Genomic DNA, 72,089 nt, shown 5'->3' with positions numbered 1-72,089 from the left:
AATTTCCACTCTATTGGCGCTGCAGGAAAACTAAACGATTATATAGAACAGGGGGGATGTTTAATGTTGCGCAAAGGAACAAGAAGAATGCAAAATGGTTACAGGAAATATTACCACTTTACTGTACACTATAAGACGAGTTCATTTCATAGTAGGGCATAAAACTTGGAAGACTGCAAACCCTAAGGCCTCATGTCCACGGGGAAAATCAGATCCGCTGCAGATTCTCAATGGAGAATCTGCAGCGGGTCCCTCCTGCCCCGCGGACATGAGCGCCGAAAATAGCAATTTAAAAGCATTTACCTATCCGGCGCGGGCGGGGAAGGTCAGCTGTTCCTCACGGCCGGATCTTCATTTTCGGCCGGCGGATGAATTCCTGACGCCGGCGGCACGTCGCCGGCACGTCGTCAACGTGCCGCGCGCATGCGCCGGGCACATCCGCCGAGCCGAAGCAAGGAAGATGCGGCCGTGAGGAAGAGGAGACCTTCCCGGTCCGCTACGGATGGTAAATACTTTAAATTCCTATTTTAGGTCTCCCGCGGATCCGGACGGCTTCCATAGGCTTCAATAGAAGCCCGCGGGAGCCGTCCCCGCGGGAGACCCGCACGAAAATGGAGCATGGTCCAGATTTTTCCATGCTCCATTTTTTTTTAAATCCCTTTTATTGACGATCCGCGGGTATTTATCTACCCACGGGTGGTCAATGCATCCCTATGGGATGCGGATCCGCATGCGGGAGATCCGCTGCGGATCTTAAATCATATTTTGCCCGTGGACATGAGCCCTAAGGGTTCCGGCACACAAGCATGGGTACAAAAACATTAGCTCCTGCACAACGTATTTGCCCAGTGAAGGAGTCCTTTTGGCTATGTGCTTGCACACACACTGTGCGCGTTTCAAAGGCCCTGTTCATTGACATGGGTGGTGGAATCACGCCTGCCGTGATTTAAATGGCTATTAAGCCAAATTAGGTGCCAGTGTTCACAGTTATGCACAGTGTTTTGCCCATACTTGTGCATATATATGTGTGCATATGTGCATCCCAATAGACTCCTATGGGAACCTTTGGTGAGCAAATGCACACAAAATAAGAGCAATTTGTGGCTTTTAGTTGCGCGAAAGAAATGTGTGCGTAAAAAAGAACAGTGAGAAGGAACCCATTGAAAACAATAGATTCTATTCTCTACATATTGTGCATGCAGATTTTGTGCATGCAAACACACCTATGTGAATAAGCCCTAAGTCTGATGGACAGGCATCAGATTAACGCAGGTCCTCCAGCCACTTAACACTTTCCAATCCACTGTCTGACGTCTGAAGACATTATGATTTAAGGCTGTACAGCTCCGATGTTTGAAGACGTCTGTCGGGGTTCTCTTACTGTTTATTGCCAGCCTCTCTGCTGTCGGAGCCTATCCAGTGTGTCAACTCATGCAGTACTGGTTTTAGCCAGCAGATAGTGCCATTGTATAATGGCAGAAAAAGAGTAAGCCCCCTAGGAAAACCAGGATGCAAATTGGATTGGAAAGGGTTAAAGGGCTAAAAGTCTTTCTCACAGTTCATATACAGGGCTTGTTGTCTCAAGAGTCAACTATATACAACAGCAGTTTCTGACCTAGTCCAAAGGGAGACTTTCTGGATGTGGGAGCATTGGTGCATGGTACATGGTACTTTGGCTAACACTGGAAACGTATCTCTACCTCATGCAATAACACTCTTGAGTGGTGTAACTAACAGTACCTCCAGATGTGGTTCTTGGTTGGATTCGAACCCAGAACCCCAGTACTCCAAGTCAATTGTGCTGACAAGTGGGCCACCATACTGCTCACCATGGCTTGTTATATATTATTGGAAAGGGTGCAAAATTATTATTTTATTTCAAAACAGCATTAATTCCAGAGCACTGTTCATATGAGAACAGGGGATTAAATACAATACATAAAAAAAAATCACAGCAGCAATAAACATGTACTAAATGACTAACAAGTTGATACAGAGTAAGAGGACCCTGCCCGTGAGGGCTTACAGACCACAGACCACAAGTAAGGCAGAAGGAGACAGTAGGTGAGGGTAAAATGTGCCAATTTTGTGATGTCAGTAGGACTACTATAGATTGTAGACTTTTCTGAAGAGGTAGGTTTTTAGGTTCTTTTTTTGATGCTTTCCAGGATGGTAAAGAGTCTGATGTGATGGGGAAGTGAGTTCCACATTATGAGGGGGATGCACAGGAGATTTCTTGGAGCACAATATGTGAGGAGCAGATAAGAGAAGATCAGAGAAGGTGTTCTTGATGTGTGGAGGGGACAAGTTGTGGATAGCATTGTATTACATTGACAGTGAATGAATTAACAGAGGGTAGAGGAAGAGGGGTAATAGGGTAGAGGTGGATTAGGTGGGCAGCAGAGATGAGGAAGGATTATGAGGATGCAAGAGCACTGGACGCTACAGAGAAGGACATTTGAATATTCTAGAGTGGAGATGATGAGGGCACGTACTAGCATTTTTGTTGACTGTTAAGGAAATATTGTTTCTAAGTGATGTTTTTGAGCTGGAGGTAGCAGGAAGTGGATGAGGTTTGTATGTGCAGTTTGAAGTAGAATCAAATGTTACAACAAGACAGTGGACTTGTGGGACCAGTGGAAGTATGGAGCCACTGATTGTGACTGATCAGTCTGGTTGTGTTGCTGAGTGATAGGAAAGATGATCAGTTCAGTTTTCGCCATGTTGAAAGTGTATTAAGAAGAAGGAGAGATACACTTTGGCTTTCTAGATAGAAAATAAGTAATAACTTGGCCAGACAGGTACATTGGAATTTTATTGGCATGAAGGTAGTACTGAAAGCAATGGGATTCTATTAGCTGTCCTAGGCCAAAGATCTTGCTAATATAAAGCTCTGCTTAGATTATTTAGCTTTTCAAAATGTTATTGCCTACTATTTATTATTCCTTGGGACCTTAGATATGCTTTTGGCTGTCATGGAACCTTAACAGCACCATAATCATGTTGTGTAGATGACAATGGGCTGACAAAGAGAGTCTCATTCATCTTTCAAATGCTCTAGGTGTCACAGTCACTATTGACCATGGCATCTCCAGGGTTAAACACCTAGCATTGGAATATACTGACTGGTGCCTGCCTATACATTTAAGTGTACTTGTATTTGCGAATGACTTACGCAATTGTGCATCTACGTGTTTTTGTATGTCCAAATGAAATGAAAACTCTGATTGATTGCTATCTGCAACAAAGACAGTTTCTACTTTCTACTTTAAACAGATCTCTAAATCTCAGTAAAAAAAGAATGGTGTTCACCTTGTATCGTCATACTATGTAAACTTATGAGAATATGTAAAATGGTCTTGTACATTGGTCTGAGGAAGGATTTATTAATCAAAAAGTGCTCTATCAAGCAAAATTTGCTATATTCACTTTGAGAAATGCATTACATATTGCGCATGAAATTGCTTCCTAGAGAAGGTTTCTCTATGTTGGAATATGCAAGTCAAGGCCAATATCCCAGAGGCACAATCGTCCTAGTCAGATGCCTAAACGATTAAAGTCAATAGCATAGATCGTTTCCATATATAAGATAGAAAAGCTTAGAGTATCAAAATAATAAATGGGATATTGGCCTTGACTTGCATATTCCAACCCAGCAGATTGGAGCGCTAGGAGGATCGGCTCGGGGGTCATTAAGCTAGCTTTGCCAGCCATACTCTCTTGGCTTTAACCTTGGACTGCTGCATTTTATGACTGCTGCATAGATTTTGAGCACAAGTCCATATAAGGAAGATAACCACACGAGTCAGATGCTCCCAATATACAAGCTAGATCAATTTTCCCAAAAGAAGGAGACCTAGGCATCTGCACTTATTTACAAGTCTATATATAACAGTCTTTTTCTCCTCCCTTAGAGTTAATAGCATGAGCATATCTTGTATCTAGGACCTAATACTCTGATTTATATTTACCACTTGGTTCTCAATCTCGAGCCTAGTGAAGCCTAATCTCCGTTACTGACACTACTACATCCAGTACTATCACTCCTGAAGATCCACTCATACGAAGTGGTGAAACACGTCAAAGTACGATGCAATGAGTTTCAATATGGTGTATTAAACAGAACATTATAGATTCTGCTCAACATTAGTGAGCTTTTAGAAACACTTTTGTTACATGAGCTACATGTGAAATCTTGACCGAACTAACTCTTTCAGCTTCGGTTGGACTGAACCAATCATATAAAGATCGTGCGATCACACTACCCTCCGACAGGGGGGCCATTACTTTTTGACACAGTCGCATCATAGCACGTGTGGTTCTAGTCAGATAATTACATCTTAAGAATTTGGTACCCAATCCATATTGACAGGGTCCCGATTCACTTGTAGCCTGCGGCTATTTGTCCTAGGTTGGTGAGGTGTGCTAATACCACTGATCACCTACAAGTGGGTGAGACACCCCCAACTTTTGTTCTTTGTTGTGCCCTGAGTTTGTTGTCTTTTAAAAATTTCTAATAAAGATTATTATTTTAGTTCAAGTCTTTCCTGTGAATAGAGCTTAATTTTTTGGTTGGACTTCGACTGCCCCCTCTGTGAATTTAGATGTGCAAGATGTGACTAACAGAATGCCAATAAGGGTGGATACTTTGGTGAGAGAAAAATTTAAGGAAAGCAAGACTCAATTCATTTGCAAGCAAGCAATGTCCATAAGTAGAAAGCATGTTTTTTCACCAAAATAAATCCATATTCAACATAGTTTACAATAGTTTATTTTGTTCATTCCCCCCCAAAAAATGATGATTTGGATGGAGTATTTAAACAATGAGGAATAGTATATGTCTTTGTGACATGACAAAACATTTCCTAAATAATAGGAACTCTAATAATAATAATTATACACCCTGAACAACCTGTATGTCATCACCTATATTTGTCAACATTTTATAATACTCCTCATGTATTTACCACATCCAAGACACAACTATCATAAATATTGACTATTCTGGAAGCAGAACTAATTGTATGCATGTGATGTTGTAATATTTTTATAAATTGTCATTTAAAACATAAAAAACAATAGTAATGATTAAAAGAAAGTGTTTGGGGACTTCTGCTTCATTAAATCACATGGCAGAAATGACTTAGGCATTTCTTAAGAAATCAGTCTATGTATTTTTAAAACATCTAAAACTTCTTTGTTCCTCAGACTATAGACTAGAGGATTTAAGGCTGGTACTACTGCCACATACAACAAGGAGAGCATCATGTCTAGTTCTGTGGAGCCTTTAGAGTCAGGATTCATATAAATACTTAGAGAGCAACCACAAAATAGTAAAACAACTGTTAGATGAGAGGAGCAACTGGAGAAAATCTTTAGTCTTCTAGCTGATGTCTTGATCTTCAGAATAGCAGATATAATAAAAACATAAGACATCAAAATCATTGCAAATGCTATAATACCTAAAGTATATCCTTCAGACAATATCACAATGTTCACATGTCTGATGTCACTACAGGAGGTTGCTAGAAGAGCTTTTATCTCACAATAAAAGTGGAAGATATGTTTGGAACTACAAAACGATAGATGAGATATCAAGAAGACACATACTAATGAGTTCAAGGCACCAATTGTCCATGGAGTAATGGAAAGTATAATACATGCTGTTTTATTCATAATAATAGAGTATTGCAAAGGGATACAAATGGCTACAAATCGGTCAAAAGCCATTGACGACAACAATAAAAATTCTGTACACAAACATGCTACAGACATAAAAAGCTGAGTGAAACAGCTTATAAAAGAAATTTCAGTCTTCCCAGTTATTTGAAAATCCAGAAACTTTGGCAAAATAGTAGATACATAGGCCATGTCCAAGGTAGATAGGTTACACAAAAAAAAGTACATTGGAGTGTGCAATTGTGGAGTCGCCCATACAGTCACTATAATAATTAGATTTCCAGACATACATAATAGATACATCAATAAAATACTAAAGATAAGAACATAAGAGACATTCTGAAGTCCGGAGAATGCTAGTAGTTGAAAATCTTCATATAATGAGGTATTAATTGCCTTTAAATACATCAGCAATGTAACAGTGTCAGATATCTAATTAAGTAAATGATTTTGTGGATCAGAAATTCATATTTTGGTGGTAAAATTAAAAAAAAGCACAATTTTAAGTATCATGGAGGAAAAAATGTAATACCAATAGGTTTTGTTATACCTTTTTTCTATGTAAAAGTATAAAAAAAATGTGTGTGGCAAAAATGAATACAAGGAATTGATATGTAGCAAAATACAGTGAATACTGATAATAGTAAAATCTGAAAAATTCTGAAATTCTAGTTTTTGAAAGATCATTAGGTCTCATGTATAAGGCTGAGAACACCCTCCAGGCATACAGAGTCACTAAGACTCCATATTATGGAGATATAAGCACTCCATGTGCCACTATATGCTAATGTGTTGCAAAAATATATTCTAATAGAAGCATATTAACCATATGGAACCAGAGGCATACAAAGGTACAGGAAGATACTCACAGACCTCTCTATTCTTCTTCTCCAAAAATGCCACAAAGACTTCTTTGTGTTGTTTGAATCCACAATACACTTGTGATTATCTCGTTATCTTACCTTATGATGACAGTTTTACTTTGGTTATAATGTTTTATTTTAAATCTTTAAGCAAAAAATATTAGAGCAAAAAGTATCTAAAAGTAACTAAATGTAACTAAATACAATAAATCTACATGTAATCTGTCTCTTTCCATCTGACATTTACCTGAGAGTTAAAAAGGCTTTTCTGTGCATTGTAACGCTTTCTTTGCTGCAATGAACCCTATTTATAGTTTTAAGAAGATGTGTTAATACTCCCAAAAGACAACTTACCAACTAAATAATAAACCATTCCCACAATAATCAAGTATGATGATTAGTATTGCAGCTTTATAATATGCTATGCATGACTCTCTAAGGGTGCGGGCAGACGAGCGCATAAACGGCGCGTTTTTGCGCCCAATCGTATATACGTGACCATCTGAGGCAATGGTTTCGAATGTATTCGTTCACATGGGCGATTTTACGGCGCGTAAAAACGGCAATTCGAAAAAAAACGGAACATATGCGACCGAAATAAGCGCCAACGCATATTCGATCGCCGAAAAGACCGTTTGCAAAGTAGGAACAAACGAAAATACGCTTTCTAGCTCTGGTCGTGATCGGTGAAAAACGATCGCTCGGGGGATTACACGTTGCGCTCGTGCGAACGTAAATACGCCTACGCTCGTCTGCCCGCACCCTAAGTTGTACAGATAGAATTCGAGTAGAGAAAAAACATTGTGCCAAAGTTACCCAAAAGCAGATTGACCATGAAAAAATAAATTGTTTCCTTAGTTTCTTGATCAACAAAATTGATACAATAAAATTGACAATTAAGGTACTGTACAATGATGCGAACATTTTTTGAAAGTGCAGTTTGACTAGTTGGTCAATTTTTGGGCAAAAGTTTCAGCTCAGTTCAAATTAGTTTGAACCAAACCAGAACTTCTCCAATAACTCTAAAACTTGTGTGTGTATAACACTAGGAGCCACAAAAGTCCTGTACATTGCTCTTAGGTCACCTAGGAGTGTAGCTAAGTACTTTTGCTGTTTTTAAGGCAAAGTTAATGTCAACTTAAGTTTTGAATGCTTTTACTAATCAACACGATTCTGAACGTGTTGTAGTTTATGCTAGTGGTAAATTGTCATCAATAAATGCTTAAAACTCGAATGCTGGATTCTGCAGGGTGTTTTTTTTTTGTTTTGTTGACAAATATAAAACAAGAAGCGAACATTAACATACAAGTTATTAAACTCATAGGCATCCAGACTTAAACTGTTACAAACTTAACATTATTTTTTTAAAAGTAGTTAGAAACATAGATTAATCAATATATGACTTCTGTCAATAATAAAATAGCAAAATAAAGAAAATTGGGCATAAGTAAGAAAGTAGGCAAGTAATTTGGGCAAGCAGCAGAAAGAGCTTTGAATACAGGCCATCAACTAACTGTTTACTAACTGTTTACTTTTATGTATAAATGTTGTGCAATGTTAAAAACATATGGGCAATTTTATCATAAATTTAAAAATGTACCATGTAATAAACCGCACGTTCAACAACATTTGTAGAATTGAGGTGCCATTTTGTTGAGAATGTGAGAAGTAAAGTACTATCTATATAATATTTCGCAGGAGTTTTCAAAGTGATTGGTGCATTTAGAAGCAGAGTTAACGGGGGAGTTAACTTCGATCCACTGATTATCTGTAATCTGAGTTTTTAAACTGCTTTCCATTTGTTGTTTACATTTTCCATGGGATCTACCCTGTTTCCCCCGCAAATAATATTAATTTTTCCTCCAAAAAATTTTACTCGTTTATATGAATAGCTGCCTGGACACTATTTACATTGACTTTTTTTTAATTAATTGTAACTTTGATGCATTTTTGGAGTAGGGTATACATTTTAAGCATCTTCAAGAATCTTGAAATATCATGCTGCATCCTCAAAAATCCTGAAAATTCATGCTAGGGCTTATTTTCAGATTAGGTTTTATTTCCAGGGAAACAGGGTACTAGCAGTGATTTTTATATGAGTTAGCAAATGGATAGGGCCTAGTAAAAACCTTGAAGCGATGAAAGCCAGGTGTCTAGTTAGGAGGGTATGTTAATTCTTGTGGGAAGGGGAAATGATCTTAAAAGGTGTCTAATTTGGAATTTTGAAAAATTTGACTCTGGAATATTAAACCTATTAGTTAATTCTGAAAAGGACAAAAAAATCTTCCACTTTCCAAAGTTGGTTCACAGGGGTAAGGCCTAATACTTTCCAATTAGAAAGACAGATTTTCAATGGCTACCTCTAACAAAGTTGTATCAGTTTTACACATTAAAAAATACATACATTTTATTTTTTTTGCCACCATGTTCTAGACATTAATAGTGACAGGAATAGTAGCTGAACCATAAGGGAATCTAGAATCAAAGAATAATTGAGCAAGCAAGAAATATTTCAAAGGGTGCCTATTTAGTCTAATATTTTTGATGGAAACCCATTATTTTGTGAAATCGCTTAGCCACATGAATCTAAGCTGGTCTGAAATAGTCCCCCCATGCTAATGAATAATGGACATAGCCTCCATTCTTTTGATGTATGTAAAGAATATCCCTTCTGACTCTGGGTTTCTTTTCCCCCTAGATAAAAACTAGAAGAGTGGTTTGAATACTTTTTGTACTAGTAAAGATTTTAATTCAGTTTTTCAACAGTACAACATAGAACCATTTGCACAAAGTCTGTAGCTGACATATCCAATCTATTGCAATACAGTCAAATAACACAGGTCTGCGATGAAAAAATTGTAGCATATTTAATTAGTGGGTTTAACAGTATTTTTTGTGCTGATTACGGTAAAAATAGTGAAAAAATTCCATCACCCCTAGAGAAGTCACAAATTTCACCTGAAATTTTCTTATTTTCAGGGTTTTTCAGGTTCGGAACGCGTACGACAACGAATCTAAACTGTCTGCTAGGCCTGACCTTGACTGCAGTCAGTGACTCAGTGTGGAGCCAGCCACTGTGGTGTACGCATCAAACAGTTTTGTGATACGGTAATTAGAAGAAATGGCTACTAGAAGATGTGTCAACTCTCCTAACTGTTTCTGTTATATTTGTGGGTCTTATACTGTCAAGAAACAAAGGAACATTTCTAATTTTGTTCAGAAGGTGTATTTTGCATACTTTGGTATGAAATTAGGGGACCAAGATAAATCTTGGGCTCCCCATATAGTGTGTGTGTTCTGTGTGTGTTGAAGAACTGAGACAATGGTTTCAAGGTAAGAAAAAATCATTTCGTTTTGGAGTACCCATGGTTTGGAGAGAGCCTAAAAATCACAGTGATGACTGTTATTTTTGTTCTTGTTCAGTGCAAGGTTTCAATTTAAAAAACAGGAAGGACATTTCATACCCAACCAACATATGTTCGGCTATTCGCCCTGTTTCTCATGGACCTGACTTGCCTATTCCTTCACCTCCGGATACCCTGGACAATATTTTAGACGATTTAGACCAAATGTCACATAGTAGCAGCGATAATGATGACAGCTATGATCCAGGTACCAATGACCCTGAACTTTTCTCTCAATCAGACTTGAACGATTTAGTACAAGATCTGGGCCTACCAAAGGATTCAGCGGAAGTGTTAGGGTCTAGACTTAAAGAAAGACATATGTTAGCCTCCGGTGTTTCATTTTCATGGTACCGACTTAGAGAAAAGAAATTTGTCCCTTTTTTTACACAAGAGGGTGAACTAGTTTTCTGCAACAATGTACCTGGAATCATGGAAATGTTCAACATAACGTATGACCCAGAGGAATGGAGACTTTTCATAGATTTGTCAAAAAGGAGTACTTCTTCACAATGGTAACCAATATGCTTCTGTGCCTGTTGGACACTCAGTCCATTTGAAAGAATGCTACGAAAATCTTGGGTTTGTTCTTAATAAGCTCAGCTACTCTGACCATAAATGGACCATTTGTGGGGATTTGAAAGTTATTTCCATGTTACTAGGTCAACAAAGTGGTTACACAAAGTTTCCATGTTTCCTCTGTGAATGGGATAGCCGTGACAGGAAACAACACTATGTCAAGCAGACCTGGTCAATCAGAAAGGCTCTTATTCATGGAGTTAAAAATGTTGAAAGACAAAGTTTAGTGGATCCTAAAAAGATCTTACTTCCACCACTTCATATCAAATTGGGACTAATGAAACAGTTTGTGAAAGCATTACACAAAGAAGGAGAGTGTTTCAAGTATCTTTGTGAACAGTTTCCTGGTCTATCAGATGCTAAGCTGAAAGAGGGAGTCTTTGTTGGGCCTGACATAAGAAAACTTTTAAAAGATGAAATCTTTGTCCCTAAAATGGAAATGGATGAAAAAAATGCCTGGAATTCATTTAAACTTGATGTAACAGGCTTTCTTGGAAATAAAAAAGAACCAAACTACAAAACTTTGGTTGCTGAATTGTTACAAAACTACAAAATCTTGGGCTACAACATGAGTGTCAAAGTCCATTTCCTTCACTCACATCTGGACTACTTTCCAGAAAATCTTGGGGCTGTAAGTGAGGAACCAGGAGAACGTTTCCATCAAGATCTAAAAGAAATGGAGCGCAGATACCAAGGTCGATGGAATGTCAACATGATGGCAGACTACTGTTGGATGTTAAAAAGGGAAAATTCACAAGAACACAGCCGAAAAAGTACCAAAAGAAGCTTTGATGGAAAAAGTAAATGTTTTTACAAAGACTTATAATAACTGTGCAACACATGTGTATCACTATTATGCTTATTTTAGCTAGGTATTGTTTTTTTTTTTTGCTTTTACTTCATGTTAAAATAATAAAAACAAATAAAAATTTTTCGTTTTTTTGTATTTTTTCCAAATACTTCAACTTTATTTTGTAGGCAAGCCTTACGTGATAAAAAAAAAAAAAACCATGTCATTTTTTAAATCTGTGCAAAGAACTACATAAAGATGATTTAACAAAATCAAATCAATTTTTTTTAAAGTTTTTTTTGCAGACCTGTGTAATCTGTTGCATACTAGGATTACAATTAACTATGCATATAAATAGAAAGGAATCTAGAATGGGGCAGAAAATATAGTAAAAAAATAAGAAAAAGAGGAATAAAATAAATGAGGAGAGCGCCAAGTAGATGTAAAAGAAAACAGCAGATTTTTTTAGGTGAAGCAGGAAAGACACTCACCGGGTGCTTTGGTGAGACAAGACCTAAGGAATATATCTCACCGGCACCTTAAATCCAGGATGGCATATACAGATGGCCGGATTCCTCATCCGAAGAGAGCCGCAAAGCTGTTTAACGAGCTATACCACCCACGAAGGGGGGCTCGTATTATGAATATTGAACGTAAAGAAAAACCATGTACTTGCGCTCGTGGGAATCAGGCTCGAGTAACAATTGATTACTTATAATCAATTTATTTTTACAAACATAAAAATAGGCTGAGCAACGTGTTTCTGCGACCTCCTGTTGCCTTTTTCAAGCTCAATTAAATCACATTAATACAATCTATTTATACATTTATCTAAACAGATAAAACTCACATGTCCTTGTGTGCATTAGCGGTGCACACCGCAATCAGAGAGTCCGGGCGGGATCTCCACTACCAGCGATAATTAGATGACGTCATCACGTCACTCCCTGGAACGCACGTTGCGTGCCAAGTCTTTCAAAAAGCTTTATCAACACTTGTATTAATTACACAGGCAATCTATCTCTCGCTATCACAAGATACAAGTAGCTTGTATCTTTATGCGTTATTACGGGATATACACAAGGAGTGAATACCTACAGTTTAACATAGATATACATGATATAATAATGCTATATAATAATATAAATAATGAATTCTTCAAATTAATGAATTCATAAAGAATGTAATAAAATCTCTAAAATAAAAACACATAAATATATTCAATTTCCTTCCAATATTTCATTCAAAATTACAATAAAAAACAACTTTTATTAAGTGTTAAATATTAAATGTAAATAACTCCGAAAATTTTTTGTTTGTAAAATCAGCATAGACTACATTAAATTTTTTCCAGCATTTCATTTAATCTTGCAGGTGCTAAAGTATTCATTCTATAGATCCAGAACATCTCTTTTTTGCGTAACGCAGAGATGGATCTTAAATCTATATATTCTAGTGGTGTCACTGTCATTTTTGACACATCTCCACCATGAAAATCATAAAAATGTTTCGACAAACTGTGAGTTCTGAGGTTTTTTAAACTATTTTGACGATGATTATTAATTCTAGTTTTCAATTTATTAATTGTTCTGCCCACATATTTAAGATTACATGGGCATTCTACCAAATATATTACTTTTGTTGTATTGCATGTTAATTTTTGAAGAATTTGAAATTTAACGGTATTACAATTAACCTCAGTTCTATTATGTGCTATTACAGGGCAACATTTACACTTCCTATGGTGACATTTATATACTCCTACGTTTTTATGAATAACAGATTTTATTTTACGTTTGTCGGGGTTGGAGGGGGCAATTAAATTCTGGAGTGTCATGTTTCGTTTAAAAATTAAAGTCGGATTATTATCTAGACGACAGGACAAAAACGGATCATTCCACAAAATGGGCCAATGTTTTTTAATTATTTTGCGGATTCTTGCATTATCGTGATTATACTTTGTAATAAAAACAAGGTTTTTTTAAATATTTTTATTAGTACTACTATTTTTGTGTCTTTGTTTAATCGTGACCATTTCTTTGGGAATTTTTGGACTAATTAATTTATTATAAGCATCATCTTTAATTTTTTGGATACTTTTTTTCTCTAAAACGATTTTTTATAATCAAAGCCTGTTCGTTAAAATCTTTATCATGATAGCAATTTCTTCTTATTCTTTTCAACTGGCTGTAGGGGATGTTACTTTTCCAACTAATGGCGTGACAACTTCGATAATCCAGGTAAGAATTCTTGTCTTTTTAAAATGGGTTTTACTAATTATTTTTTGTTAAAAGGCATTAAAACTGGATCTAAAAATATTATATCCTCTCGATAGAGATGAGCGAGCGTACTCGTCCGAGCTTGATACTTGTTCGAGTATTAGGGTGTTCGAGATGCTCGTTACTCGAGACGAACACCACGCGATGTTCAAGTTACTTTCACTTTCATCTCTGAGACGTTAGCGCGCTTTTCTGGCCAATAGAAAGACAGGGAAGGCATTACAACTTCCCCCTGCGACGGTCAAGCCCTATACCACCCCCCCCTGCAGTGAGTGGCTGGGGAGATCAGGTGTCACCCGAGTATTAAAATCTGCCCCGCCCGCGGCTCGCCACAGATGCATTCTGACATAGATCAGGGAAAGCGCTGCTGATGCTGCTGCTGCTATAGGGAGAGTGTTAGGAGTTATTTTAGGCTTGAAGAACCCCAACGGTCCTTCTTAGAGCCACATCTGACCGTGTGCAGTACTGTTGAGGCTGCTTTTAGCAGTGTTGCACAATTTTTTTTTTTTTGTATATCGGGCGTGCAGACCATTGCGTCCTCAGTCTGCAGTCATTTTACTCAGTATAGGGGCAGTACTGGTGAGGCAGGAACAGTGGGAAAGGTGAAAGAGATATACTGTCTATATAGGCAGTGGGCTTTTTAAAAAAAATTGGGGAAAAAATACAATATTTGGGCTGCCTGTGACCGTCTTCAGTGTACTGCGTGTCTGCTGGGGGTAGTAGTCCTAATTAATACGCAGCAAAGCGTTACAGCAGGCTTGCGCAAAATTGTTTCCTGGCTCTGCTGTGCCCGTTACATCACCGCCGTGATAGCGCCAGAGGGAAATAATATACGCTGCCTACAGTATCTGTCTGCTGTATCAGCTCATCATTTAAAAATAGAAGCAAAATACTTAAGGCCTACGAGTGGCCTTTGGCCACTTGACTGCTTCTGCGCTGTGAATTCCACTAGCTCAGTGATACGCACCTACGTCTCACTACAGGCATGCGCAAAATTGTTTCCTGGCTCTGCTGTCTCCGTTACATCCCCGCCATCATAGCGCCAGAGGGAAACAGTATACATAATATACGCTGCCTACAGTATCTGTCTGCTGTATCAGCTCAGCATTTAAAAAAATAGAAGCAAAATACTTAAGGCCTACTAGTGGCCTTTGGCGACTTGACTGCTTCTGCGCTGTGAATTCCACTAGCTCAGTGATACGCATCTACATCTCACTACAGGCGTGTGCAAAATTGTTTCCTGGCTCTGCTGTCTGCGTTACATCACCGCCGTCATAGCGCCAGAGGGAAACAGTATACATAATATATGCTGCCTACAGTATCTGTCTGCTGTATCAGCTCAGCATTTAAAAAAATAGAAGCAAAATACTTAAGGCCTACTACTGGCCTTTGGCCACTTGACTGCTTCTGCGTTGTGAATTCCACTAGCTCAGTCATACGCACCTACGTCTTACTACAGGCGTGCGCAAAATTGTTTCCTGGCTCTGCTGTCTCCGTTACATCACCGCCGTCATAGCGCCAGAGGGAAACAGTATACATAATATACACTGCCTACAGTATCTGTCTGCTGTATCAGCTCAGCATTTAAAAAAATAGAAACAAAATACTTAAGACCTACTACTGTCCTTTGGCCACTTGACTGCTTCTGCGCTGTGAATTCCACTAGCTCAGTCATACACACCTACGTCTCACTACAGGTGTGCACAAAAGTGTTTCCTGGCTCTGCTGTCTCCGTTACATCACTGCCGTCATAGCGCCAGAGGGAAACAGTATACATAATATACGCTGCCTACAGTATCTGTCTGCTGTACCAGCTCAGCATTTAAAAAAATAGAAGCAAAATACTTAAGGCCTACTACTGGCCTTTGGCCACTTGACTGCTTCTGCGCTGTGAATTCCACTAGCTCAGTCATACGCACCTACGTCTCACTACAGGTGTGCACAAAAGTGTTTCCTGGCTCTGCTGTCTCCGTTACATCACTGCCGTCATAGCGCCAGAGGGAAACAGTATACATAATATACGCTGCCTACAGTATCTGTCTGCTGTACCAGCTCAGCATTTAAAAAAAATAGAAGCAAAATACTTAAGGCCTACTACTGGCCTTTGGCCACTTGACTGCTTCTGCGCTGTGAATTCCACTAGCTCAGTCATACGCACCTACGTCTCACTACAGGCGTGCGCAAAATTGTTTCCGGGCTCTGCTGTCTCTGTTACATCACCGCCGTGACAGCGCCAGAGGGAAACAGTATACATAATATACGCTGCATACAGTATCTGACTGGTTTTTCAGCTCACCATTTTAAAAAAGGGAAGCCAAATACTTAAGGCCTACCACTGCCCTTTGGCGACTTGACTGCTTCTGCGCTGTGAATTCTACTAGCTCAGTGATACGCACCTACGTCTCACTACAGGCGTGCGCAAAATTTTTTCATGGCTCTTCTGTGCGTTTCGTAAGGGAAGTCAGCCTCCAACCACAGGCCTATTAGCGGAACATTTAATTACAGCGTTCTGTTTCTGCTCTACTGGTAATACACCATGCTGAGGGGAAGGGGTAGGCCTAGAGGACGTGGACGCGGGCGAGGATGCGGAGGCCCAAGTCAGGGTGTGGGCACAGGCCGAGCTCCTGATCCAGGTGTATCGCAGCCGACTGCTGCGGGATTAGGAGAGAGGCACGTTTCTGGCGTCCCCAGATTCATCTCACAATTAATGGGTCCACGCGGTAGACCTTTATTAGAAACTGAGCAGTGTGAGCAGGTCCTGTTGTGGATGGCAGAAAGTGCATCCAGCAATCTATCGACCCCCCAGAGATCTACGCCGTCCACGGCTGCAACTCTGAATCCTCTGGCTGCTGCTCCTCCTTCCTCCCAGCCTCCTCACTCCATGAAAATGACACATTCTGAGGAGCAGGCAGACTCCCAGGAACTGTTCTAGGGCCCCTGCCCAGAATGGGCAGCAATGGTTCCTCTCCCTCCGGAGGAGTTTGTCGTGATGCCCAACCTTTGGAAAGTTCCCGGGGTCTGGGGGATGAGGCCGGGGACTTCCGGCAACTGTCTCAAGAGCTTTCAGTGGGTGAGGAGGACGATGACGATGAGACACAGTTGTTTATCAGTGAGGTAGTTGTAAGGGCAGTAAGTCCGAGGGAGGAGCGCACAGATGATTCGGAGGAAGAGCCGCTGGACGATGAGGTGACTGACCCCACCTGGTGTGATAAGCCAACTGAGGACAGGTCTTCAGAGGGGGAGGCAATTGCAGCCGCAGGATAGGTTCGAAGAGGCAGTGTGGTGTCCAGGGGGAGAGGCAGGGCAAGAGCGAATAATCCATCAGCTGTTTTCCAAAGCACCCCCTCACGCCAAGCCACCATGCAGAGGCCAAGGTGCTCTAAGGTGTGGCAGTTTTTCACTGAGACGGCGGATGACCGACGAACTATGGTGTGCAACCTTTGTCGCGCCAAGATCAGCCGGGGAGCCACCACCAGTATGCGCAGGCATATGATGGCCAAGCACCCCACAAGGTGGAACGAAGGCCGTTCACCGCCTCCAGCCTGCGCCACTGCCTCTCCCCCTGGGCCCCAACCTGCCACTGAGATCCAACCCACCTCTCACGACAAAGGCACAACCGTCACCTGGCCTGGACCCACACCCTCACTTCCGCTGTCCTCTTCCGATCCAGCAATGTCTCTCAGCGCAGCGTCCAGCTGTCGCTAAGAGAATCGTTGGAGCGAATGTGCAAATACGCCGCTACGCACCAGCACGCTCAAGCTTTAAATGTCCACATAGCCAAATTGATCAGCCTGGAGATGCTCCCCTACAGGCTGGTGGAAACAGAGGCGTTCAAAAACATGATGGCGGCGGCAGCCCCGCGCTACTCTGTCCCCAGTCGCCACTATTTTTCATGGTGTGCCGTCCCAGCCCTGCACGACCACGTCTCATGCAACATCGTACGCAACCTCACCAACTCGGTTAGTGGCAAGGTCCATTTAACAACGGACACGTGGACAAGCACAGGCGGGCAGGGCCACTATATCTCCCTGACGGCACATTGGGTGAATTTAGTGGAGGCTGGGACCGAGTCAGAGCCTGGGACCGCTTATGTACTACCCACCCTCAGAATTGCGGGCCCCAGCTCGGTGGTGGTATCTGCGGCGGTGTATGCCACCTCCACTAAACCTTCCTCCTCCTCCTCAAATGCAACCTCTACCTCGCAATCAAGACTTGTCAGCAGCAGCACGTCCCCAGCAGTCGGTGTCGCGCGGCAGCACAGCGGTGGGCAAGCGTCAACAGGCCGTGCTGAAACTACTCAGCTTAGGAGAGAAGAGGCACACGGCCCCCGAACTGTTGCATGGTCTGACAGAGCAGACCGACCACTGGCTTTCGCCACTGAGCCTCCAACCGGGCGTGGTCGTGTGTGACAACGGCCGTAACCTGGTGGCGGCTCTGCAGCTCGGCAGCCGCACGCACGTGCCATGCCTGTCCCACGTCTTTAATTTGGTGGTTCAGCGGTTTCTGAAAGGCTACCCACACTTGTCAGACCTCCTCGGCAAGGTGCGCTGGGTTAGCGCACATTTTCGTAAGTCCAACACGGACGCTGCCACCCTGCAACATCGGTTTAATCTGCCAGTGCAGCAACTGCTTTGTGACGTGCCCACACGGTGGAACTCTACGTTTCACATGTTGTCCCGGCTGTATGACCAGCGTTGAGCTATAGTGGTATACAAACTCCAACATGGGCGGCGAAGTGGGGGTCAGCCTCCTCAATTCTTTACAGAGGAGTGGGCCTGGATGGCAGATATCTGCCAAGGTCCTTGGAAACTTTGAGGAGTCCACCCTGATGGTGAGCGGTGATGCTGCAATCATTAGCGTCACCATTCCCCTGCTATGCCTCTTGAGAAGTTCCCTGCAAAGCATAAAGGCTGATGCTTTGCGGGCGGAAACGGAGGCGGGGGAAGACAGTATGTCGCTGGATAGTCAGATCACCCTCATGTCTATATCTCAGCGCTTGGAGGAGGAGGGGGAGGAGCCTGAGGAGGAAGAGACAGCTGGGCCCACTGCAGAGGGTACCCGTGCTGCTTGCCTCTCATCCTTTCAGCGTGTATGGCCTGAGGAGGAGGAGGAGGAGAAGGATGCTCAAAGTGATTTTCCTAGTGAGGACAGCCATATGTTGCGTACAGGTACCCTGGCACACATGACTGACTTTATGTTAGCATGCCTTTCTCCTGACCCTTGCGTTAGACGCATTCTGGCCACTACAGATTACTGGGTGTACACACTGCTTGACCCACGGTATAAGGAGAACCTTTCCACTCTCATTCCCGAAGAGGAAAGGGGTTTGAGAGTGATGCTATACCACAGGACCCTGGCGGACAAACTGATGGTAAAATTCCCATTTGACAGTGCTGCTGGCAGAAGGCGCAGTTCCAAGGGCCAAGTAGAAGGGGAGGCGTGGAGATCAGGCAGCATGTTCAGCGCAGGCAGGGGAACACTCTCCAAGGCCTTTGCCAGCTTTATAGCTTCCCAGCAAGACTGTCTCTCACCTCCCCAGTCCAGGCTGAGTTGGAGGGAGCACTGTAAGAAGATTTTGAGGGAGTACGCAGCCGATCGTACCACCCTCCTCCGTGACACCTCTGCTCCGAACAACTACTGGGTGTCGAAGCTGGTCACGTGGCCCGAACTCTCGCTGTATGCCCTGGAGGTGTTGGCTTGCTTGCAGCTAGCGTCTTGTCAGAAAGGGTGTTTAGTGCAGCTGGGGAAATCATCACAGACAAGTGTACCCGCCTGTTAACACACAGTGCCGACAGGCTTACACTCATAAAGATGAACAAAGCCTGGATTTCCCCAGACTTCTCTTCTCCACCAGCGGACAGCAGCGCTACCTAAAGACCTTTGTCAATCTGTGTATGATATTCTTCGTCCTCCTCCGGCTCCTCCCCCTTAAATCTCTCGTAATTACCGCGAACGGGCAATTTCTCTGTGGGCCAAAAGGCTCATATAACCTTTCTAAATAATATTTATCTGTTTCAATTCTCATTAAAGCATTGAAACTTCCACCTGAACCAATTGTTCTTTAGACTGGCCTGCCTCCAGGCCTAGTTAAAAAGTAAGCCACAGTACGCTAAGCAATTAATGGATTTCACCTGCCCTCTGGGTTGGGCATGGGCAATTTTTCTGGGGTACATTTGTACTGTCGGTACACCAATTCTTCGGGCCCTCGCCTACAATGTAATCCAAGTAATTTTATGGGCTTCGCCTACACTCATGGTACACCACTGTGTCTGGGGTTGGCCTACACGTTTGCTACAGAAATGTAACTCTGTTCTGCCTACCTATACTTCTGCCACAGTAATGCTACAGGGGTCTGACTATACTCCAGCAACAGAAATGCCTGAAGAGAGCGGGTAAGCCCGCAGAAACGCGTAGCAAAAGAACTAATAAATTATTTAAAATTATTTATGGACATTGTGTCCTTCATCTCTGCTGGAACCCAGGAGCGCGGGGGAAATTTTTCTATTTAAATACAAGCTGTTGCACAAATAGCCGGTCACGGCTGTTAACCCCAAAGACGCTCTCCGGTGATCTGGATTCGGGACTCCAGAGACGCTACAAGCAAACTCGGATATAAGGTGCCGGTCAATCTCCCTAACAGGAGTTTTGGCCGTGCACCAGGTGAGTACAAAAAAAAGTATCTCACACTTCTTTGAAATCGTTTTGTGCGAGTAAGGCGCTGATTCCTGTTTTGTTTTATACCAGCAACAGAAATGTTACTTCGGTCTGCCGATACTTCTGCTCCTGAAATGTTACCTTGGTTGGTGTATACTGTTACTACTGTAATTTTACTAATACTGGGCTCTGCCCATAATGCTTCACCGGAAATGTTACTGGGGCAGGTCTATACTGCTATAACACAAATGTAACTAATAGTGGGCTCTGCCCATACTGCTTCTACGTAAATGTTACTTGGGCCTGTCTATACTGCTACTACTGAAATCTTACTAATACTATGCTCTCCCTACACTGCTGCCAGGGAAATGTTTTTTTGCTGCTTTGCCCATACTGCTTCAACGTTACTGTTACTGGGGTCTGTCTGCACTGCTGGAACTGAAATGTTACAAATACTTTGCTCTCCCTACACTGCTGCCAGGGAAATGTTTATCTGCTGCTTTGCCCATACTGCTTCTACGTTACTGTTACTGGGGTCGGACTATACTGCTACTACTGAAATGTTACAAATACTTTGCTCTCCCTACACTGCTGCTAGGGAAATGTTTATCTGCTGCTTTGCCCATACTGCTTCAACGTTACTATTACTGGGGTCGGACTATACTGCTACTACTGAAATGTTACAAATACTTTGCTCTCCCTACACTGCTGCCAGGGAAATGTTTATCTGCTGCTTTGCCCATACTGCTTCAACTTTACTATTACTGGGGTCTGTCTGCACTGCTGGAACTGAAATATGACTGGGGCATGTCACAACTGATACTACTGAAATGTTACTGGGGCCTGTCAATACTGCTGGAACTGAACTGTTACTGGGGTCTGTCTAGACTGATACTACTGAAATGTTACTGGGGTCTGTGTATACTGCTGCAAATGAAATGTTAGTGGGGTCTGTCCTCACTGCTGCCAATGAAATGTTACAGGGGTTTGTGCATACTCTTACCGCTGAAATGTTACTAATTCTCGGCTCTGCCTATACTGCTTCTACTGCAATGTTACAGGGTAGTGGAAATGGAGGCTTCCCAAAGACATGATGGTGGCAAGGCCGCGCTACTAGGTTCCACAGGCGCGACAACTTTCAGCGACGCAGTCACTGGCAGGTGCATATAACCACGGACACTGGGACAGGACACGTACTGCCTCAAAAACTTCCCCGTCCTCCTCCTCCAACAATGAAGACATTCTTGGCCGAAGTCCACCTGTATTTAATCTGACGTTAGCTCTGCTGTCCAGGGCACTGCAATGGGATCTATTTATGTACCGCCGGTGGGTTCCAGGGAGCCACTTATGCTGTCGGTCCACACGGACTTCACATAGGGGATTTGTAACTGCCTGTGTCTAGAGAGAGAGAGAAAGGAAATACGTGTCTGGGACCCCTCAGATAACTTTGACTGTGGAATATTCTCTTGTGAATTCCGTGTATTGGGAGCAACCAATCACAGCACAGCTTTCATGTTACCTTAGCAGTATAAGAAATAGCAACCAATCACAGCACAGCTTTCATTTTACCTCAGCATTCTCAATTTCCAGCAATTGTCTTGCGAAACTTTCGGCAGATGCATCAATTTGTAGTTGAACACGCATCCCATTGCTCATAATTGGAGATGAGCGAGCACCAAAATGCTCGGGTGCTCGTTACTCGGGATGAAATTATCGCGATGCTCGAAGGTTCATTTTGAGTAACGAACCCAATTGAAGTCAATGGGCGACCCGAGCATTTCTGTATATCGCCGATGCTCGCTAAGGTTTTCATTTGTGAAAATCTGGGCAATTCCAGAAAGTGATGGGAACGACACAGCAAAGGATAGGGCAGGTGAGGGGCTACATGTTGGGCTGCATCTCAAGTTCCCAGGTCCCACTATAAAGCCACAATAGTGGCAAGAGTGGGCCCCCCCCCCTCCCAACAACTTTTACTTCTGAAAAGCCCTCATTAGCAATGCATACCTTAGCTAAGCACCACACTACCTCCAACAAAGCACAATCACTGCCTGCATGACACTCCGCTGCCACTTCTCCTGGGTTACATGCTGCCCAACCCCCCCGCACGACCCAGTGTCCACAGCGCACACCAAAGTGTCCCTGCGCAGCCTTCAGCTGCACTCATGCCACACCACCCTCATGTCTATTTATAAGTGTGTCTGCCATGAGGAGGAACCGCAGGCACACACTGCAGAGGGTTGGCACGGCTAGGCAGCGACCCTCTTTAAAAGGGGCGGGGCGATAGCCCAAAATGCTGTACAGAAGCAATGAGAAATATAATCCTGTGCCACCGCCATCAGGAGCTGCACACGTGGGCATAGCAATGGGGAACCTATGTGCCACACACTATTCATTCTGTCAAGGTGTCTGCATGCCCCAGTCAGACCGCGTTTTTTTATAAATAGTCACAGGCAGGTACAACTCCGCAATGGAAATTCGGTGTGCACCCACAGCATGGGTGGCTCCCTGGAACCCACCGGCGGTACATAAATATGTCCCATTGCAGTGCCCAACACAGCTGATGTAACGTCAGCTTTAATGCAGGTGGGCAAAAAATTAATTGGATTACACTGTAGGCGAGGGCCCCAAAAAATTGGTGTACCAACAGTACTAATGTACGTCAGAAAAATTGCCCATGCCCAACCAAGAGGACAGGTGAAACCCATTAATCACTTTGGTTAATGTGGCTTAATTTGTAACTACGCCTGGAGGCAGCCCAGTTAAAATAAAAATTGGTTCAGGTGAAAGTTTCAACACTTTAATGAGCATTGAAACGTATAAAAATTGTTTACAAAAATTATATGACTGAGCCTTGTGGGCCTAAGAAAAATTGCCCGTTCGGCGTGATTACGTTAGGTTTCAGGAGGAGGAGAAGGAGGAGGAATATTATACACAGATTGATGAAGCTAAAAGGTCCCCGTTTTTGATGGTGATAGAGAACAATGCTTCCATCTGCGGGTGCAGCCTATGTATTGTTTAGGTATCGCTGCTGTCCGCTGGTGGAGAATAGAAGTCTGGGGAAATCCAGGCTTTGTTCATCTTGATGAGTGTAAGCCTGTCGGCACTGTCGGTTGACAGGCGGGTACGCTTATCTGTGATGATTCCCACAGCCGCACTAAACACCCTCTCTGACAAGACGCTAGCTGCAGGACAAGCAAGCACCTCCAGGGCATACAGCGCAAGTTCAGGCCACGTGTCCAGCTTCGACACCCAGTAGTTGTAGGGGGCAGATGCATCACGGAGGACGGTCGTGCGATCGGCTACGTACTCCCTCACCATCCTTTTACAGTGCTTGCTGGGGAGCCAGAAAGCTGTCAAAGGCCTTAGAGAGTGTTCCCCTGCCTGTGCTGTACATGCTGCCTGATCTCTGCGCCTCCCCTGCTACTTGGGCCTCGGAACTGCGACTTCGGCCACTAGCGCTGTCGGATGGGAATTTTACCATCAGTTTGTCCGCCAGGGTCCTGTGGTATAGCATCACTCTCGAACCCCTTTCCTCTTCGGGTATGAGAGTGGAAAGGTTCTCCTTATACCGTGGGTCGAGCGGTGTGTACACCCAGTAATCCGTAGTGGCCAGAATGCGTGTAACGCGAGAGTCACGAGAAAGGCATCCTAACATGAAGTCAGCCATGTGTGCCAGGGTACCTGTACGCAACACATGGCTGTCCTCACTAGGAAGATCACTTTCAGGATCCTCCTCCTCCTCCTCCTCAGGCCATACACGCTGAAAGGATGACAGGCAAGCAGCATGGGTACCCTCAGCAGTGGGCCAAGCTGTCTCTTCCCTCTCCTCCTCATGCTCCTCCTCCTCCTCCTCAACGCGCTGAGATATAGACAGGAGGGTGCTGTGACTATCCAGCGACATACTGTCTTCCCCCGCCTCTGTTTCCGAGCGCAAAGCGTCTGCCTTTATGCTTTGCAGGGAACTTCTCAAGAGGCATAGCAGAGGAATGGTGACGCTAATGATTGCAGCATCGCTGCTCACCATCTGGGTAGACTCCTCAAAGTTTCCAAGGACCTGGCAGATGTCTGCCAACCAGGCCCACTCTTCTGTAAAGAATTGAGGAGGCTGACTCCCACTTCGCCGCCCATGTTGGAGTTGGTATTCCACTATAGCTCTACGCTGCTCATAGAGCCTGGCCAACATGTGGAGCGTAGAGTTCCACCGTGTGGGCACGTCGCACAGCAGTCGGTGCACTGGCAGATGAAACCGATGTTGCAGGGTGCGCAGGGTGGCAGCGTCCGTGTGGGACTTGCGGAAATGTGCGCAGAGCCGGCGCACCTTTCCGAGCAGGTCTGACGAGCGTGGGTAGCTTTTCAGAAAGCGCTGAACCACCAGATTAAAGATGTGGGCCAGGCATGGCACATGCATGAGGCTGCCGAGCTGCAGAGCCGCCACCAGGTTACGGCCGTTGTCACACACGACCATGCCCGGTTGGAGGCTCAGCGGCGCAAGCCAGCGGTCGGTCTGCTCTGTCAGACCCTGCAGCAGTTCGTAGGCCGTGTGCCTCTTATCTCCTAAGCTGAGTAGTTTCAGCACGGCCTGTTGACGCTTGCCCACCGCTGTGCTGCCGCGCGACACCGACTTCTGCCGACGTGCTGCTGCTGACACATCTTGATTGCGAGACAGAGATTGCGGAGTAGGAGGAGGGTGGTTTAGTGGAGGAAGCATACACCGCCGCAGATACCACCACCGAGCTGGGGCCCGCAATTCTGGGGGTGGGTAGGACGTGAGCGGTCCCAGGCTCTGACTCTGTCCCAGCCTCCATTAAATTCACTCAATGTGCCGTCAAGGAGACATAGTGGCCCTGCCCGCCTTTGCTTGTCCACGTGTCTGTTGTTAAGTGGACCTTGGCAGTAACCGCGTTGGTGAGGGCGCGTACAATGTTGCGGGAGACGTGGTCGTGCAGGGCTGGGACGGCACATCGGGAAAAGTAGTGGCGACTGGGAACTGAGTAGCGCGGGGCCGCCGCCGCCATCATACTTTTGAAAGCCTCCGTTTCCACAACCCTATACGGCAGCATCTCCAGGCTGATAAATTGGGCTATGTGCACGTTTAAAGCTTGAGCGTGCGGGTGCGTGGCGGCGTACTTGCGCTTGCGCTCCAACACTTGCGCTAGCGACGGCTGGACGGTGCGCTAACAGGCATTGGTAGATGGGGCCGAGGACAGCGGAGGTGAGGGTGTGGGTGCAGGCCAGGAGATGGTAGAGCCTGTGCCCTGAGAGGGGGGTTGGATCTCAGTGGCAGGTTGGGGCACAGGGGGAGAGGCAGCGGTGCAAACCGGAGGCGGTGAACGGCCTTCGTCCCACCTTGTGGGGTGCTTGGCCATCATATGTCTGCGCATGCTGGTGGTGGTGAGGCTGGTGGTGGTGGTTCCCCTGCTGATCTTGGCGCGACACAGGTTGCACACCACTGTTCGTCGGTCGTCTGCACTCTCAGTGAAAAACTGCCAGACCTTTGAGCACCTCGGCCTCTGCAGGGTGGCATGACGCGAGGGGGCGCTTTGGAAAACAGTTGGTGGATTATTCGGTCTGGCCCTGCCTCTACCCCTGGACACCGCACTGCCTCTTGCAACCTGCCCTGCTTCTGCCCTTGCCTCCCCCTCTGAAGACCTGTCCTCAGTAGGCAGGCGTAGCAAACCAGGTGGGGTCAGTCACCTCATCGTCCTGCTGCTCTTCCTCCGAATCCTCTGTGCGCTCCTCCCTCGGACTTAGTGCCCTTACTACTACCTCACTGATAAACAACTGTGTCTCATCGTCATCGTCCTCCTCACCCACTGAAAGGTCTTGAGACAGTTGGCGGAAGTCCCCAGCCTCATTCCCCGGACCCCGGGAACTTTCAAAAGGTTGGGCATCGGTCACGACAAACTCCTCCAGTGGGAGAGGATTTGGAACCCTTGCTGCCCATTCTGGGCAGGGGCCCGGGAACAGTTCCTGGGAGTCTGCCTGCTCCTCAGAATGTGTCATTGTAACAGAGTGAGGAGGCTGGGAGGAAGGAGGAGCAGCAGCCAGAGGATTCAGAGTTGCAGCAGTGGACGGCGCAGAACTCTGGGTGTTCGATAGATTGCTGGATGCACTTTCTGCCATCCACGACAGGATCTGCTCACACTGCTCATTTTCTAATAAAGGTCTACCGCGTGCACCCATTAATTGTGAGATGAATGTGGGGACGCCAGAAACGTGCCTCTCTCCTAATCCCGCAGCAGTCGGCTGCGATACACCTGGATCAGGAGCTCGGCCTGTGCCCACACCCTGACGTGGGCCTCCGCGTCCTCGCCCGCGTCCACGTCCTCTAGGCCTACCCCTACCCCTCAGCATGGTGTATTACCAGTAGTGCAGAAACAGAACGCTGTAATTAAATGTGCCGCTTATTGGCCTGTAGTTGGAGGCTGACTTCACTTACGGAACGCACAGCAGAACCAGGAAAAAATTTTGCGCAAGCCTGCTGTAACACTTAGCCGGCTGCTTATGAATTAGGACAACTACCCCCAGCACAGACCCAGTACACTGAGGACGGTCACAGGCAGCCCAAATAGATTTTTTTCCCAAAATGTTTTTGGAAAGGCCCACTGCCTATATTCAATAAATATGTCTTCCGTCCCTGCCTCACCACTACTGGCCCTGGAGTATGTAAAATAACTGCAGACTGTTGCACTGCGGACTGGAATACAGCGGTGATGTAACAGCCAACACAGAGCCAGGAAATAATTTTGCGCAAGTCTGCTGTAACACTTAGCTGGCTGTGTATGAATTAGGAGGACAACTACCCCCAGCACAGACCCAGTACACTGAGGACAGTCACAGGCAGCCCAAATAGACTTTATTCCCCAAATGTTTTTGGAAAGGCCCACTGCCTATATTCAATAAATATGTCTTCTGTCCCTGCCTCACCACCACTACTGGCCCTGGACTATGTAAAATTACTGCAGGGCGCAATGCTCTGCTCGGCCGATATACAAAAAAAAAAAGTGCAACACTGCAAAAAGCAGCCTCCACACTACTGCACACGGTTAGATGTGGCCCTAAGGACCGTTGGGGTTCTTGAAGCCTAAAATACTCCTAACACTCTCCCTATAGCAACTCCAGCAAGACAGCACTTTCCCTGATCTTTGTCAGAACGCATCTGTGGCGAGCCGCGGGAGGGGCCGATTTATATACTCGGGTGACACCTGATCTCGCCAGCCACTCACTGCAGGGGGGTGGTATAGGGCTTGAACATCGCAGGGGGAAGTTGTAATGCCTTCCTTGTCTTTCTATTGGCCAGAAAAGCGCGCTAACGTCTCAGAGATGAAAGTGAAAGTAACTTGAACATCGCGTGGTACTCGTCTCGAGTAACGAGCATCTCGAACACGCTAATACTCGAACGAGTATCAAGCTCGGACGAGTACGTTCGCTCATTTCTACTCGTAATGCCTTTTGCTTTCGAGCTTGAAATGGAAATCAAACGATCTTTGTCTGGAGGGCGTAACTGTCGACTACTCTCGCACACGCGCCACCTATTGTAGGATAGATGTGCTATGCCAGTAATCTTCCCAGGAGTGTACTCAACAACTTCCAAAAGTTTTATGACGACGGATTACTGGGTGTACACCCCTCTCGTCCCATGGTATAAGGAGAACCTTTCCACTTTCCTTCCCGAAGAGGAAAGGGGTACAAGAGTGATGCAATACCACAGGGCCCTGGTGGACAAAGTGATGCTAAACTTCCCATCTGACAGCGCTAGCGGCAGAAGGCGCAGTTCCGAGAGCCAAGTAGCAGGGGAGGCGCGGAGATCAGGCAGCATGTTCAGCACAGGCAGGGGAACACTCTCCAAGGCCTTTGCCAGCTTTATGGCTCCCCAGCAAGACAGCGTCACCACTCCCCAGTCAAGGCTGAGTCGGAAGGAGCACTGTAAAAAGCTGGTGAGGGAGTATGTAGCCGATCATACCACCGTCCTCCGTGATGCCTCATCTCCATACAACTATTGGGTGTCAAAGCTGGACATGTGGCACGAACTTGCGCTGTATGCCCTGGAGGTGCTGGCTTGCCCTGCCGCTAGCGTCTTGTCAGAGAGGGTGTTTAGTGCAGCTGGGGGAATCTTCACGGACAAGTGTACCCGCCTGTCAACTGCCAGTGCCAACATGTTTACACTCATAAAGATGAACAAAGCCTAGATTTCCCCAGACTTCTCTTCTCCACCGGCGGAGAGCAATAGAACCTAAAGATTCTTTTCGCTGCAACTGCAGATAAAAGCACTCTTCTCTATCACTGGGAAAATGGCGCATTTATCTTTGTCAATCTGTCTCTGACATTAGTCCTCCTCCTGCTACTCCTCCTCCAGAAACAACATGTCATGCTGAACGGCCAATATTTCTGCGGAGCAAAAGGCTCAGCTACCAATGTTTTTACAATTTTTCAAAGTTTCAAAAGTATTGATACTTTAACATGAACCAATTTTTTCAACAGGGCTGCCTACAGGCTTTGTTACAAATTAAGCAACAGCGAGTTGAATCTTTCAAAAAATATTTATGGGTTTCACCTGCCCTCTCAGTTGATAAATTTTTCAGAGGTAAACTAGTACTCTTGGTACACTTATTTTTCGGGCCCACGCCTACACTCTTATCCAACTATTTTTTTCGGCCTTCGTCTATGCTCATGGTACCCCAATGTTTCAGAGGTTGGCCTATACTATTACTACAGAAATTTTACTGGGGTCTGCCTGCCTATACTTCTACTACAAGAAAGTTACAGGGGTCTGCCTATACTGCTGCCACTTAAATGTTACAGGGGTCTGCCTATACTGCTGCCACTTAAATGTTACAGGGGTCTACCTATACTGCTCCCACAAGGATGTTACTAGGGTCTGCCTATACTGCTGCCACAATGATGTTACTAGGGTCTGCCTATACTGATGCCACTTAAATGTTACAGGGGTCTGCATATACTTCTGCTACAGAAATGTTACTGGGATCTGTCTATACTGTTACTACAGAAATGTTACAGGGGTCTGTGTATACATCTGCTACAAAAATGTTACTGGGGTCTGCCAATACTGCTGCCACGTAAATTTTACAGGGGTTTGTCTATACAGCTGCCACAAGGATGTTACTGGGGTCTGCCTATACTGCTGCCACAAGGATGTTACTGGCTCTGCGTATACTTCTGCCACAAGGATGTTACTGGGTCTGCGTATACTTCTGCCACGTAAATGTTATAGGGGTCTGCCTATACTGCTGCCATGGAAATTTTACAGGGGTTTGCCTATACTGCTGCCACAAGGATGTTACTGGTGTCACCCTATACTGCTGCCACAAGGATGTTACTGGGGTCTGCGTATACTTCTGCCACGTACATTTTACATGGGGTTTGCCTGTACTGCTGCCACGATGATGTTACTGGGGTCTGCCTATGCTTCTTCTACAGAAATGTTACAGGGGTCTGCTTATACTGCTGCGACAGAAATGTTACTGGGGTCTGCCTTTACTTCTACAGAAATGGTACTGGGGTCTGCCTATACTGCTGCTACAATAATGGTACTGGGATCTGCCTATGCTTCTGCTACTGAAATGATACAGGGGTCTGCTTATACTGCTGATATAGAAATGTTACTGGGATCTGTCTATACTGTTACTACAGAAATGTTACAGGGGTCTGCTTATACTGCTACGACAGAAGTGTTACTGGGGGTCTGCCTTTACTTCTACAGAAATGGTACTGTGGTCTGCCTATATTGCTGCGACAGAAATGTTACTGGGGTCTGTCTATACTGTTACTATTGAAATGTTACTAATACTGGGCTCTGCCTATACTGCTGCTACTACAATGTTACAGGGGACTGCCTATACTCCTGCTACTGAAATGTTATAGGGGTCAGCCTGTACTGCTGCAACACAAATGTTACAGGGGTCTGCCTATACTGTTACTACAGAAATGTTACTGGGGTCTGTCTATACTGTTACTACTGAAACGTTACAAATACTGGGCTCTGCCCATACTGCTGCTACTGAAATGTTACAGGGGTCTGCATATACTGCTGCTACACAAATGTTATCAGGGTCTGCCTATACTGCTGCTACAGAAATGTTACAGGGGTCTGCCAATTCTGCTGCTACATAAAAGTTACTAGGGGGTCTGCGTATACTTCTGCTATTAAAATGTTACGGGGGTCTGCCTATACTTCTGGCACGTAAATGTTACAGGGGTCTGCCTATACTTCTGCTAATGAAATGTTACTGGGGTCTGTCTATACTGTTACTACAGAAATGTTACTGGGGTCTCCCTAGACTTCTGCAACATAACTGTTACTGGGGTCAGCTTATACCTTTGCTACAGGAATATTACAGGGGTCTGTGTATACTATGGGTGCACTTAGTCTTCCCATCGCGGTGTTCTACCTATCTGACCCCCCCCCCCAAAAAAAAACAGACTGACTAGGGCATGGATTGTGGACCGAAGCCAAGATGTATTTTCTCTCACGTTACCACAGCTAATCGGGGCACTGCAATGGGATTTCTTTATGTACCGTCTGTGGGTTCCTGGGAGCCACCCATGCTGTGGGTGCACACAGACTTCCCATAGCGGAGTTGTACCTGCCTGGCACTTTAAAAAAAAACAGACTGACTAAGGGCATGGAGTGTGGGCCGAAGTCAACATGTATTTTCTCTTACGTTACCTCACCTATCCGGGGCACTGCAATGGAATTTCTTTATGTACCGTCTATGGGTTCCTGGGAGCCACCCATGCTGTGGGTGCACACAGACTTCCCATAGCGGAGTTGTACCTGCCTGGCACTTTAAAAAAAACAGACTGACTAGGGCATGGAGTGTGGGCCGAAGCCAACATGTATTTTCTCTCACGTTACCTCACCTATCCGGGGCACTGCAATGGGATTTCTTTATGTACCGTCTCTGGGTTCCTGAGAGCCACCCATGCTGTGGGTACACACAGACTTCCCATAGCGGTGTTGTACCTGCCTGCCAGTTTAAAAAAAAACCAGACTGACTAGGGCATGGAGTGTGGGCCAAAGCCAACATGTATTTTCTTTCACATTACCACAGCTATCCGGGGCACTGCAATGGGATTTCTTTATGTACCATCTATGGGTTCTTGGGAGCCACCCATGCTGTGGGTGCACACAGACTTCCAATAGCATAGTTGTACCTGCCTGGCACTATAAAAAAAAAAACAAACAGACTGACTAGGGCATGGAGTGTGGGACGAAGCCAACATGTATTTTCTCTCAGGTTACCACACCTATCCGGGGCACTGCAATGGGATTTCTTTATGTACCATCTCTGGGTTCCTGAGAGCCACCCATGCTGTGGGTACACACCGACTTCCCATAGCGGTGTTGTAACTGCCTGCCAGTTTTAAAAAAACCCAGACTAACTAGGGCATGGAGTGTGGGCCGAAGCCAACATATATTTTCTTTCATGCTACCTCACCTATCCGGGCACTGCAATGGGATTTCTTTATGTACCATCTGTGGGTTCCTAGGAGCCACCCATGCTGTGGGTACACACAGACTTCCCATAGCGGAGTTGTACCTGCCTGGCACTTTAAAAAAAAAAAAAAAAAACAGACTGACTAGGGCATAGAGTGTGGGCAGAAGCCAACATGTATTTTCTCTCACGTTACCCCAGCTATCTGGGGCACTGCAATGGGATTTCTTTATGTACCGTCTGGGGGTTTCTGGGAGCCACCCATGCTGTGGGTGCACACAGACTTCCCATTGAGGTGTTTTACCTGTCTGTCCCCAAAACACTGACAGACTTGGGTAGGGTGCAGAGTGCAGATGGTTTACCCCTTGCGTTGTCGATGAGGTATCTGACACCCAAACAGAATGAGTAGTGTGTGGACACATGGAGTCCCCATTGCTATGTCACTCGCAGCACCATGGGCCACACAAGCTGTTTGCTGGGATGGAGGCTGACCCAGGGCCCACTCACATACTTCCCACACAGAGTATTGCTGCATTGTGGAGATGTGTAGAAGTGCTGGGCTGGCAGCTGAGTCCCCTTTATGCCCACGTTTGCAGCTCCTGACGGAGGTGGCCCAGGATTGGAATGAAGATCGAACGTCAATTTCTCATCGATTATCTACAGGATTGTGAGCTATCGCCCCCCCCCCCCCCCCGCTTTACAGAGGGTTGCTACCCGACCCTGCGGGGGAGTTGGGCAGCATGTAACCCAGGAGAAGAGGCAGCAGTGTGTCCCGCAGGCAGTGATTGTGCTTGGTTGGAGGTAGTGTGGTGCTTAGCTAGGGTGTGCCTTGCTAATGAGGGTTTGTCCAAAGTAAAAATTGTTAGGGGGGGCCCACTCTTGCCGCTATTGTGGCTTAATAGTGAGAACTGGAAACCTGAGATGCAGCCCTGCATGTTGCCCCTCGCCTGCCCTATCCGTTTCTGTGTTGATTCCATCACTTTCGTAGGTTTTCCAGATTTTCACAAATGAAAACCTTAGCGGAGCATGGGTCATATACAAAAATGCTCGAGTCGCCCATTGACTTCAATGGGGTTCGTTACTCGAAATGAACTCTCGAGCATTGCAGAAAGTTCGACTTGATCAACAAGCACCCGAGCATTTTGGTGCTCGCTCATCTCTAGTCTCTATATATTTTAGAGCCTTGTGTGGCACAGAATGTTAAGGCTCTCGCTCACAACCTGAGTGCTCTGGTTTCAATCTTCCTGTGTTTCAGGTAGCTGGTTCAAGGTTGACTCAGCCTTCCATCCTTCCGAGGTCAGTTAAACAAGTACCTAGCTTGCTGAGGGGTACAAGATGACTGGCAAGGCAATGGCAAACCACCCTACAAAAACAGTCTGCCAAGAAAACTCCACAATGCGACGTCACCCTAGGAGTCAGTCAAGACTCGGTGCTTGCACTAGGGGATTTTACCTTTACTTATATGTTACTACAGTTGTCATAAAGTACTTTGGATTTGGTGAAAACAAGTAATTCAGGCTTTATATTATTGCATGGAATACATTTATTTTAACAAATTACAAATAATGTGCAGGATAGGTGAAATGATAGTAGATATCTTCAGCAAGCCATAAGCATTGTATATAATATTGTACACAGAGGCGCAACTTGAAACTCCTGGGCCCCAATGCAAAACCCTTAACAGGGCCCCCAATTATAATGCTTTATTCATACTCCTAGGCTCCCTATATGGAGAAGAGAGGCCTTATGAGCCCCTAAGGGTCCTGGGCCCGGGTGCAACTACACCCCCTATAGTTACACCCCTGATTGTACAGCAGAACATTGTGGTTATGTCACATAAATCAGAGTTGACTAACATTTTCACAGTGTTCAAAAGCTGCTGAATCATTTGTCTAATCTATTTCCCAAGGAAATAAGTTACTGTACAAGGCAGGCTTTGTTCACATTTGAATCATGGCTTACTTTTATAACAGAAGTTACAACAGCAAGAATAATAATACATGCTGCACTATTCTTGCCATCAAAAGTGACTGCCAGAGCTGCTGACAGAGGCTCCTAGTGGAATATCAAATATATAGGTCTGAAAGGGAGCTGTAGGCACAAACTTGTAGGAGCTATCTAATTAAAACTATTTGCAAAGTTGCTTTAATTACTACTCCACTACATAGGGTGTTGGAGCAGCGGCATCCGCTCCGACCCTTGCATATTTATGGTGCTGTCAGAGCACACCTGATCAGCTGATTGGCTGGTGCCCTAAGCAGCAGACCCTGGCTGATCAATTATTGATCATCAATAGTATTTTTGCTTGGAAAACCCATTTAATTATGCATTACAACAACAAAATTAGTTTTGAAGTTTGAATTTCCTTTTAAATTGCATTTAAGCGTTTGTCACATGTAAAATATTATATATAGTTAAATCCAATTCATAATTCTAAACACTTTGTATTTTCACTTATTAAAAAATATTTCTAACCAGATATTCCAGGAATAATGTTAGAATAGTGCCACCTGCTCTTTCTATTGAGGACCTTTTCTGGGTCCAGTCCACCTCAGTAAATGTTCTTGCTTTTCTGCAGTGGAGCAGAAAAAGCAGTAAGACTGTCCAGCTCACTAATTGTACCACCTGCTCAAAGAGGTGGTGCTACTCTAATATTAGTCGTGGAATATATGGGAATACAATTTTCTTTTAATACATGTAAATACTAAAAAGAAGTTTATAATTGTGCTCTGCATTTAAAGGGGTAGTCTGGGCTTTTTTCAACCGATGACTTATTTTCTGGACCAAAGCTGGAGATCCCATTTCCTCTACTATCCACTGATGATAATGTCATGCCTGCTGCACTGGACAGCAGACCAGATGATTAGCTGATGGACGACTGTCCCAAGCAGCAGATCCCCATCAATTAACTAATCATGACCTATCCAGTGGATAGGTCATCAGTAGAAAAGAGCCCAGACAACCCCAATAACTGTAAACAATATTTTTTTGTGGGGCAAATTCTTTAAGTGTGCAATTCAAACAAAAATGTGAAGTAGAAAGCTATTGCTTGTTACAACTTTCATGTTCAGTGACATTCACATGCATAGAGCATAATCAAACTTGTCATATTCTTTGGATAATTTCCAGTGAAACTGGAACACCGAGTCACATGATAACTAACTGACAGAAGTTGCCATGTAACCCAAGACTGATAGCTGTCCTGACAACTATGAATATGCCTGAAAGTAAATCTACATAAATAGCCACATGCAAACTTGTTTAACACATATTCTATCTATTGAAAAGAAAAAAAATATTATGCAATATAGCTCTATAGTACTCTTCTAAAACACTTGAAATAATGTGAAAAACTGAAAGTGGGGACCAACTTAGCTTCTTCTCATATTTCAGCTGTGTCTGTATGTAATAACAGAAAACAGCCAAATCGAATTCCAGTTTCTTGCATGCCACTGAGGTATTTTTCTTTTCAGCTAAAAAATATTGTAAGTAATGAAAATCTTCTGGATTTAATGGAGCAGAGTTGGTAACTGTGAGCTATCTGTGATACTTTCTAGATTTTCTACCATCTGTATTACAGCTTGAACTTGGTCTTCTTTTAGGACTTGTCCAGCATTGGACAAGAATTTCTTGAGTAAAGATTCTCGGCTCAGAGGTTTTCTCCAGTGCCCATAAAAAGTGTCACATTTTCCAATCATCCTTTCTCCACTTTTCAGCAGTAGGACAACTTCTCCATACATCTTGTCAAAGTTAGCTTCATTGTCTTGTGGGTGCTCCACTACTATTTTGCTTAGCAGATTATGGATTTCATTACGAAACATTCTATCTTCATGGAAAGACGTGATGTTAACTTCACCGTCTAATAGTGCAGTGCAGGCATTGAATTGGAAGGAGTGACGAGCCTCATGTTCTGAATCAGGGTAGGGTCTGTTAATGTATTTGGAGACTGGAATTCTAAGAATAATGGTCTGAATGGTGGATGGGTTGAATATGCCATACTTCTCTTCAAACTTGCTTCTCACTGAGACAGCAGCATCAACTATCCAGTGCATTCCTAAATGTGCTGGGAAAGACTTGAACGCAATGTCTTGCTTCTGTAGAAGAAAATCGTAATGCTTTCCTGGTGAAGCAAGAGTCTTGGGCTGGTAGTCACTATAAAAAGCACTAAAACCAGAACACCCAGGCACATCATCAAGTATGAGAGAGCTAGCCTCCATACCATTAGCAGCCAGAATGGCAGCTTCAAGGCCTAACCTGGTTGCATTACCAATATGCAATGGCTTAGCTAGGGTTGCTGCATTTGCCATCGGAGCACCAGCGAGAGAGGCTGCAATTGCCAGGGCATGGGTGCATTGATCTTTGCCTAATAAAAGAAGCTTGGCTGAAGCTGCTGCACTTCCCATGGTGCCAACAACAGAAGGTGGATGAAATCTGTGTTTAGAAAATATTTCATGAATTAGTTCCAATACATTATATTTGAATTTTCTTAAAACATGCAGATTAAAGCTAACTACTCACTTTTTAGGAATATTCTTTGCTTCATTAGAAAAACTCATCAGTCTTCCTTGTATTTCAATCCCCACATTGAAAGCTGTCAGGAAATCTTCACCACTGACTCTTCTATCACGTGAAAGCAACTGAGACAGTGCCAGAAGGGCAGGAAGCACAGTGCCTGTTGGATGAGTGGCAGGGTGCCATGTATCATCAAAGTCCATGGAGTGTACCTATGTGAATAAAAAGCCAAGTACTTATCTACTTCATTTTTATGACTAATAACAAACAATGACTAATTAATACTAGAGGGCGGAGCCTGACCGCAGAGCTAGATGGCTGCTTAAGCCCAGAGCTCCCTCAGCACGGCACCTAGGAGATCCCTTTACAGCCGCTAATTGCCGCGGACATGAGGAGGATTGCGAAAGAAAGATGCAGTGACCAGCTGAGTACACCCCGAGCTCTCAAAAATCAGACGGGGATACAGAAATACTTTAAGGCGTGCGGATCTAGATCTCCACGCCCTGCCTCCAAGATGGCGCCGGCTTGTGAGGCTGCAGTCACACACAGTAAGGAGGGGGAAGGGGAGCTCTCCTCAGAGGAGGAAGACAGCAAAAGTATCTCTAAGGGGTTTATGAAGGGACTAATTCTGAATGCCTTACACCCTGTGATGGCAGAACTAGCCGAGATTTAGGAGGATTTAAAGCATATGGGGTGCAGACTAGAGGATTTAGAGACTTCCTCAGCCTCGGTTACCACTCATGCTCTGGTTATTGCCCAGGTTCTCAAGGAACAACATGATCATCTAAATCGTGCCCTTATCATGCAGGAGGACCTTGAGAATCGTAATCGACGCTGTAACATCCAAATTAAAGACCTCCCGGAGTCCTGTGCCCCAGAGTCACTCCTTAAAGTAGCCGCTGAGATTTTTGTGCTACTCTTAGGTGCAGACAGAGCCTCCTCTATAAATATAGAGCACATCCACAGAGCACTGAGACCCCCTCCTTCCTCCACAGAACCTCCCAGAGATATCATCTGTAAACTTTTATCATTTCAAGATACCTTAGCTATCCTGAAAGCAGCCAGAACCTATAAAGATCTTAAATATGGGGATGTTTCTATCCAGTTATATCAAGATCTGGCCCCCACTACTTTGGCAAAACGATGCCTCTTGTGCCACCTCTTGGAAGCTCTGAGGGCGAGGGACATAAAATATTTGTGGATTTTCCCTTTCGGACTAGGCATATCACATAAAGGTCGCAGATTGACTATCCGCTCTCCCGGGGATTTGAATGGTTGTGGGGAGCACCTGGAGCTTGACCCCATAGACCTTCCCTGCTGGCTCCCTCTCCCGGAGTTCCCGAGGCTCCCGAAGTTGACCCCCCCCCCGGAGGCATGGCAACAAGCGGGTAACCTTAAGTCCCCGATAGGGAAAAAGAAAAAGAACAAGGAACCAACAAGCAACACGGACAAAATGGCTCCGTAAAACAATCCTCACCTGACTTCCTGTGCTGGACTTTGATACCTTCCACCCTAACCAGAGGAATCAGTGGGATTTTGTCCACCTTTATCAGGTCTAATCCGCAGAGCCCCTGGCTTGCTCTGAGACCCTGGCAGGGGTACCCTGTTGACGAAGACTTTTTGTTGTATTACAAGTTGTTTATGCCTTTCCTCCCTGAGTAGGTTCTGCATTCTCTGACAATTGTTCCAGATTATGTCCAAAATAGGAGGGGTTGCGTGGGTTCCCTGGCTGACCAGGCTGAACCCGTAGTTGACTGCTCTTCGATATTTCGAGGACTGGACAACTCGCCCCCGCTGTAGGCTGAGCCAGAGATTTCGGGTCTCACCTCTAGTTACTTAACCTTTGCTGTTTCAGCTCTTTTGATTGTTACTTTACGTGTTAATTCCTATCCTATTGTCTGATTCCTCCCCCTCTCTTTTACTCCTTGTTTCCCCTCCTTCCTTCCTCCTCCTGGACGGTGACTCTCTTGAGAGACGGGTCTGTGCCAGTTTCTATCTTTCACCCTCCATATCCAGCTAATATACTCTTTTCTATCCACTTATCTGCAAGTGTCCGGGCCGATTACACTGCACTGGTGGCATGGAGGATTCCCTTCGCATCACGTAGTTTAATGTCAAAGGCTTGAATTCCCCTTCCAAGAGGCATCATATAGCGCTTCTACTAAAGAGGTATGGTTCGGGGGTGGTTTTCTTACAGGAGACCCACTTCAGGGGAGGTAGATGCCTGTCCCTCCCAGGCAGGCAGTTCCCACAAGGCTTCTATAGCTCTCACCCATCGTCCGCCTCCAAGGGAGTTGCCATCCTATTTCGTGGTACCACCACCTTTTCCTGTGAGGCCAGATATTCCGACGAGGAAGGCAGAGTTTTATTTTTAAGAGGCTCACTCAACAATACTAAAATAACCTTGGTTAACTTATATGCACCAAACACCAGTTAGGTGCCATGGTTGATTGCCCAACTTGAGGTTCTTAGACATTTTGCTACAGGTCCGATCCCTTTGGGAGAAGACCTTAACCTTACCATGTGCCCCTGGATAGACTCCTCTGTGGGAAGATCTCAAGTCTCTCAAAGGAAACTGAGGAGACTCAGTCGCATCCTCTCAGAGATAGGATTAGTCGATATGTGGCGAAGTCTGAACCCTTACTCTCGGGATTATACATTCTACTCCCAAGTCCACTCCTCCTTCCAGCGCCTGGATTATATCTTTATCTCCTCCTCTCTCCTACAGTCCATGGTCAAATCTACTATAGACTCCATCGTCGTCTCTGACCATGCCCCAGTTCACCTAAACATACGGCTACCCAACCCCACCTCCCGCGAATGACGCTGGAGATTAAACCCCTCCCTTCTTGACTCTGAAAGTGAGAGATTGCAATTAAACAAACTCTTGGAGGAATACTTCCAACTAAATAAAGCAGAGGAACAAACTATTCCAATGATATGGGAAGCCCATAAGGCCTTCGTAAAAGGACTTTTGATCTCTCTGGGCTCCAGAATCAAGAAGAAACAACAAAAAGAGATTGATGACAAATTAGCTCAAATTGCTAAACATGAACAGATAGCAAAACTTTCCCAAAGCATAATATCCAAGGATAAACTTATATCCCTGAGAAAGGAACTCAAACTTTTACTTGAAACTAAATGCAACAAGAAGCATCTTTACTTTAAAGGGGTTGTCCCGCGAAAGCAAGTGGGGTTATACACTTCTGTATGGCCATATTAATGCACTTTGTAATGTACATTGTGCATTAATTATGAGCCATACAGAAGTTATTCACTTACCTGTTCCGTTGCTAGCGTCCTCGTCTCCATGGTGCCGTCTAATTTTCAGCGTCTAATCGCCGGATTAGACGCGCTTGCGCAGTCCGGTCTTCTTCTTTTCTGAATGGGGCCGCTCGTGCCGGAGAGCGGCTCCTGGTAGCTTCGCCCCGTCACGTGCCGATTCCAGCCAATCAGGAGGCTGGAATCGGCAATGGACTGCACAGAAGCCCTGCGGTCCACCGAGGGAGAAGATCCCGGTGGCCATCTTCACCAGGTAAGTAAGAAGTCACCGGAGCGCGGGGATTCAGGTAAGCACTGTCCGGTTTTCTTTTTTAACCCCTGCATCGGGTTTGTCTCGCGCCGAACAGGGGGGCTGTTGAAAAAAAAAAAAAACGTTTCGGCGCGGGACAACCCCTTTAAGCACATAGTGTACGGCCAAGGTAATAAGGATAGCAAATATATGTCCACCCTTATTAAAAAGGCTTGCTCCAGAAACTCCATAAACTCGATCAAAACCCAAGCGGGCCCCAAGGTCTCTTCCACCCAAGAGATAGCCAAGGAATTCCAGCTATTCTATTCCCAACTTTATAATCTCTGAGATCCCCTAACACCAGAATTGAGACTTAACGCCAAGACCCACATAGAATTCTTTTCGGAAGACTAAAATACCTACCTAAAATAGAAAACAATGAAACCGTGGACTTCATGTCCCCTGTCTCCCCTCAAGAAATAGAGGATCTTATCACCTCCTTTCCATCTGGTAAAAGCCCGGGCCCATCTCCCTTATAAACTTTGACATGAAGCTCTGGGCAAAATTGCTCACAAAAAGATTAGAAAAACATATTACTAAATTAGTCAACCCGGAACAAACTGGCTTCTTAAAAGGAAGGGAAGGCAAGGATAACTGCCTTAGACTTCTCCACGCTGCAAGATATTCCCAAGTCCATAATATTCCCTTGGTGCTAGTAGGCTCGGACGCTGAAAAAGCGTTCGATCGCGTGAACTGGCTCTACATGGAACTTGTTCTCCTCCATTTTAACATCCCACCCAAATTTGTCTCTGCAATCCTATCTCTGTATGCTATGCCCCATGCCAGACTTAAAATCAATAATTCACTCTCCCCCCCTTTAACATAAACAATAATACACGACAAGGCTGCCCCTTATCCCCTACCCTTTTCATACTGGCTCTGGAACCTTTTCTTCAAAAGATAAGGAGGGACCCCTTGATTCTGGGACTGAAAATTGGCAGAGAGACCTTGTCTGTGGCAGCATATGCGGACGACATAGTCTTTCTCATCACGAATCCTGAACAGGGCCTCCCCAGACTTACGTCACTCTTAGAGGAATTTATAGTCCTTTCTAATTTTAAAATTAACTTCAGTAAATCTACAGTTCTCAATTTCTCCATCTCTTCCTCTAGATACAAGGTCCTTAGCAGCAACTCCCCTTTCTCCTGGTCTAACTCAAACATCGATTTCCTGGGAATAAGTTTCACTAAAAAAGCAGAAGACCTCTTCACGGCAAACTTTCTTCCTCTAATAACCAAAATTAAAAGTTTACTAAGTTCCTACGACTTACCCTTTATTTCTTGGCTAGGTAGGAAAAACATTATAAAATCGTATGTCATCCCCATTATCTTATATAAGATCAGACACCTTCCTATTTTCATCCCAACCTCTTTTTTTAAGACTCTCAGATCAATTTTCTCGAGGTACTTGTGGATGGGAAAGAGACCAAGATTGGCCCATTGTCTTCTCGTCAGACGACGCTGTGAGGGAGGAGTGGATCTCCCCTGTGTTCGGGAGTTCTACCTTGCCAATCAATTGAATTATTGGATGAAACTTTCCCGTCCGAGCAGAGATCCTCTTATCCAGACATTAGCTAGAAGAACGTATGGCCCTTCTTTCATAGAAGATCTATGGTTTCCCGGCAGGGAAATTCATAGGGGCCATGGACTCAACCCCCTATTAAGAGGCCCTCTTGAGACATGGGAGACTCTGAGAGAGACTCTGGCTCCTAGCCCCTCTCCTAGCACCCCCTTATGTGAGCTATATAAATTTATGGGTTTAACCCTAGACCCATGTTCGGCTGGTGCTTGGGGGATCCTTGAAGGTAAATGCTTTCAGGACATCCTCTTTCGCTCTCGTAAACCTCCTTCCTCCTTATTGGAAGATCTCCTCCCAAACCGGAACTTGCCTTTTCTAGTAGCGACACACATAGTGAAAGTCTTTAAGGACTTTTTCGGGATACACAAATTCGACCAGGCCTCTGACCCCTTTCGAATCCGCAATCAATGGTGCTTCCATAGCCCCTAGGAGAATAGGATTTCATCTCCCCTCCGCTGATATAGAAACCTGCCTTCCTCATTTCTTGGGAGAGGGAGCTCCGCATATCTCTATCCAGAGATGAAACCAAGCTCATCCTTAATTATGCGTTCAGCCTGTCTCCATGTGTCACCTCACAGGAATCCCACTATAAACTCCTGGCGAGGTGGTACCGGACTCCGCAATGGTTGTTTGACCATAAGCTGGCCTTACAGGACAGGTGCTGGAGATGTGAATCTGCTACTAGCTCATTTCTGCATATACGGTGGGATCGCCCTGTTATAACTTTTTTCTGGAGGGGCATAGAGATGGTGCTGAAAAAGCTTTCCCCTAATCTGGCGCTCTCCCCTGAGGTGGTTCTTCTGTGGAGGCCATCCCCTGCCTTTCACCCTCGTAAACACAAACTGATTGCCCTTTTGCTCGATATAGCGAAAGCCCTGATCCCTCTGATGTGGAAGCAGCAAGATGCTCCTACTCTGACTCTCTGGAGGGACAGAGCGGATCTTTTGGCGAACTTGGAAGAGCTCTCCAGTTGGTCTAAAGGGACCCATGATAATTTTCTAAAAATCTGGAGCCCATGGCGGGCTATTAGGAGCGACGTGGTCGGAGGGTCTCCCAGTGCCGGCGACATGCAGCAGTCGGGCTGAGAAGGGAATATTTCTCTGGCCCACACACAGGAGGGAGACAGCCTCACTATACCTCACAGCTCAGGTTCTACCTTAGCCCTACTGGCTCCAGAGGGTCCTTGAGCTTAACCCTTCCTCTCCCTCCTCCTCCATTACTGGCTTAGAATGAAGCTGACATCGGGAACGTCATTGTGGGCGCAGCTGATGAGAGCCCCAACGTTGGAAATAACCTTTCCCCCTCTCCGGAGCTCACTCTCCCCTCACCCTCCCTCGTTTTCCCCCCCCCCCCCCCCACCCATCCTCTCTTAACGCTTCCCATTCCCCCCTTTTGTCTTCCACAGTATGTTTTGTTTGAACAGGTCCTTGCAATAATTACTCACAATACTGGCCTCGGTTGAGACCTGATGATCCCCTCTTTCTCTTTCTTAACCCAAAGATACTGTACATGCCCCGCGGTAATGCCTAGATATAGCAGATTGTTAATGCATATGTTTATCCTTGTCTACAGTTCTACATATGTACGGTACGCTGTAAAATTCTCTTTTGTCTTTTATTGTGAAAATTTAAAAAAAAATTGATTTAAAAAAAAAAATAATAATAATACTAGAGATGAGCGAGCACCAAAATGCTCGGGTGCTCGTTGCTCGAGTTCAACTTTCCGCGATACTCGAGGGTTCATTTTGAGTAACGAACCCCATTGAAGTCAATGGGCGACTCGAGCATTTTGTAATCACCCATGCTCTGCTAAGGTTTTCATTGGTGAAAATCTGGAAAACCCAAGAAAGTGATGGAAACGACACAGAAACGGATAGGGCAGGCGAGGGGGCAACATGCTGGGCTGCATTTCAGGTTCCCAAGTCCCACTATTAAGCCACAATAGCGGCAAGAGTGGGCCCGCCCCCTAACAATTTTTACTTCGGACAAACCCTCATTAGTAAGCCACACCATAGCTAAGCACCACACTACCTCCAACTAAGCACAAGCACTGCCTGTGGGACACACCGCTGCCTCTTCTCCTGGGTTACATGCTGCCCAACCCCCCGCGCACGACCCAGCGTTCACACCGCTCACAAAAGTGTCCCTGCTCAGCCTTCAGCTGCCCTCATGCCACACGCTAACTGCATAGCCACACCACCCTCATGTCTATTTCTCAGTACATCTGCGATGAGGAGGAACCGGAGGCACACACTGCAGAGGGTTGGCAGGGCCAGGTAGTGACCCTCTTTAAAAGGGGCGGGGCGATAGCCCACAATGCTGTACAGAAGCAATGAGAAATCCAATCCTGTGCCCCCTCCGTCAGGAGCTGCAAACGTGGGCATAGCAATGGGGAATCCATGTGCCCACGCAGTATTCATTCTGTCAAGGTGTCGCATAGCTCAATCGACACCTCAAGGGAAAAGCCATCTGCGCTCTGCCCCTTACCCAAGTCAGTCAGTGTCTTTGTGACAGAGAGGTCAAACACTTTGATGGGAACTAAGTGGGCACAAACAGCATAGGAGGGTCCTAGGCAACCTAAGACATGAACGAAAAATAAATGTGCACAGCGTAGCTGTGCACATCTCATTAGCGCTGTATTGCTCCTGCAGTTTGTCCCAATGCAGTGCCCCGGATAGTAGAGCTAACGTCAGATGAAATACAGGTGGGCTTCGGCCCACACTGCATGCCCCAGTCAGACTAGGGTTTTCTATAAGTAGTCACAGGCATGTACAACTCCGCAATGGGAATTCCGTGTGCACCTACAGCATGGGTGGGTCCCAGGATCCACGGGGCGGTACATTAATAAATCCCATTGCAGTGCCCTGCACAGCTGAGCTAACGTCAGATAAAATACAGGTGGGCTTCGGCCCACACTGCATGCCCAAGTCAGACTGGGGTTCTTTATAAGTAGACACAGGCAGTTACAACTCCCTAATGTGAAGTCGTGTGGACCGACAGCATGGGTGGGTCCCACAAAGCCACCGGCAGTACATAAGTAAATCCCATTGCATTGTCATGCACAGCTGAGGTAACGCCAGATAAAATACAGGTTGGCTTTGGCCCACACTGCATGCCCCAGTCAGACCGGGGTTTTTAATACATAGACACAGGCAAGTACAATTCCCTAATGTGAAGTCCGTGTGGACCGACAGCATGGGTGGCTCCCTGGAACCCACCGGCGGTACAAAAATACATCCTATTGCAGTGCCCTGGAAAGCAGAGCTAACGTCAGATAAAATGCAGGTGGGCTTTGGCCCACACTGCATGCCCCAGTCAGACAGGTTTTTTTTTATAAGTATACACAGGCAGGTACATCTCCCTAATGTGAAGTCCGTGGGGACCGACAGCATGGGTGGGTCCTAGGAAGCCACCGGCGGTACATAAATATATCCCATTGCATTGCCCTGCACAACTGAGGTAACGTCAGGTAAAATGCTGGTGGATTATTCGCTCTTGCCCTGCCTCTACCCCTGGCCACCCCACTGCCTCTTCCAACCAATCTTGCGGCTGCAATTGCCTCACCCTCAGAAGACCTGTCCTCAGTTGGCTTATCACACCGGGTGCGGTCAGTCACCTCATCGTCCAGCGGCTCTTCCTCCGAATCCTCTGTGCGCTGATAGACAACTGTGTCTCATTGTCATCGTACTCCTCACCCACTGAAAGCTTTTGAGACAGTTGCCGGAAGTCCCCAGCCTCATCCCCCGGACCCCGGGAACTTTCCAAAGTTTGGGCATTGGTCACGACAAACTCCTCCGGTGGGAGAGGAACCATTGCTGCCCAATCTGGGCAGGGGCCCGAGAACAGTTCCTGGGAGTCTGCCTGCTCCTCAGAATGTGTCATTTTCGTGGAGTGAGGAGGCTGGGAGGAAGGAGGAGCAGCAGCCAGAGGATTCAGTGTTGCAGCAGTGGACGGCGTAGAAGACTGGATGGTCGATAAATTGCTGGATGCACTTTCTGCCATCCACGACAGGACCTGCTCACACTGCTCGGTTTTTAATAAAGGTCTACGGCGTGGACCCAAAATTGTGATATGAAGCTGGGGACCCCAGAAACTGTCCTCTCTCCTAATCCCGCAGCAGCCGGCTGCGATTCGCCTGGACCAGGAACTCGGCCTATGCCCACACCCTCACTTGGAACTCTGTGTCCTCAACTGCGACCGCGTCCACGTCCTCTACCCCTACCCCTACCCCTCAGCATGCTGGATTAAGAATCAAGCAGAGAGAGAGCGGTGTAAAAATGTTTGTGAATTATTGCCGCGCAGTTGGTGGCTGCCAGCGGTAATATAACGCAAAATGAAGCCAGAGATAAATTATAAGGAAGGCTGCACTTAGGCCTTGCTGTGCACTATGCAGTTTGGATGGACGTGAAGTCCCACAGGCCACGCAGGCAAATGCACTGGGTCACCGGTAGCCGTAAAAAGGATTTCTTTTTTAAATTGCCTTATTTTTCCATGCAATGCAGGCTGAGGCTATGCAGTGCGTATTGCACTTTCAATCTATGGGCGTCGGGCACACCGTGCACTTTTGAGACAGCAGGCGTATAACACAGAGCGGTGTAAAAAAATTATTGTTTCTTGGCGTACACTTAGAGGCAGACAGCGCTGACGTAACGCAAAGTGTGGACAGAAAAATATTTAAATGAAGGCTGCACGCAGGCTCTGCTGTGCAATACTGAGGTACTACAACTCCCAGCAACCACGGAGTTAAATGCACACGGTCACAGGTTGCCCTAAGAAGGACTCTTGGAGTTCTTGTAGACAGGATTCTACACTGCCTGACCAATACTGCCCCTATACTCAAGTAGAGACTGCAGCCTGAGAACGCTATAGCCTGTACGCCCGATATACATTAAAAAAAAAAGTGGAAAACTGCTCCCTGCACCCACAGCAGTAGTGCACTAGGTGAGCTGTGGCCCTAAGAAGGACCGTTGGGGTTCTTGTAGACAGGATTCCACACTACCACTGTCCCTGCCTCACCAATACTTCCCCTATACTACGTAGTACAGACTGCAGCCTGAGAACGCTATAGCTGTAATGGGGCTGCACGCCCGATATACATAAAAAAAACCCTGCAAAACTGCTCCCAGCACCCACAGCAGTAGTGCACTAGGTGAGCTGTGGCCCTAAGAAGGACCGTTGTGGTTCTTGAAGACGCTAACACACTCCCTACAGCAGCAGCAGCACTTTCCCTGATCTCTCTTAGCGTGTGTCTGTCGCGAGCCGCGGGCGGGGCTGATTTAAATACTCGGCGGTCACTTGATCTCGCCAGCCACTCACTGCAGGGGGATGGGATAGGGCTGGAACGTCACAGGAGAAAGTTGTAATGCCTTCCCTGTGTTTCTATTGGCCAGAAAAGGGCGCAAATTTATCAGGGAAGGAAATTTAATTGAGTCGAGTGCCACGTGGTGCTCGTCTCGAGTAACGAACATCTCGAACACCCTAATGCTCGAACAAGCATCAAGCTCGGACGAGTGCGCTCGCTCATCTCTAATTAATACGGATTATGTTGTGATATTTGTTTCCATTATGTGTCATTGTTAATATGTACTTACAGCAACTCCATTGGCATAGGCTGCCAGGGTTGGTGGGAGCTTTAAACCTTTTCGGCCATAGACTGAACAGAATCCAGAATTGTCCTGAGCTGAGAAATTCAGGTCCTAAAACGATAAAAAATATAAACTCTAATATGACCAATACAATATTGATATGATAGAAGTACACTACATCCATCTTTATTGCAGTGCCTACAATCATTAAGATATTTTTTACGCCTTGTGCTGTAGAAGCTCCTTCTAATATTACAGACAGAACATTGTTACTTTACCTGGCAGTATTTCACCACAATATTAAAGACATATGTTGTGCTGCCAACCAGTCCCACACCAATGTTGTCCAGTATCATGCGCTTACTTCTGTGGCGCACTACATCAGATAGATGCTCAGGACGTGTTCCATTGATAAATGATGCAAAACTGTTGGTGACTGTGTCTTCCAATTGGTCTCCAATTGCCACTGAAAATAAGTATAGTCATATATAGCCTATATTGCTCAATTGTATTCTTACACAAAGTTGTGGGTTTATTCTGTGCTTGGTATAAACTTGTGGTCAGTCTGTGCATTACTATCAATATGACTAAATACAGTAAGACTGATCAGGTTACATTCTAGGGGCAAACATAGAACTTTCAAGGTAATATGATGAATATTTACCTTTCACAGCTAATTTGTGAATATGTCTTGATAGTTCATGAAATTTCCTGGTGTTCTAGATCAAAAGAGAAGCATTGTAACTAGAATATGTGCTGGTATATAAACATTTATCTTTGTTATATTAAATAGAGAACATATAGAATAAATGTAGCATGAAAAGTTGTTACCTCTAAAAAATTTTTAAAATACTTGTGTGATTCACATATGTTATATATGTGCCATTCCTCCATTACTCCTCTTGTAGAGGTATGAAAAAAATGACATCTAGATGTCACTATCTTCGCAGCCAAAGGGTTATTCTAGTTGGAAGACGTTTTCCCATATTCTGTGAGTAGGCGATAACTAGCTGATTGATGGTGATCCAATTGCTGGGACCCCCACTGATCCTGAGAATGGGGGTCTGGTCTGTCCCCAAATGAATAAAGCAGAGACTGCTCCATTCATTTCATTGACCATGGCAATCTCCACTGTCATTAAAATGTTTGTAAAATAGCCTAGCTTTCCAGATAAAACCAGAAGATAGAACTACAGCAAATAACTGAGTAATTCTAAAAATAGTGGAATGTTGTGATCTCTAAATTTTTGTCCTGCACGTGTGTTATCAGGAAATAATGATAAAAATATAAGCTGTTCAGGCAATTTTTAAATATATTCTTTATATAGTTCCACAGGTAGATTTTGAAGGATGAGAATTAGAAATTACATTTTTAAAGTGTTAATCATGCCAATATTTTACACTATCTAATCAAATATACACATCTGTACATACACAAGACAGAGAATATGGAATTAAAATTATTATTAGTATTATTAAAAGTATTTGAATATCTTTAAAAGTCTTACTTACATAGACAAGAGGGGAGAGCATCTTGAGCACAATGTGTGTTCTGAGTTGTAATTTTGAGGAGCTGTATCACTGTTTAGAGTCCTTAATTTTGTTCTTGATATTTATAGTTTGCATTCTTATATCATTGTCATGTCAAAACAAATAGGTGGAGTTACTTGCAGAGCTTACACACAGGAAGCCTGTAAAACATTATTCTGGGAATTGTTGCAGGAAGTAAAGTAACTTGCAGAACAGGTTTAGACCCTTGAGCCTATAATCCTTATCTTGCAGGTTTCTGTAAATTACATTCCTGCTCAAAAGTCATTATCGGGTACAACTGTAGTCAAAAGGCTGCATTACTGATTGGAGGGGATGTGCAGAGGTTGGGATGCTCCTGGGCCACTACTGGGGGTCTACCCCCTTTAACTTAGGGATTATCCTACTACTACATGTAAAGTATAATATAAATGTCTAATTTCACTATGCTGTCCTGGAATGTCCGGGGGCTGGGCTCTCCCAGAAAACGCTCTATGGTTTTCTCACAGGTGAGGCGCTGTAACCCGCATATTATATGTCTCCAGAAGACCCGTCTGACTCCAGAGTCTATATCATGGTTGCGTAAGCCCTGGGTCCAGTGGTCCATCCACGCTACCCACACTTCATACTCCAGGGGAGTATTCATCCTGATACACAAGCGACTTAGATGGGAGCCTGGTCGGACCCTGAGAGACCCTGAGGGGAGATATGTCTTTATACAGGCCTGGGTTGAGTCAAATCCATATGTTATCCTTGGGATCTACCTGCCGCCGCCGGCGAACCTGACTATCCTTCATCAGGCGGCCCAGTTTGCGGCTCAGTTCCCAAACGCTGCTGTTGTCTGTATGGGTGATTTTAACATATTGCTTGACACAACATTAGATAAATTTAGCACTACTCTGCCCATTTCTATTAACCCACACCCTACAACACTAACTACATTTACTCAGGAGGTGGGCTGGCAGGAGGTTTGGAGAGCTAAACATCTAGCGGATCGGGACTTCTCGTGCCACTCAGCCGGCAGCAACTCTCTGTCACGCATTGATTACATTTTCGGTAACGCCCGTGCTTGTTCAACAGTAGCGAAAGTAGGGGTGTGTCGGACCATTCTCCCCTTTGGGCTGAATTTGCTATAGCAAATAGTAAGACTAATAGACATGGTTGGAGAATACATCCCTTCTGGCTAAGTCTATTTGACCCACACGATCATATTCCCGACCAGCTTGCCACCTTTCTTGAAATAAATAGCCCTGATACTGACCCGGCACTACTGTGGGAGACCCTTAAGGCCTTTCTCAGAGGCTGCCTACGCTCCTCTATATCATTTATTAAACGCAATACTTCCCGATATGAGCAGGAGATGGCATCCAAATATTCCAAATTGGAAGCGACTTCTGTCGCAGACCCCTCAGATGACAATAGAACAAGGTGGTTGAGTCAGGGAAGACAATATCTCCTATATCTGCAGGAGAAGGCCCGTAGGTCCACTTTCTTTGCTAAGCAAAAATATTATGAACAAGGTAATCAATCCAGCAGCTTGCTGGCTCTGCTAGTCCATCAGAATTCAGCGTCTCCCTCTATACTACATATCAAATCTGATTCCGGAGAAGTCCTTATTGACAGGGATCAGATTGGGATGCGATTTCAACAGTTCTACACTGAGTTGTACAACACCAAATTCCACCACTCTCAGGACACCCTGAACAATTTCCTAAATAAACCTACATTCCCGACACTCACACAGGACCAACAAGCATTTATAGATGCGCCCTTTACCCTGACTGAATTAACGGAAGCGCTTTCGGGAATGTCCAACGGTAGATCGCCAGGCCCTGATGGCATTCCAATTGAGGTATATGCCAAATACCAAGACATACTGCTCCCTATATTACTTGCAACATACAATGCGGCCTATGAGAACGGAGATCTCCCTCCATCCTTCTACGAAGCAACAATAGTATTAATTCTAAAACCGGATAAAGATCCCCTAGACTGTGGTTCCTACAGGCCAATTTCCCTACTTAATACTGATTACAAACTCCTAACTAAAATGCTGGCTAATCGTCTCAATACCATAATACTGGATTTAATCCACCCGGATCAAACTGGATTTATGCCCGGAAAATCTACTAGAGAGAATTTGAGGAGGGCCCAAGTGGTGACGCAGATAGGGGCGGCCAGGGCGGCCAGAGAAGAGGATTGGGCCTTGGCCTCCTTAGATGCAGCAAGGGCATTCGATTCCATTGAATGGCCCTTTCTCTTCCAGGTTTTACAGAGATTTGGCTTCGGCGAGACTTTTATACGCTGGATCACTCTTCTGTACAAATCCCCCCTAGCAGCTATTTCCATTAATGGATCCTGTTCTCCCTACTTCCGACTACTTAGAGGAACTAGACAGGGGTGTCCCCTCTCCCCCATACTATTTGCCCTGGCCATTGAGCCGTTGGCAATGATTCTACGAGAAACCCAGTTATACAGGGACGTCACAGTGGGGGATAGGGAAGATCGAGTGGCTTTATATGCTGATGATCTCTTGCTTTTCTTGGCGGACCCTGAGGCAACCCTCCCCCATGTGATAAATCTTATTAATACTTTTGGTGAATTCTCGGGCCTTCAAATCAACTGGACTAAAATCGGCCCTGATGCCTGTTTCTGGTGGGAGTCGTTTGGGCGATATTGACTCACTTTGCGGCCTCCGGATCTCAAACCAGTTTAAATACCTGGGGTTACAGATAACCAATGATGTGGGAAAGTCTCTAGAGCTAAATGTATACCCCCTAATAAATTTATACAGGTCTAAGTTTAAAATATGGGGCTCCCTACCGCTCTCGGTAGCGGGGCGAATCAATCTTATCAAACTGATAGTATTACCAAAGTGCCTATACATAATGCAGCATGTGTCGTTGCATATCCCGTCCCGCTTCTTTAAATCCATGCAGTCCCTGATGTCTTCCTTTATTTGGGGAAATTCCCGCCCCAAACTACGAATCTCTACGCTTCAGAGGCCGAAGCAAGACGTGGGCGCTGCCCTGCCAGATTTGTTCATTTACTATGTGGCAAGCCAGCTAATTCACTTGAGAAGCTGGCTGAGTGATGACCCTCTCCCCAACTCTGAGGCGCATCTGGCACATTATCTTAAAATCCCTAGATTGTGGCCCCTGCTGGAATCTCCTTCTACCCTAACAGGCAAAATGCTACCAATTCATAGGTTGGCCTCTCAGGTCTGGCGGCAGGCCAAGTCAATTGGCAGTTTTATGGGCATAATAGCTGACACTCCCCTTTGGCGTAATCATGGGCTTCCAGAATTACTCCGACTGGAGGACGCCCACATTTGGGAACAGTATGGCATCCGGACCCTGGCAGACCTCTATCCACAGAACACCCTGTCCTCATTTGAGCAGCTACAAAATAAATATGATCTACCCCGTTCCCATTTCTCCAGATCAGACACGCTTTAGAGGGCAGTTCCCGCCACCCAGACCTGCTATTTCTCATTACCCCTTAATAGACATCCTTTGCTCCCAAGGCCCCCAGGGCCTCATATCAGCACTATACTCCCACCTTATCTCAATACGAGCCTCTCAAGATATACCCTCTGCCCTAATAAAATGGAGGACACTGATACCGACACTAACAGACGATACATTCCAAGAGCTCCTGGAATGTCCTCTATATGTATCCCCAGCAGCCAATAATAAAATGATCCAGCTGTATATAGTGTATCAGTGCTATCTGACTCCAGCGAGATCGTACAAAATGGGCAGAATACAGTCTACAAACTGCATTAGGTGTTCCTGCGAATATTCCGATTTTTGGCATATGATGTGGGAGTGTCCTGTTATTGAAACTTTCTGGGGGGAGGTCACAGGTTTCCTCTCTGAACTTGTGGAAGTCCCTGTTCCACCGAGCCCAGAGATCTGCTTATTTGGAATATTAGATGAAGAAAGCTGGCAACACCATAAAAAGATTTTTCTGAGGGAATCATTGTTCCTTGCTAGAAAAACGATTGCGGTGGATGGATTGTAAGAACCCCTCACTCTCAATGTGGAGGAAGCTGGTCAATTCGGTGGTGCCATATAATTATATAGTCTACAAGGGACGTAAGTGTCCTGAGAAGTTTGATAAAGTGTGGGGTCTGTGGTGTGATTCCCCCCTCACGTTATATCCACCACAATTAATGTCTTCATCTATTCTGGAGCTCAGACGTGCTCCCTAGTGGATACACGTTCTGGAGCGGGACCTGTGGCCTCGGAGATTTGGCTTCTGTGTACCTGATCAGGCTTTACAGAATTAATGTGTTATTTATGTTGTACTGCATTGACTGAACCTCTATACCAACCTAATTATACAGTGATGTGTATTATCTACGTGCTGCACCTACCTGCGATTGTAAGTTTCTCTGTTATTTAATTTTCAATAAAACGAGTTTAAAAAAAAAAAAAGGCTGCATTACAGTTTGTCTCAGGGAACCTTTCCAATTAAAGATGCTTGGAAAGTCCCCATAGGGACTTTTCAATTTCAGGAAGCTGTTGTACAAAACTTGCTCAGCAGGTTAGTTTGAATATCACCAATGATGTCAAAGACTGGATACAAAAGGTAGCCGTATGTAAAACAGAATAGACCTGCATGTTCAAAGACTATGCAATAAATGTGCAGGTGCACAAAGCCATGGCAGAAAAGCAAAATCAAACTAACACAAGATATAGTAGCACACTTGGCTAAGACATAGGTAAACATTGACCATAAGGATTATTTTGAACTTCATTACTGTTATATTTACTATTCAAATTAGGAGGTTTTTAGTTCAACTTTTAATAAAATTATGAGGGTCCATCTACCATTAGTAGGAAAATTAGGAGAGATTAATAGAGATGAGGACACCCACCTGTCGTGGTGGTCGTCCAAACCACCACGTCACACTTAAGAATGCCTTGATACCACACTGTAATTCCTGACAACCAGACGGAACCAAGAAGAAAAGTACACTTCAGGAAGCCAACAGCCAAAACAGGAATCGGAAACGGACAGGGAAATAATGTGTAAGTAACCCTGGTGCTCCTGTGCATTTACTCAATATGAATGATAATTGATGGAGAGGCTCTTAATTTCATAGAGCGGCCCATATAGAACTTCTGTAGAAGCCCGTGAAGTCAATTCTCAACCTTGTGTTCGGTAGTCTGGGGTCCAGAGAACAGCGCCAAGATGGATGACAATGAGATTGTGGCATACAATTTTAACAGCAAAACATGAGTGTCAGCTTAAAAAATCCTTAATTTTTTCAATAAGTATGATGTGAGATACTTTGTCAAATGCTTTACTGAAGTCAAGATATACTATATCCACTGCTTTTTCCTGATCAACTCAGTCAATGATTCTGTCAAAGAAGGAAATTAGATTAATCTGGCATGACTTCTTTGTTACAAACCCATGCTGGCTCTGGTTAATTACTCCATTTTTATCCAAGTACTTCCATACATGTTGTTTAATAATTTGTTCAAAGATCTTTCCCAGTATAGAAGTCAGGCTCACAGGCCTGTAGTTTCCTGGATCCACCTTCTTTCCTGTTTAAAAGATATGGACAACATTTGCCCTTCTCCAATCTTCTGGGACTTCTCCTGTTCTCCGGGAATTTTCACAGATTCCGGAGAGTGATTCAGCAATTACCTCTTCTGCTTCCTGTAGTATCCTAGGATGTAATTAATCTAAACCTGAAAACTTGAATTCATGTAAGTAAGCTAATGACCCTTTTACAGGGAGCAACAGTTTTTTAAACGATTGCATGAGCGCTGATGTCACCGATAAGGTTGTTAATGCTTGTGCAGAGCATTTACACTGAAAGATTTATTGCTTTATTGCGGGCTTCTCGCTCAACACTTTAGATTCTATGTGAAGCGCTGAATGGGAAGCATTTACACGTAACTAGAAGATAGCAATCCAGCAATGTTTTTTTGCTGACTTTCAGTCAGCGATAACGGCTTGTGAGCGAATATTGAGCAATTTTTTTTGCATTTACACTGCACGATTACTGGTCAAATTCATTTGTTTGAACAAATTTTGAGCAATAATCGTTATGTATAAATGGCGCATTAGTGTTCCCTCACCATATCTCTGCTTACAAATAACCTGCATTATTTTATTCTTTCAGTAGCACAGGGAAAATCAGTTAGTGCTACATCTTGTTTCTGAGAGAAAGCAGATACAAAATAGGAATTTAAAAGTTCCTCCTTCTCAACAGCATTTTTAACCTATGAACCGTTTTCATCCTGTAAATATCCCATAGCAGCTTTGACTGTTCTTTTGCTTTTGACATACCCCTAAAATACTTTTTCTTATTGCTTTTAGCCTCTGTTGCAAGCCTCAATTCATTATTAGCTTTAGCTACAATTCCTGCAGATAACATTATATTCTTCTTTAGATATTCCCTCCTCCTTCTTTTTGATGAACATATTTTTCTTCCTTTTTAGCATGTGTCTAAATTCTGGTCTCTTTAACCCCTTGATGACGCGGCCCTTTTTTTTCCCATTTTCGTTCCCCCCCCCCCCCCTCCCCCTTAAAAAAATCATAACTCCTTTATTTATCCATCAACGGCACTGTATGAAGGCTTGTTTTTTGTGGGGCGAGTGATAGTTTTTAATGGAGCTATTTAATGTACCATATAATGTACTAAACTTTTTAAAAATTATAAGTGGAGTAAAATTAAATAAAAAACGACATTCTGCATCTTTCAGTGCATCTTGTTTTTACGGTGCACAAGCTAAAACAAAAGTGACATAACTTTATTCTACGGGTCAGTACGTTTGCTGAGATACCAAACTTGTATATATATTTTTTTTACTCTACTACACTTTTTTTTTCAAAGACATTTAATTTTTTTCAATTATTTTCTGCCATCATCTTGTGCGCTCAATAACTTTTCTATTTTTTCGTCGACGTAGTTGAGCGAGGGCTCATTTTTTGCAGGATGGCCTGTAGTTTCTGATAGTACCAATTTGGAATATATACGACTAGAGATGAGCGAACCTACTCGCTTTGAGTAATTACTCGATCGAGCACAGCGATTTTCGAGTACTTCAGTACTCGGGTGCAAAGATTCTGGGGGCGCCCGGGGGCGGGGGGAGGCGTGACGGAGCGTGGGTTAGCAGCGGGGAACAGGGGGGAGCCATCTCTCTCCTTCTCCCCCCCACTCCCCACTGCAACCCCCCACTCACCCACGGGGCCCCCCGAATTTTTTCACCCGAGTACGAAAGTACTCGAAAATCGCGGTACTCGGGCGAAAAAGGGGCATGGCCGAGTAAGCTCGCTCATCTATATATACGACTTTTTAATCGCTTTTTATTGCGTTTTTTTCTGGGAGACAGAGTAACTGAAAAAGTGCATTTCTGGCATTCTTTATTTTTTTTTTCAGACTACGTGCACCGTGTGGCAAAAATAATGCTACTTTGATAGATCGGACTTTTACAGATGCGGCGATACCAAATATTTTTATGTTATGATTTTGATTTTTTAATAATCGATATGGCAAAAGGGGGGTGATTCAAACTTTTATAACTTTTTTTTTTTTTTACAATTAATAAAACTTTGTTTTTTATTTTACATTACTTTAAAGTCCCCCTGGGGGACTACAACCAGCGATGCTTTGATCGCTCCTGCAGTATGACATAATGCTATAGTATCATACTGCCATTTGACTGCCACCTCACGGGGATGGCTTGATAGGCAGTCTGCTAAGGCAGCACTGGGGCCTTTCAAAAGGCCCCCGGCTGCCCTGACACCTGCATGGCTCTCACCACAGGGGGGCCGTGCGGGACCCCCGAAAATTGTTCTGGGCATTGAAAGGGTTAATAGTCGCGATCAGCTGAATGGCTGATAACGGCTATTGCCCGCGGGTGTCAGCTGACCTCTTTGCATACATACCCCGATGCTCCAGGATGTAAATGTACGTCCTGGAGCGGGAAGGGGTTAAATGCTTCCCATTCTTCCTTCTTTCAAGGATTGTTAACAATTGTGCTTTGGAAATATCATCTCACAATATTTCCCACCCTTCTAGGACATTTCTGTCCTTAACATCATCCAGCCATTGGATTCTTCCTACCCTCTTTCTGAGTCCATTAAAATCTGGCTTTCTGAAATCCAACCTTGAGGTCTAAGTTTTCTCAGGCCTTCCACCCCTCTTTATCCAAAATTCAAGGATAGCATGATCACTGCCTCCTAAGGTCCCAGACACCTTTACTTCCCTCAACCATTCCCTCCCTGTTGGTAAGAATTAGGTCCAAGATAGCATTTCCCCTTGTTTTCTCTTCTACCTTTTTGAAGATAAAGTTGTCAGCAAGAGTGGATATGGATTTGTTGAATCCATTACTTTTGCCTGAGATTCCTAACAAATATCTAGATAGTTAAATCTCCTATGTATTTCTGTGAGAGTTTGGCTATCTGATGTAGAAAGAGTTCCTCCATATCTTCTGCTTGTCCAGGCGGCCTATAGTAAATGCCTACAATGGTGTCCTTTGTGTTGTTCTCTTGTATTCTTACGCAAACAGTTTCTACAGAACTACCATGCACTGAAGTTTGAAGCTCTGTGAAGATTAATGTTTTCTTAACCTACATCACGATACCTCCTCCCCTATTTTAGGTCTATTTCTCATTAATAAGTTGTATCCTCACATCTGCTAAAGAGGTATGGCACGGGGATCCTTTTCCTCCAGGAGACTCACTTTAAGGGCAACAAACATGTGACACTCCCGGGGACGTTTTTCTCACAGGAGTTCCACAACACACACCCTACATCAGCTTCAAAGGGGGTCTCCATCCTTTTCCACAGGTCCATCCCCTTTAAATTTGAAGCCCAATATGCAGACGGAGAAGGGAGAGCCCTCTTTGTAAAAGGCACAATAAGCAACATGAAGGTAACCTGCGCAAATTTATACGCCCCCAATTCCGACCAGGTCCCGTGGCTACTGAAGCAATTAGACATCCTCGAGCAATTTGCTACAGGCTAGATCTTTGTGTCAGGGGATTGGAATTTAACTCTAAATCCATTGCTGGACACGTCGACGGGTCGCTCCCAGGTCCCAAAGAGGAAACTTGGAGCTTTGCTCCGAGCCCTCCAGAAATTAGAGGTTACAGATGCGTGGAGATGCCTGCATCCGTCTACAAAAGACTACACTTATTTTTCCTGTGTTCACTCCTCCTTCCAGAGGCTTGACCACCTATTCGTATCCTATTCCCTAATTCAACAAGTAGGAAAAGCCCACATAGACGCTATGACTATTTTGGACAATGCCCCGCTACACATAGACATCAGACCCTGCAAAATAGAACCAAGAGAGTGGAGGTGGCGACTCAACGAGTCTCTATTAGACTCAGTCGAAGAAAGGACACGACTGTCCGAGCTGATAGAGGAATACTTTAAATTAAACACAGAAGACGAAACAGAAATGCCAATAATTTGGGAAGCTCACAAGGCCTATACAGGAGGTCCCCTAATGGCGCTAGGGACAAAAGTGAAAAAGCAGCAACAAAGGGACATTGACAGCAAACTTAACCAAATTGCAAAATTGGAACAAAAAGCAAAAACTTCCCAGTCCAAAAAAGACCTAGAGGAACTAACCGCACTGAGACTGGAGTTAAAAAACCACCCAGAGGCTAGATTCAACAAACGACGTCTATTCTTCAAACACACAGTATATGCCCACGGCAATAAAGGCAGCAGGTTTATGACAGCTCTAATTAAGAAAGCTCGAGCCAGAAACCATATACCTGCCATACAAACACAAATGGGTAGGGTGGTCTCCACCACCTCTGAAATAGCCAAAGAATTTCAGAAATACTATTCTGAATTGTACGATTTGCACGGACGGGGGAAAAACCCTATTCCACAAAAAATAAAAGCTGAAATAGACAGTTTCTTGAACACCCTGAATCTTCCCAAACTGGACGATACGGAAGCTAGCACCTTAATGACTCCAGTTACCAGCGCAGAAATAGAATCCGTTCTAGAATCCTGTCCAGCGGGGAAGAGCCCAGGTCCAGATGGCCTATCCTTGGTCTATTATAAATCCTTTAAGGAAATACTGATACCCCGACTTAGGAACCTATGCAATGCGCTGCTTCAGGGGAAACCCCTACCCAAACAATCCTTAGAAGCGCATATTACGCTATTACATAAGGAGGGGAAAAATCCTGAACTATGTGGCAACTACAGACCTATCTCGCTCATCAATGTAGATGTAAAGATATGGGCTAAGGTGCTGGCCAAACGACTAGAAGACTTTATCCCCGAAGTGGTTAACAGGGAACAAGCAGGATTTGTCAAGGGAAGAAAAGGAAAGGACAACTGCCACAGATTGCTTCACGTAGCAAGATATGCCCTATCCCGAAACATTCCCTTGGTCTTCCTGGGGACCGACGCAGAAAAGGCGTTTGACAGGGTGAACTGGACTTATTTAGATGCAACCCTCAGACATTTCAATTTACCACCCCCTTTCATCGCCTCAATCTTCTCGCTTTATTCTAAACCGTACGCTAGACTAAAAATCAATGAAACCTTGTCCCCCCCCATTCGATAAACGTAACGGAACCCGCCAAGGATGCCCGCTCTCCCTCTCTCTTTTTATCCTGGCACTGGAACCGTTGTTCCAGAGAGTGAGACAGGACCAGACCATTAGAGGCTTGGAGATAGGCTCCAACTCCATATCCGCCGCTGCATTCGCCGATGATGTTATGTTCATTGGGCGGAGCCAGCGAAGGGGATTCCCAAGCTGGTATCTCTCCTGGAAGAGTTTGGGACACTATCAAACTTCAAGGTGAATTTCTCAAAATCCACAATCCTAAACATTTCCATCCCTAGGCATCAACATGGCCCCCTACAGTCCAACTCACCCTTCAAGTGGTCCAATTCCCACATTGATTATCTGGGTATCAAATTCACCAGGAAAGCCGAAGATGTATACACCTACAACTTCCTCCCCCTAATAACCAAAACTAGCGACATGCTCCACTCATATGACTTGCCCCCAATTTCCCTTCCAAAATCCTTCTTTAAAGCCATCAAAAAAGCCTTTTCTGATTATGTCTGGAGGCACAAAAGACCGCGTTTGGCCCACAGCCTAATGATAAAAAAGCGATACGAGGGTGGAATGGATCTACCCTGCATCGAAGATTTTTACAATGTAGTACAACTAAGCTATTGGATGGAACTCTGTCAACCCGTAAAGGACCCAATTCTAATCTTACTAGCGGAAGGAGTATACGGGGACTCCCTAATGGAAGACCTTTGGCTCCCCCCTGGGTCTAGATCCAGGAGGGGCAACCGCGAATCTCTCTTACGAGGCCCTATCGAGACCTGGGAGGGTCTCCGGAACTCGCTGGCCCCAGCTCCCTCTCCTGTAATGCCCTTACGCATAATGTACAAGTTAGTATACATACCCTCAGATTCATCGACAACTAATATTTGGAAGAAATTCAAGGGAGTCACGGTAGGAGATCTCCAAACACAAGCACACAAAAAACCAACAGAAATACTGCAGGCCCTCTTCCCCCAGCATGCTTTCTCCGATTTGCAAGATCCCACGTTACAAAAACCATTGAAAAAATTCCAGAAAACATTTAAATCTACCAGACCTAGGACTACCTTTGAGGGGGTCTTAGAGGAGATAATACCAGAAAAAAGGAAGTTAGCTAAGTTAAAGAAGCGCTTTATCGCCCTGGCCACCCCCACAAAAACTGTTTTCCTTTTGTCATAGGAAAAAGAATTGAATATTACTCTCACCTCGGAGGAAAATAAGGTGATTATGAAAATGGCCTTTGGACTCTCCCCATGCGTGTTAATACAGGAAAACCATTATAAGCTATTAGTAAGATGGTACAGAACTCCACAGTGGCTGCACGCATATAAACTATCACCCCACAATAAATGCTGGAGATGTGAGACCAAAGTAGGCTCTTTCCTACACATCTGGTGGGAATGTCCAATTATAGTGCCCTACTGGAAAGAAGTAGAGAAAGCCCTACAAAGCATCTCACCGAACCTAACACTGACAGCTGACATCATATTCCTCTGGAGGCCATCCAGTAGCTTCCATCCATTGAAAAACAAACTGATAGCAATATTGATCAACGCTGCAAAAGCTCTGATCCCTCTGTTATGGCTCCAGAAAATCCCCCTTACCTTGAATCAGTGGAAAGAAAAAGTGGATTCAATTTGCAATTTAGAGGAATTGGTGAGCCGGACCAAAAACGATCGGGATGGATTTGTGGAGATGTGGAGCCCCTGGAAAGCTTTGGTTTGAGTCTCCTGGGGAGGGAGGGGTCTGGTGCCGATGCACCCCCTGATGAGTGACTGTGTGGTGGGACCCCGGTCAGTGAATGAGTAAGAGGGAAAGGAAATGGAGAACGATACTAAAGCCCGGTGTCCGTAATATATAGTGACGCTCCCCATCCCCCCTCCCAATAACCCCTACTCCTCCCCCCTTCTGTACGTCAACCTACCCATGCACCCTCTTCCCCCCCCTTTTATTTCCTTATTAAGATGTTTCATAGGTCTCTGAAAGTCCCTGCGTCTTCAAGACTCTAAATACGCAAAGGCACATGCTTAAATCTATAAGCAGAGACTTTAGTTTAAAGTTAATTAGTTAAATGTATGGCTATTTGTAAGGATGATTCGATTGCATTGCCCGTCGTCTATTATGCACTCATCCAGATTTAATATTGCATGATATGATATGTAATGTAAAACTTGAAAAAATCCTAATAAAAAACCCAGATTTCAAAAAAAAAAGAAAAAAAGTTGTATCCTTTAAGCCTTGTATTCCAATCATGTGTATCATCCCACCAAGTTTCCATGATGCCTATGACATCATATTTCTCTTCCTGTATTAGGAGCTCCAATTCTCCTTGTTTGTTTCCCCTGCTCTGTGCATTTGTGTAAAAACATGTTAATTTGTGATAGATGTCTCTTGCTCCTCTACTTACCATCGGATTATTTTTGGCTTTTTTCTTTATTTCCACTTCTAATAACAAGGTTTTCAACTGTATATGACTTCATTGGTGCACTGTACATATATTTGCAAAGGCAGTGTCGACAAGAGGCTGAGAAGGCAGGCTGTCCCTTGTAACTTCTTCACTTGAAGCTGTCAATATCCTATACAGTAGGGTTTTGACTAGATGTTGCTTGCATTTATTAAGCTGTTTGTTTGTTAAGCTATTCAGATGCAGTTTCCTGGTGACAGGTTGCCATTAAACATAGAAGAAGGGAGTTATACATATGCTATAGCAGGGAAGAGATTGGCATATTACCTCTTTAAGGACATGGACCATTTTGGCCATAAAAACACTGTGATTTGGGGGGAATTTTATCTCCACTATTCAAAAGCCATAACCTTTTTTTATTTTTCCGTCTACATGACCATATGAGGACTTGTTTTTTGCACGGCGAACTGTAGTTTTTATTGGTACCATTTTTTGTATACTGTATTGTAAAACTTGTTAATTTTTTTAAGGTGTTTATTACGCAGCATAAATGATATGTTGTATTTTTTTCTGTGGGCCAGTTCAATTAGGACAATACCAAAATATTTATGTGTCTTTAGGTTTTTCCACAATAAAAACCCTTTTTTTTTGGAAATTATTACTTTTTCTACATCACTGCTTTCAAACTCCTATACCTTTTTTATTTTTCCATAGACAGAGCTCTGAGAGGGCTTGTTTTTGCATGACAAATTGTAGTTTTTATTGGTACCATTTTGAGATAGATTTTGCTTTTTTGATCACTTTTATTGCATTTTTTGAGGCAAAATGAAGAAAATAAGCATTTTCCCTCTGTTTATTAGGTATTTTTTTCTACATTTTTTCTGCGCAGGATAAATATTGTATTCAATTTATTGTATGGGTTGTTACAGATATGATGGTACCAAAAATGTGGAATTCTAGAAAATTTTAGCTCAAAAATTTTTTTCTTACACTTTTTACATCCCTGTAAGGAACTTGAATGATAGCAGCTATGATTGTAATGATTGGGGATTGCAGTACATTGTACTGCAATGCCTTATCACTTGTATTAGTGATCATAAGCAATGGTAAGTCAGGATGTCAGTATCTCATGTCCTGTTAAAAAAGTCCTAATCCAGAAGCATTCCGTACAAGTCACAAATCAGTGACCGCTATAGCTCGCCCTGTTCTGGACTGGATCCAAGTCCACAGAAATCATGCATAGAAAAATAGAGCCACAGGGACAGCAAAATTATGGTCCAAAAAGCCCAAACATCCAAGAGGATGCGTCTTTATTCACACAGTCAGAAGATACAGCGCCATTTCGACTGCATACAGCAATCTTTGTCAAGCTCACTGAACATCAGATATTCCACTGTTATAAAGCATAGTGTACCTATAAAAAGACATCAGACACAATACTAAACATAAAACACCTGAGATAGATGCCTCTCACCTCCTCCGGTCTGGACTGCTCTTCTCCTTCTCATGTCGGCATGCAACCACTTTCTGGCGTCCAATGTAATGCAATGCGCATGTGCAAGTGTTTAGCTAACCTAAGCCAGTATACGCTCTGATCTGATGCATCGGATTCCAATGCATCAGATCACAAGTCCGTATTCCTGAGACGTAAAAGCGCCTGGCCAGCCAATATGAAGAAAAAAACAAAAAACAAAAAAGATCCAGCGCTCCAAAGCAGACCTTTTTAGCCTAATCAATAAAAGGCTCCTTACATATCAAAAAACATTTGGATGCTTTTATTGAAAATATGTCCGACGCGTTTCGTCGCATAACAGCGACTTTTTCAATATAGCACCAGGTGTCTTAATGTCAGGCCTAAAAGATAGTCCTGGAATTATCTTTTGGGCCAGAATACGTTGGCCGCTTCATGGGCTCCTGTGGGAGCCCATGACAGTGGCTGGAGGGAGTTTAGCAACATGGCTGCTAAACTCCCTCCCTCTGGTCTCCTTCCCCCGTGCAGGCTTACCTCTGCTCAGACGGCCTGGGCCCCTCAACTAGCTCTGCCTCTGTCCCGTCCCCTCCCATTGCATACAGCTGGCAAGGGATGGACAGGAGGAGGGAAGGGGGAGGGAGCTGCCAGTCTCACTGCTAAACTCCCTCCTACCTCCCTTCTCCGTCAGCTGTCATAGGCTTCCATAGGAGTCTATGCAGCCGCCATATTATGGCCAGAAAGATAGTTCCAGGACTACTTTTCCTGGCCAGCATAAAAGCGCCCGGCACTATCTTGGCTGGCTGGGGAATTTTACGCCATCGGAATACACCCATCTGATCATATGCATTGGAATCCAGTACATCAGATGGTAGCGTATATTGTCCAGCCATTAAAATTACGGCCGATATTCGCTCGTGTGAATGAAGCCTTAAGGGATTAATGGATGCAGCTGAGCATTACTTATACCACCACCACTGATGCTGCTGCTACTATCAGGCCTACAGAAATATAGAACAGAGCAACCACATGATCCCAAAACAGGGCTAATCTTTTTTTCAGCTTTTCCTTTGTAGAAACCATTGCTTCTTCACTTTCCAGAATGCCAATCCTGTTGCTACTCTCCAAAACGGGATGGGTTTTGACAGATTGTACAGAACACATATCTACTCCCAAAGAGGGATCATTTTTGGACCGCCCGTTTAACCAAACTGCTACCAGTAGTTACCGTCGGTACCCATAACCACTTAGATACAGTCTTCAGTGATCTATTTTTCCTGAAATTCGACAAATTGGTAGAACTGAACTTTTGAAAAGTCCACTCATCACTAAATTATAACTAATGGATTTTATCATAAACACAATCCTAATTGGGAACATGTTGTACAACTTAATGAGAAAATGAAATACAGAATTGTCAAATTATAAAAGAAATAAAATGACATTATGTTCTAGTTATGAAAAATCATTATTAGATATGAGCGAGCACTAAAATTCTCGGGTGCTCGTTACTCGAGCCAAACTTTTTGTAATGCTCGAGAGCTTGTTTCGAGTAATGAACCCCATTGAAGACAATGGGAAACTCAAGCATTTTTCAAGGTGCCCTATGCTCTGCATAACGGAGGGTGTGTAATTCACCTGAAAATATCAGAAAGTGATGGAAACACCACAGAAATAGATCAAGAATAGCAGGAGCAGCAAGCATTGATGCATCTGAGGCTCCCAGGTCGCACTATTAAGCCACATTGTTGGCAAGAGCCTGGTGGTCACCCCCCTAACAATTTAGTTGGGCCACACCATAATCAGCAAGGCATATGCGCTGGCACATCTCAGCTAAGCACCACACTAGGTGGAACGAAGGCCAATCCTGCCTGCGGATGACACCACTGCCTCTTCTCCTGTGTTACATGCTGTCATTGCTGTCCAATCCCCACAGGATGCAGGCACAAGCCTGTGTCAACAGCGTACTGAAATTTTTCCCAATGCAGCGTCCAGCTGTCTCCATCACAGACGGGGTAAGGTGCACCCCTTCGCCTACACAGTAGTCCACAGCATACTGAAATTTTCACCAGCGCAGCGTCCAGCTGTCCTCATGCCACACAGTAGCTTGATAGCCACACCATCCTCATGTCTATTTATAAGTGCGTATTGAATGAGGAGGAACAGGAGGCACACATTGCAGAGGGTTGGCAGGGCCTGGCAGCGACCCTCTTTGAAATTGTGGGCGATAACCCACAATGCTGATGAGAATTGCTGATAAATTAACATATGATCATAATTCCAATCCTATGCCACCTGCGTCACAAAATTGTCATGAGCCACAAATGTGGACATAAAGGGGACTCAAATGCTAGTACTTCTACACATCTCCCCAACTCAACAAACCACTCTAAAACAAAATATTTTTTTTTACCAAGAGTGCAAGTAAACCCCTGAAAGATTTGTTTACCAAGAGTGCAGGTAAAAACCTAAAAATTTTTTTTTGAGCAACAGCTCGTACTTGCTTAATGGGATGCAGATGGCGGTCCACCGACAGGCAAGCTACTGTCTGTCCCAGCCCCTGCCTCTCCCCAAGGGGCTTTTTAACCAGTGCCCCAGGGAAAGACAGCATGTACTATGAAGAAATTAGAGTGGCCAAACCAGGACAATTCATTGTTTGATGTCAGATAGCTGGACACTGCGCTGGCATACATTTGTGGACTCTGTGGGCGTATCAAGCTGGAACCAGCAAGTTTGATGAATTCTAGTGGTGAACCTTTTCAAAATTGGGGGTGAGAACCTGTAGGCAGCCCTCTGAAAAAAATTGTTTTTACAGAGCTGTTTGGCCCTCTGAAGAATTGGCTGTTGGGGAAATCCAGGATTTGTTCATCTCAATAAGTGTAAGCCTGTCGGCGCTGTCAGTTGACAAGGGGGTATGCTTATCCATGATAATCCCCCCAGCAGCAGTAAACACCCTCTTTGATAACATGCTAGCGGCAGGGCAGGCCAGCACCTCCAAGGTGTACAATGCAAGTTCGTGCCACGTGTCCAGCTTTGACACCCAATAGTTGTATTGAGCAGAGGGATCACGGAGAACGTTGGTACGGTCGGCTATGTACTCCCTCACCATCTTTTTACACTGTTCCCTCCTACTCAGCCTAGACTGGGGGGTGGTGACAGTCTGTCTGGGGTGCCATAAAACTGGCAAAGGCCTTGGAGAGTGTTCCCCTGTCTGCGCTGGACATGCTGCCTGTTCCCCTCATCTCCCCTGCTAGTAGGCCCACTGAACTATGTCCCCTACTGCTAGCATTGTCAGATGTGAACTTTTAGCATCGGCTTTTTCATTAGGGCCTTGTGGTATTACATCACTCTCGTACTCCTTTCCTCTTCAGGAATGAGAGTGGAAAGGTTATCCTTATACTGTGGGTCAAGAAGGGTGAACATTCAGTAATCCTTGTTGGCCAGAATGCATCTAACGTGGGGGTCACGGGAAAGACAGCTTAACATGAAGTCAGCCATGTGTGCCAGAGTCCCAGTACGCAACACATCGCTGTCCTCACTAAAAGGATGACTCTGTCTCCTTCTCCTCTTCAGCCCATGCACGCTGAAGAGATGTGAAATAAGTAGCATGGGTACCCTCTGCAGTGTGGGCAGCAGTCTCTTTCCCCTCCTCCTACTCCAATACGCGCTGAGAAACAGACCTGAGGGTGGTCTGGCTATCAAGCGACGTATTGTCATCCTCCACCTCCTGTTCTATCCGCAAAGCGTCAGCCTTAATGCTTAGCAGCAACCTTGTCAGCAGGCAAAGCAGCGGGATGCTTACGCTGATAATGGCCGCATCACCGCTCACCATTTGTGTTGACTCCTCAAAGTTTCCTAACACCTGACAGATGTCAGACGTCCTTGCTCACTCCTCTGTGAAGAGGTGCGGAGGCTGACTACAACTCCGACGGGCATGTTGCCGCTGGTATTCAACAATGGCTCTACGCTGCTCGTAAATCCTGGCCAACATGTGCAAGGTTGAATTCCAGCACGTGGGCATATCGCACAACCGTCGATGAACTGGCAGCTGGAAGAGCTGTTGCAGTGTCCTGAAAGTGGCAGCATCTGTGGTGGAATTTCTGAAATGTGCGCACACACGACGCACTTTGCTGAGCAGCTCAGAAAAATTGGGGTAGCTTTTAAGAAAACGCTGCACCACCAGATTGATCTCGTGGGCCAGGCATTGGCACGTGTGTTAGTCTGCCAAGCTGCAGAGCCGCCACCGGGTTATGCCCATTGTCACACACGACCATGCCTGGTAGGAGGTTCAGTGGTGAAAGCCACAGAACTGTCTGCTCCATCAAACCCTGTAACAACTCTTGGGCGGTGTGCCTCTTGTCACCTAAGCTCAGGAGTTTCAGCACGGCCTGTTGACGCTTCCGCAAGGCATTGCTGCAGTGCCTCGAGCTACTGACTAAAGGTGACGTGCTCATAGATAATAATTGAGAGGTGGAGGAGGAGGAGGGGGAGGGGGGAGTTGAAGGAGGTGGCATAATAAGCCAGAGAAACCATGACCAAGGTAGGACCTGCAATCCTCGGTGTGGGTAGCACATGAGCGGACCCAGGGACAGACTTGGTTCCAGCCTCCACCAGGTTAACCCAATGTGCCATCAGAGAGGTGTAATGTCCCTGCCCGCCGGCACTTGTCCACATGTCGGTGCTTGATATTCCGTGACACGTGCTGCTGTAGGGCTGGGCAGCAGGTAAAAAAGTGGCGACTGGGGACTGAGTAGTGAGGGACGGCTGCTGCCATGAGGTTGCAGTAAGCCTCAGTTTCTACCATCCTATATGGCAGCATTTCCAGGATCAGCAGTTTGGAGATATGCACATTTAGTGATTGTGCATGCGGGTGGTTGGCTCCATATTTGTGCTTGCGCTCTGATGTTTGTGTTATGGACAGCTGAACACTGAACTGGGACACATTGGTGGAGGCAGTGGAGGACCTTGCAGGTGAAGGGGTGGGTGTAAGGTGAGAGGCGCTTGTGCCTGCGTCCTGGAAGGGGGATTGCATCTCAGTGCCAGCATGTGACACAGGGGAAGAGGCAGTGGTGTGACCCGCAGGCGGTGAATGGCCTTCGTTCCACCTGTCGGGTGCTTAGCTATCATATGCCTGCGCATGCTGGTGGTGGTCAGGCTGGTAGTGGTGGCCCCTTGCTGATCTTGGAGCAGCACATGTTGCACACCACTGTTCGTCGGTCGTATGCGTTCTCATTAAAAAAAACCTCCAGACCTTTGAACACTTAGCCCTCTCCCTCTGGCCACTCCACTGCCTCTTTCAACCTTTTCTGGTGCTATACTTGCTGTCCCCTCTGAAGCGCTGTCTTCAGTAGGCTTACCAACCCAGGTCGGGTCAGTGACCTCATCATCCACCAGCTCTTCCTCTGAATCCTCAGGTTGCTCCTTCCTCAGACTTACTGCCCTAACAACAACCTCACTGACAGACAACCGTGTCTCAGCACCATCAAAAATACCTCTTGAGACACTACTTGGAAGTCCCCACCCTCATCACCCTGGTCCAAATTTTGGGCATTGGTCATGACAAACTCCTCAGGTGGCTCAAGAACCGTTTTTTGCAACTCAGGGAAGGGACCTGAGAACAGTTCATGTGAGTATGCCTGTTCTGAATCTCTCCTTTTCCTGGAATGACCAGGCTGGGAGGAAAGAGGATCAGTGTAAGGATTCACAGGTCCAGTCCCTTGGCTAGCATAAGTGGACTGCGTGGAAGACTGGGTGGTGGATAAAATACTGGATGCGTTATCCGCTAGGCAGGTTATTTCCTGATCCCACTGTTGTGGTTTTAATAATGGTGTACCACACGGACCTGCAAACTGTGAGATGAAGCTAGGGAGCATAGATACGCACCGTTCTACTTTTCCCTTAGCAGCAGGTACTGTTTCACCCTGCCCAGGACCTCAGCCTTTGCCCACACCCTCATTCAGACTGCCACATCCTCGACCCTTAGCCGTAGTGTTGATCATGTTATGCAAAATGCTATGCAAACTGCGAGGTATTTTGCGTATGCTTTTTAGCCAAAAATAGTGTAATATTTGTACAGTCTTGTTATATAGTGGGGATCGAGAGGACACAGACTAAGGGTACTTTGCGTATGCTTTCAGCCAAAAACAAATAAAAAATAAAAAATGAGAGGAGTTTTGTTAGTTCCTATATAGTCTGTGAACACCAGTAGCAGTATACTGTATAGAACCGGTAACAGTTTACAGTATGCAGCCGGGATACTTGTGAATGCTTTGTGCGCACTACTGGTCCCAGGCCGCCAAACTGATGATGCACAAAAGTGGAGTTGAAGTCCTATAACGGACTTTTGAGTTCTTTGTAGATGGATCCCTGCCTAAACGCTCTCCCTCATTCACAGCAGCTCTGTCCCTCAGCTAATCCAGCCTCTGTGTGAGGCGAGCATCAGGTGACCTGAGTTTTCATGATCCTAGGTCACCTGATCCGGTCAGCCAGTCACTGCTATAGACGTGCACAGGGTTGGCACGTCATAGCACGAGGTACCAAAGCCTTCCCTGCATGTGTATTGGCTAAAAAAGCCGCTAAACATGTGGGGAGGAGAGGATGAAATTTTCTCGAACACCGTGTGGTGCTCGCTTGAGTAACGAGCAGAGATGAGCGAGCATACTAGTCCGAGCTTGATGCTCGTTCGAGTATTAGGGTGCTCGAGATGCTCGTTACTCGAGACGAGCACCACGCGGTACTCGTCTCGATTAAACAAGCACTGACCATTGAATTCAATGGAGCCAGCAATACAGCCGGCTCCATAGAAAGCAATGGGCTGCCGGCGATCGCAGGATGAATTGTCGGGAAGGGCTTAAATATAGAAGCCCTTCCCTGCAATTCATCCAGAAATGTGTAAAAATAAAAAAATATATATACTCACCTTGTCCCGGCAGAACGATGTTAGCCCATTGAATTCAATGGAGCCGGCAATACAGCCGGCTCCATAGAAAGCAATGGGCTGCCGGTGATCGCGGGATGAATTGTCGGGAAGGGCTTAAATATATAAGCCCTTCCCTGCAATTCATCAAGAAATGTGTAAAAATAAAAAAAAATATATACTCACCTGGTCCCGGCAGAACGATGTTAGCCCATTGAATTCAATGGAGCCGGCAATACAGCCGGCTCCATAGAAAGCAATGGGCTGCCGGCGATCGCGTGATGAATTGTCGGGAAGGGCTTAAATATATAAGCCCTTCCCTGCAATTCATCCAGAAATGTGTAAAAATAAAAAAATATATATACTCACCTGGTCCCGGCAGACGGAGTTCATCACGGCCGGCGGCAGTCCTCCTGAACTGCTCTGAACAGCTGTGAGTAGTATTCCCGCCTGCTGAATGAGCTGCCTCTGATTGGTCACAGCCTGACCAATCAGAGGCAGATCTCACTCACACCCATTCATGAATTCATGGGTGAGTGAGTGCTGCCTCTGATTGGCTCAGGGGCAGCTCTCAGCTGTATTGGGAACTTGAGATGCAGTCCAACATGTAGCCCCTCGCCTGCCCAATCCGTTTCTGTGTCGTTCCCATCACTTTCTTGAATTTCCCAGGTTTTCACAAACGAAAACCTTAGCGAGCATCGGCGATATACAAAAATGCTTGAGTCGCCCATTGACTTCAATGGGGTTCGTTACTCGAAACGAACTCTCGAGCATCACTGAAAGTTCGACTCGAGTAACGAGCACTCGAGCATTTTGGTGCTCGCTCATCTCTAGTAACGAGTACTTTTGAGTATTCTAATGCTTGAAGGAGCATCAATCTCAGATGAGCATACTCGCTTATCTCTAATCATTATCATATGAGCACATCACTAGATTTTGTCCAAGTGGTCTGCTTTACCAGGAAAACTTTCCCTTTGACTCATTCATGAGGTATTATGATTGCTGCCTGCATTGTTCCTTCATAACTCATTTACCTGTAACATGAAACATAAAGGTATTTGACAAGAACTACCAAGCCTACTGTCAAAACCGGTTGTGTCACTGAAAGATCATTAGGTCATGATAAATCTTAGTCATCTTGTTAAGGCAGCTAGTAGAGATTAGCGAGTACCAAAATGCTTGGGTGCTCGTTGCTCGAGTCAAACTTCCTGCGATGCTCGAGAGTTCGTTTTGAGTAACGAACCCCATTGAAGTCAAAGGGCGACTCGAGCATTTTTGTATATCGCTGATGCTCGCTAAGGTTTTCATTTGTGCAAATCTTCAAAACCTACGAAAGTGATGGAAACGGAACAGATACGGATAGGGCAGGTGAGGGGCAACATGCAGGGCTGCATTTCAGGTTCCCAGGTCTCACCATTAAGCCACAATAGCGGCAAGAGTGAGCCCCCCCCCCTAACAATTTTTACTATGGACAAACCCTCATTAGCAAGGCACACCTTAGCTAAGCACCACACTACCTACAACCAAGCACAAGCACTGGCTGCAGGACACACCGCTACCTCTTCTCCTGGGTTACATGCTACCCAACCCCACGCACGACCCTGCGTCCGCAGCGCACACAAGAGTGTCCCTGCGCAGCCTTCAGCTGCCCTCATGCCACATGCTTACTTCATAGCCACACCACCCTCATGTCTATTTATAAGTGCCTCTGCCATGCGGAGGAACCAGAGGCACACACTGCAGAGGGTTGGCAGGGCCAGGTAGCGACCCTCTTCCAAAGGGGCGGGGCGATAGCCTGCAATGCTGTTGAGAATCAATGAGAAATTGATGTTCAATCTTCATTCCAATCCTGTGCCACCTCCATCAGTAGCTGCAAACATGGGCATGAGTTACATAGCTATGGGGAATCCATGTGCCCACACAGTATTCATTCTGTCTAGGTGTCGCATAGCTCAATCGACACCGCAAGGGGAAAGCCATCTGCACTCTGCTCCCTACCCAAGTCAGTCAGTGTCTTTGTGCCAGACAGGTCAAACACCGCCATGGGAACTAAGTGTGCACCAACAGCATAGGTGGGTCATAGGCAACCCAAGACATTAACAATAAATAAATCAGAGCGGCCAAACATGGCAGACTTGCACCGCGCCAACGACATAAGCCTCGGCCAACAACTTCAGCAATCGTAGGCAAGAAGCGGACTTCGATGCTAGTATACCTGTGAAGGTCTCAGTAAATCTGTTATGTTTTCTTTCACCACTCCAAGG

General features: G+C 45.0%; 2 protein-coding genes across 2 annotated transcripts; both read right to left on the bottom strand.

Annotated features, from left to right (window-relative positions):
- Positions 1 to 5,111: 5,111 nt before the first annotated feature.
- Positions 5,112 to 6,818, bottom strand: LOC136610220 (olfactory receptor 5V1-like). Its single transcript, XM_066589459.1, has 3 exons — positions 6,790 to 6,818; positions 6,642 to 6,686; positions 5,112 to 5,992 (listed from the first exon to the last, which is right to left on the bottom strand). Exons 1-3 carry the CDS (start codon positions 6,816 to 6,818, stop codon positions 5,155 to 5,157), a joined length of 912 nt encoding a protein of 303 aa, XP_066445556.1. The 3' UTR covers positions 5,112 to 5,154.
- A 26,405-nt stretch (positions 6,819 to 33,223) lies between these two features.
- On the bottom strand, positions 33,224 to 48,604 carry LOC136612810 (cis-aconitate decarboxylase-like). The gene is made up of 6 exons (XM_066593503.1): positions 48,461 to 48,604; positions 47,614 to 47,668; positions 47,228 to 47,415; positions 46,956 to 47,060; positions 36,223 to 36,428; positions 33,224 to 36,135 (listed from the first exon to the last, which is right to left on the bottom strand). Exons 1-6 carry the CDS (start codon positions 48,479 to 48,481, stop codon positions 35,214 to 35,216), a joined length of 1,497 nt encoding a protein of 498 aa, XP_066449600.1. The 5' UTR covers positions 48,482 to 48,604; the 3' UTR covers positions 33,224 to 35,213.
- Positions 48,605 to 72,089: the final 23,485 nt, after the last annotated feature.

This window comes from Eleutherodactylus coqui, chromosome 2, assembly GCF_035609145.1.
Source record: "Eleutherodactylus coqui strain aEleCoq1 chromosome 2, aEleCoq1.hap1, whole genome shotgun sequence".
Classification (NCBI taxonomy): Eukaryota; Metazoa; Chordata; class Amphibia; order Anura; family Eleutherodactylidae; genus Eleutherodactylus; species Eleutherodactylus coqui.
This window is presented reverse-complemented; position numbering and strand designations above follow the sequence as displayed.

Bases quoted from the DNA above. Each gene is read 5' to 3' on its own strand.
- LOC136610220 (XM_066589459.1), bottom strand. From the start codon at position 6,818: ATGCACAGAAAAGCCTTTTTAACTCTCAG. The intron at 6,687-6,789 runs GTAAATGTCAGA...TTTTGCTTAAAG, and splicing joins AAAGCCTTTTTAACTCTCAG to ATTTAAAATAAAACATTATA. The intron at 5,993-6,641 runs GTAAGATAACGA...TCTTATCTTTAG, and splicing joins AGTAAAACTGTCATCATAAG to TATTTTATTGATGTATCTAT.
- LOC136612810 (XM_066593503.1), bottom strand. From the start codon at position 48,481: ATGCTCTCCCCTCTTGTCTAT. The intron at 47,061-47,227 runs GTAAAGTAACAA...TTATCGTTTTAG, and splicing joins TTGTGGTGAAATACTGCCAG to GACCTGAATTTCTCAGCTCA. The intron at 36,136-36,222 runs GTGAGTAGTTAG...TTCTAAACACAG, and splicing joins GCAAAGAATATTCCTAAAAA to ATTTCATCCACCTTCTGTTG.